Consider the following 65,771-nt stretch of genomic DNA (forward strand, 5'->3'; position numbering starts at 1 on the left):
ATAACTGCCCAGTACAGTCTCTGTGGCATGGACAACTGCTCAGGGGGCTCTGAGACTCCCTAATTGGATTCCTGACGATTTGGGAACTAACGATATGCTCAGCTCCTTTTTAATTGGCCTGATGCTGGAGATGGCGCTGGCGAGAGCCAGGGGGCGAGCTCTGACACAGAGCCGTCAGCAGAGCTCCTCAGGCAGCACTCCGCCATGGCAGCCGCCCCTCCCCTCCTAGAGCCATCGCCCCAGAGACCCTTCTCCACTCCACCTCCCCCCTCCTCTCCCTGCTGCTGTCCCGGGGCTCTGTCTGTCTGTTCCCAGGCCTGTCCCCACATAGATGCATCCCCCTGGTCAAATCCTTGGGGGCTGGGGGGTACCTCGTTATCAGTATCTGCCTCCCTGGCTCAGCCTCAGCCATTCTGGTGTGCGGGCAAGCCCACCAGCGCTTCCGAGCCTGCCTCCGCCCGCCCAAGATGCCCGCTCCCCTGGTCTAAGTTCCTGTCGCCGGGTGCACAACACCTGCCTCTGTTCTGAGCCTCACGTTCCTCATTTCAACATGGGGACAAATCGCTGGCTCAGCCTCACCCTGGACTCGCTGGCAGGCAACATGCCGTGTGTGGCCTGGCCATGGAAAGATGGGTCTGGGCCCTGCCATCCACCTCCTTTGGGGGTGTCCAGGCTGGCCACGCATGCACGGTCACTCTGGGTGACCCACCAGGCAGCCCGAGCCCAGTGGCAGCCCAGCTCAAGGGGCCCACAAGGAAGCCCAGGGCTGTGTCTTTGAGATGCACTGCTCCAGGAAAGGGCTGCAAGGCATGCTGGGAGCACAGGGAAGGCACCCAGCAGACTCCAGCAGGGGTCCCGGGGAGCCTGCCTGGGACCCTGCTCTGAACCCATTGGGCTTGCAGGGCCTAATGTCCATCTCACTCCAGGCCCCTCTTCTCCCAGGAAACCATTATCTCTGCCTCTGCCACCAGCCAGCTCCGCACGTACCAAGCCAGGGCCATGAGTGGACACAGGGTCCCCAACCCAGGCACTGACGCTGGCTGCCCACATTGTCCATCTGCAGACTCTCTTGTCCCTGGCTCCACGACATCGCTGACCCGGCCAGCAGAGGCTACAACCCCTCAGGACCCTCCTCCAGGCCTCTCACATGTCACCCCCCCCCCACAGGGGGCGGCCCTCAACCTCTGCTCTAATCACCTCCCCACAGGCCATGCCCAAGTGGCTCCCTGCCCTTGGCGCCCCCACATCCTGCAGGCGCCTCCAACTCAACAGGCCTGAAAAGGAACTCACCACCTTTCCCTGAAAGCCTTCCTCTCCCTCTGCCTCCCCGCCTCAGTGAATGACACCACCATCCAATCAGCTGATCCAACCAGAACCCTAGAGATCAGTTCTAGATCCCACCCTCTCCCAACACCTGCCAATCCTGCCAATTTGACCTTCTAAATGTGTCTGGGAGCCACTCATTGCCCTCTCTCCCCACCCCCACCCCAGTGGGCTGGGCATCAGTGTGTCTGGGGCTCCACCCGCCCAGCACCGTGTGGTCCAGTTGGGGCTGTCAGGGGTGGTGCCCAGCCCCTCTCCAGCAAGTGACCAAGCTGATCCGCTGCAGAACCGTTCTCCTGGCCATAGTGACTGGTTCAGGATGGCACGTGCCTCCACCTCTCCCAAGGTTTCTCTTCGAGAGATAATGACTGCCCTTGCTTTTCAGGCCAAGACATACTGGGAGAGCATCACGTGAGAAGTCCTGGTGGCCACTGTCCCTAGCTACATGCAGGAAAGGCACTCTTAGGAAGACAGGGACTCGGAGGAGGCAAGAACGACCTTAACTGAGCCGGTGGATCCAGCCGCACCTAAAGCCCTGGGTGTCCCGGGTGGTGGCTGTGGATGGCCATTTCCTTCTGTTGTCACTGTCGTGCTCCCTTCACAAGTCCTAGGGGCCCGACTGCTCTCCTGCCTAAGGAGCGACCCCTAACCCGGTCTCCGAGACCCTTCTAGGCCACAGACCTGGTCCTCTTGCCCTGCCTGTCAACCCCAAGGCCCCACTGTCCACAGACAACCCACTGTCCCCACCTCTCCAGCACATGTGTCCCCCCTGTCCCCTTCATGCCAGAGGCCCAGATGGGAAGGAGTGACTTGCAGTCCACCAAGGACACCTGACCTTTGAACTTGCTGTTTCATCAGCTTAGAACCTTTCTGCCACGTCCCATGCCTGTGGCTTGGCCAACTCCTGGCCGTTCTTCTTGAGGACCCAGGACAGGGCAGGTCACAAGGACCTTGCATGCATCCCTGTAGTCCCTGGCTTTGCCCCCTCAAGGACTCACCACAGGGCAGCGTAACTACCTGTCAGTGTATCTTTCTCTCCCCTTCCGCAGCTCCGCCTGGGGGTGGGGAGGGCTCCCCTTGCCCCTCAGACCTTGTACAGCAGGCGCTCAGTGCAGCTCTTGAACAGTCGAGAAATCCTGCGCTCCAGAACTCAGCAGCTCCGGGTCCCAGCCACTTCCTGGACAGCCCTGTGCCTGGCACATAGTAGGTGCTCAGTAAAGGTGAAGGCACGCTGGGCAGTGCCATCAGCTCCCAAAGGAGGCCAAGCACCCAGCCCTCTTGCCCCGCTGGAGGCAGGGTGACTCAGCCAAGCCGTGAGTACTCAGCTCCGGGCAGACCTGGAGGGCTCGGTGAGGATTAACATTAATATGCAACTTCTGGGACAGACACCTCCTGCTCTCTGTGGTTCCACTTTTCCAAATTCCCTCCTTCCCTAGTTCTGATTTTCTTTTGTTGGATTGCTCTGGCTTTGCCCTTGTGAAATCTCATTTTATTCCTCTAATTTACTCAAAGTTGGATAGTTTTAATCTCATCTAAATTATTAGCTATTCTGTCAGTTTAACAACAGCACCTACAAATGTTTGCCCATGGATTCACCAGCCTGTCTTCCAGGTAAGAAATCTACAGCTTCCTGGAGGCAGCCCCCTGCCAGGGTGCGGCAGAGCCCTCTTTCCTGGGGCAGCAGGTAAGAGACGGGAGGAGAGGGAAGGAGAGAGGGGGAAGGCGGAGAGCCCACTGTGGGGGTGGCGGGTGCCTCAAAGGTGACTACTGAAACCACGAACAGAGGTGTCTGTGTCTGAAACCCAGATATTAAAAGAAACAAAGGGATGAGTGGCTGTGGACGGTGTGATGCAGGGAACTCCCACCAGTGTCCTGGGGCCCCGCCTGTCCTGGCCCAGCAGGCTTCTTGGGGGAGGCAGGGTTTCAAGTGCTTAACAGGAATTTGTTACTTCTTAACAGCTAACATTTATGGAGCATTTCGCATGCGCCGGACACTATTTTAACTATTCTCTAGAAGATAACCAATGTGCCTGACCAGCCTATGAGGTGGGCACTGTTGTTTAGCAGCTTTGTGGAGGTGTAGCTCACACCGCACAATTCACCCTGTAGGAGTCTCCGGTTCCGTGGCGTTAGTAACTCACAGCTGTGCAGCCACCACCTGATGTTAGAACACACTCACACCCCAGGAGAAACCCTGCCCGCCTCAGCCCTCAGCCCCAGCCCTGCTAACCACACACCCACTTCCTGCCTGTGAATTTGCCCCTCATGGGCATTCCACATATGCGGAATCACACACACATGGCCTTTGTGTTTGGCTCTTTCACTGAGAAAAATGTTTTCAGGATTCACTCACATACATATCAAAACCTCACTCCTTTTTTCTGCTGTTGTGAAGGTGGGTGCACAGACTTGTGTGAACATGTGTGTCCACGTCTCGTGGGGAGACACCTGGGGTGGGAACCATCCGAACCGTAAGCTGTTTTAAAATGAGCCTATTTGGAAGATAAGTGAAAGGACACTGAAGAGCGATGCTTTAGGACACAGCCTACATCTGTGGGTCCCAGGATGCTGGGGCTTTTCTCTTTCATTTCTGTATCCTCTAGCACTGAAGGGACCTTCCATGAATGGATGGATGGATGGATGGATGGATGGATGGATGGATGAATCCAAGGGATCTGGGAGAAGAGGAAATAGAAGAGAGAAGCGAGAAGTCTTGTTTTCATGGCTGTGACGTGGAGCTCTGGCTTGGGCTGGGGCACTGAGACCACCTGGCCCAGGTGGGTCCTGGAGGAGACCTGAGGGAGTGACTCTTGGCCCCCACCAGCAGCTCAGCCACATTTCCCCTTGTCCACATCAGGGCGTCTGCTTTGCTCTGGGAATCAGAGCTCAGAGCGACTGCCTTCATCGCTAAGGCACTCTTTCCCAATCTTTCTCTTAACAACATCTCCCAAAAACTGTCATTTTGTTCCACACTGTCCGAGATGGCTGTGACAGCCTGTTAAACCAAGTAATGAGAGGAATAAAACCCACTCAAACGCAAGGCCTCCTGGCCTTCAGCGGCGGCACACAAATCCTGAGGCAGTAATTTAGTGGGAGGGAGCTTGGAAGGGTTTTGTGGGGGGACCACAGCGCCAGGCAGCGGGAGAGGCAGAGCCAGGAGAGCCGGACTACCCGTGGGTCCTGGAATCTGCTGTGGCCTGACCCGCGGGGCCCTGCCATCTCCGAGGCTGAGCGGCTCCCTCCAGCTCCCAGGCTGCACTGTTTGCATTCAGAAGCTCAGGTTTGAGCCTCTGCTCCCAGGTGGTACGTCTACAGCCCAAGGCCCATGGGGCTTGCTAAGTCTGCACGACAGGCCAGCCTGTCACTCGTAGGCCTGGCCCGGCTGGCTCTCCGTGGGTGGCCTTGCTCCTCCTCTTCCCACTGTGACAGGCAGGTTGCTCCTCTCACAGCCCCCCCTCCCGCACTACCTGCCTGAATCCCAGTCTTCCAGAACCTTCCCACCAACAGGTGGGGCTTCTGTGTCCCTCCCTTTAACCTGGACAGGCCTCTGTGATCACCTGGATGAACAGAGCAGGCAAAGGGAGGCTGTGTCAGTCAGCGGGAGCAGCTATGACAAAGTACCACAGGTGGCAGCTTGGACAGCAGACATTTGTTTCTCCCAGTCCTGGAGGCCGGACGTCTGGTGTGGGCAGGGCTGGTCCCTCCAGAGGCCTCTCCTTCTCCCTGTGTCCCCACATGGTCGACCCTCTGTGCGTGTCTGTGTCCCGGTCTCCTCTTCTTACAAGGGCAGCAGTCAGATTGGAGTTGGGCCAACAGCCTCATTCTAGCTTGGTCAACTCTCTAAAGACCATTCTCCAGATACAGTCACATGCTGAGGTCCTAAGGGTTAGGCCTTCAGCATATGCATTGAGAGGACACAGTTCTGCCCCTAACAGGTGCTATTGACTTCTAAAGGCTGGAGTCAAAAAGGTGATACATTTGCCCCTTCAGCCTAGCAGTCAAGCTGTGAGGGAGCCCAGGGTGGGCATGGGGCGGGGCCCCGGGGAAAACAGGACAGCTGGGCCACCATGGGCTGGTGGGTTTGTCCTAAAACCAACAAACCCCATTAGAGTCAATGCCATTGCTCGACTAGACTCACCGTCCTGCAGGCTGCCTCTCCTGCCCTGACCCCCAGCAGTGAGTGGCACAGGACTGGCACATGGGGCTTCTTGGTGGACATGGGGCAGGTGGGCAGGCGTCTCATGGAGCTGTGGTGTCCAGAAGTGGGAGAACGAGGGGAATCTCAGCTGGTTAGTCAGAAAAAGGGATGTTGTGTTTGATCCCAAGGGCCTCACTCAGGGTCACTGGCAGACCACAACGTCCAAGGGACAGGACGGTAGGGCCTGGACATCAGTGGGGGGACATGTGGTTAAGGACTTGGAGGTGGTCAGCAGCAAAGGGAGATGAGGGGCTGGTATGAGGAGGGGCACAGGAACGATTCTGTGTCTCCAGAGGGCCAGACACACAATCAACACTGACAGACTTCTCACAGCCAAACCTGACCACATGCGATCTGGCTGCTCTGATGGGTAGTGAGCTCTCCGTCATTGGTGGTATTCAAATAGAAATAGGGTCAGGGACATCCTACAAGGTGAGCAGTTGGGCCTCGTGCTCCCTTGGGTTCTTCCCTTCTGATTGCTGCTGTCCCAGCGGGCTCTAGGGAGAGAGCGTGCATTTCTTTCGGTCTAAAAATGAATCCTTGCTTCTCATCTTCTCTGTCATGTTGAGTCCTACAGTAACAGCTGTTAAGAAATCACATTTGTACCTTCTCAGGAGCTCTCTTGAACTTGGAGTGCAAATTAACTTCATGTGATCTGAAATATAAAAGGTCGCTTCTCGCACAAGTTAAAGCTGGGCGACGCTTGCCAAGCTCGTGAGCATAGCAGCTTCTGCGGGGAGTCAGTGGGGAGGGCGGGCGTCCTCCAGCTGCCACACTCACAAGGACGTCCTCTCCCAAGGCCACTGGCCCTCAGTCACAGTGTCCTCCCAAACGGTGGCCTCCTCATCCCTGAGAGCCGCATCTGCTGATCAGCCAGCCTCCCGGGGACTCGTGTCCTCTCTGTGGGGCTCAAGGCACTGAGCCCAGGCTGCCCGCCATGTCCCTGGCTGCTTCCCGCAGGCCCTTCACCCAGTCACGCTGGGAGAGGGCAGGGCAGAGGAGCCTTCAGTCTCCATGCTGCCTGGGGACCCAGCCCTACCCTTCCAACATTTGCACATGTCCCCACATGCAGACAGATGCTTCCAGAGCCCCTTGGACCTGACCCCAGCTGTGAAAGGGGCAGGGGCGCTGGCTTCTCCCCTCCTCCACCTGCTGGCCTTTCCCCAGCACCCGGACCAGACTCCCTTTTGCTGTACCACGTCCGGGTTGAGACTCCAGGACATAACTAGCCGGACCCCTGAAGTGTTAAATGGGAGCTAAAGGAATTGAGAAATTCTTTCCTCACAGGCCCTGGTTGTCCCCCGTTTTTCCCTTCCTATGAGCCCCACAGAGCCGGCTCTGCAGCCCCAGGCAGACTACTCACGTGTCTGTTCTGCGTGAGATCCTCCCTCCTTCCCACCCTGGGGTCTCCAGGCTCAGGGCTCAGCCCTGGAGATGAGAGACTTCAAGGCAACATGAGAACGTGATGGTTTTGATACTGTCAGAACGTTGTGTCATCGCATATGAGTGGGGCTGATGGGCGCTCAGTGTGGCTGCAACGCCACAGTGTGGGGTAAAGCATCCAGGCTCAGAGGTCTGCCTCAGCAGGCCTCCGGTTTCTCATCCACAAACAGGGACCAGACGAGCCCACGTCAGAGGCCTTGTAACTGAGACAGTGTGGAGAGTGTAGCTCCACACCTGGTACCCGCTGAGTGACCAATGCAGGATGTGAGGGAGGGGGCCCCAGGGTGGGGCCCAGAAAGCCTTCACAGTGTCCGGAGAGACTAGGGGGTGGGGGGATGACCAGGGCACACCTCTGCAGGGAATCCTGCTCCAGCCACACATCCATCTGGGAAACCCTAGGACCCCGACTGCGGGCAGCCATCCCCTCCTGGGCAGGAGCGCCCAGGTGCTGGGAGAGGGACGGAGGAGGAGGGTCCAGCAGGAGTGGCCGTCACCCTAATGAAGCCATCTCACCGTCATAATGAAGACCTCATGTACCTCCAGTGACACTTAGCAAATCCGGGCACAAATAAATAACCCAAGTCCAATTGAATTAACCTTCAGCTGATCAGCACAGCTAAACAAATTATCCCGCAGCCCAACGAGATTACAAGCCCAGCGCGGATGGGCTCACTGGGCGGGAGGGTTCATTGGGTTTAACGAGTTTACGCAAATGTTCTTTCCCTGGTTTCGGGCCACTTAGCTCCCAGTGCAGTCTTTGGGGCCACGGCCCGGGGGCTGCAGAGGAAACCGAGGCATGGCATGGGCCTGACGGGGGCAGGGAGACACCCTTTCACATGCAGGAGAGAAGATGCAGGTGGCCCTTGCATGCAGTGCCGGTGCCTGTGATGGAGCCAAGCCTGATTGCCAGGGACACAGGCAAGTGTGGGCGGCAGACACCATGCGACCCTCACAGCCACCTGTACTTAGACCCGGCCACCCCCGGAGGGGCCTGCTTTCTAAGGTCCTGTCTGTGCAGGGCCTCATGCAGGGGCTAGTCTCCCCACTCAGTTGGAGGGTGGAGGAGCCCTGAGGGGCCCCACCCTGCAGTGGTGCAGGCTGGGTATTTCCACGCCTCCCCCACCCCACAAGGCCAGTCTCTTCCCAGCTGCCATCACACATCCACCACCACTGCATGTTTCAGAACAAAGGGCACGCAGCTGTCTGCCACCGCAAAGCAGAACGGCTGCTGGCTGCAGGTGTGTTTCTGGCCCTCTGTGCAGAGGCAGGAGCCAGGAGGAAGAGCGGTACAGCAGAGGATGTGCCCATGAGAGCAGCGGCCGCAACGTGGCAGCAGACAGCCAGGTACATTCCAAAAGAACCAGAAGCGGGGTCTCAAAGATACAGGCACCCTACATCCCAGCAGCGCTGTGCACAGGCGCCAGGGGGCGGGAGCAGCCGGCGTTCCCACTGTGGCCTTGACCACATAGTCCAGCTTCTATTTCCTGGCTCTGACTGGCCTGCTCACGCTGGGGTCTGACCTGTAATCCTGCGTGTGGCCTGTGGGTGCCTGGCCGTCTCCCTGGAGGATGCAGCCTGGCTGTGACTCCATGCCACCCCTGCTGTGCCCAGCACAGGGTCTGGCCCTCAGCATGTCTGTGACATAAATCACAGATGTCAACACCTCAGCAGGACAAAGAGCTTTGTCATTAGGTGACTGTTTGGATGGGGGAGGGAGACACCCCGAGGAGAGAGACAGAGAAAAGAGACAGAGCAAGAGAGAATTGGCGGCTGCCCTCCTGGGCAGACCAGCGAGCCAGCCCTAGCCAAGGACCAGGTGGGGAGGCCTGAGGGAAGGGGGAGCCCTGAGGGAAGGGAGAGCCCTCTTCCCCCAAGTAAGGAAGACAGGACACCTGGGTTCCTCCGCCCACACTGGGCCCCCCCCTTCCTCATCCCTGCTGTCACCTGCAGAGAGCGTGTGCCGTGGGCTCTGCTGCCCCCCAGAGGGGCTCGTTAGTAGCACAGGCGCTCCCCGCCCAGCTCTCCCTGGGGGTGGGGGGGCCCCTGCGGCCTTTGGAGCAGCCCCGGTGATTTCCCTGCCAAGACCCAGCTCAGATCCCCACTCAGATCACCCGAGGGCTGTGGGTGCTCCCACACAGTGCAGGACCCCCTGGCTACAAGGTCGCAGGTTTCCTGCTTTCCCCTTTTCTTTCTTTCTGATCATAAAGGTTTCTAGCTATAAAAAATATAAACAGTACATAGATGTGTAAAAATGAAACTGAAAGCCCCACTTAATTCTACAACCCCACCTGCCCAAAACGGCCTCTGGGACACACAGTAATGATTGGCTCTTTCACCAGGCAGTGGGTCTGTGTTTCCAGAACTCTGCTTACAGGTCTGTCTCCTTTTTCACAGCTGTTTTCCTAGAGGAGTTTTTCTCCTTCCTTTCAACCCTCTCTGAAACCCCTGCCTGTTCCATCTGTTGGAGGCGGATTATTCCTGTCCTCACCTGACTCTGCCCTGCCCTGCAGCTACCTGCTCATCATCTCACCTCTGGGGGGAGGCCCAGACCCGCTTTTAGCAGAAAACGTTCACTGAGTGAAAGACCAAGCTAATGTTTCTTTCCTGATGACAGACACCCATGTGAAACCATCCTATGCCCAAAAGGAGAACAGATGGGCTCACACAGCTGAGAGACCAGCGGCTCACACAACTCTCTGTGGATGGTGGATGGGTGGATGGGTGGGTGGGTGGATGGATGGATGGATGGATGGATGGACGGATGAAGGATGGATGGATGGATGGATGGATGGATGGACGGATGAAGGATGGATGGATGGATGGATGGATGGATGGAGGATAGATGGGTGGATGGATGGAGGATAGATGGTGATGGATGGCGGATAGACAGGTAGGTGGATGATGGATGGATGGATAGTGATGGATGAATGGATGGCTGGATAGTAGATGGATGGGTGGTGACTTCAGCACCTTCAGAGAAAGCCCCAGCAATGCGATGAGGCAGTGGAAAGCAGACCTGTGTGCGCTGAGGGGTAGAGGGTGACCGTCTGGGCAGGCCCCTGGCAGCACCTGCTGTGGAAGGAGCTGACTGCACATTTTAAACCCCTTTGTGTTCTGGGGTATTATAGGCATGCACATTGCACCTGTAATGCCTTGTCTGTGTCTGCCTCTCCCTGGGCTGCAGGACCAGGCCCTCGGGACTCCAAGCACACACGTGGAGCCTGGCCCGGGGGAGGTGCCCAACACAGGTGTTCAGCAGTGAGCAAAAGGAGGAGCTTCTTCCTGTAAGCTTTCCAGTGCCACACACAAGTCCCCATCTCTGCCCACCCTTCCCCACACAGGGGAGAGGGGACAGGCATGCTTTTTCTTGGTGGCAGGAAGTAAAAAATGGGTTTGAGGAGCCTGTGTGTGTCCAGGGCTTGTGGGCACAGCAGAACACCGAGAATTCATGGCCTGGCCGTGCACAACGGATGACCATGCTGCTGGGTTTGGGGTGACAGTGGGCCTCGGAAGGCCAGGTTTGTTTCCATCTGTTACTATCATTTATTCTGATGCTCAAATTGTCCTATATTTGGCCACTACGAGCGTCTTCACCGAGCTATTCTGTGGTAAAATACACAGAAAATTTACCATCGTTACCATTTTTAAATGTACAGCTCAGTGGCAGTAAGCACATTCACACTGTAGTGCAGTCGTCACCACCGTTCTCCAGAACTTTCCATCTTCCCCAACTGACACTGTCCCCATGAAACACTCCCTCACCATCCCCTGCCCGCAGCTCCTCACCACGTCCTGCTTCCTGTCTCGGTGAATCTGACTCTCTAGGTCCTGTCCGCGGGATCATGCGGTGTGTGTCCTTCTGTGGATGGCTGATTTCACTCAGCATGACTTTCCTTCCTTTTTAAGTCTGAATATATCGGTACGGGTCCCCGTGTGTCATCCATCCCTCCACTGCTTCCCCGTTGGCTGCTGGGAACAGCACTGCCATGAAGGTGGGTGTGCAAGCACCTCTTCAGGTCCCTGCTTTCATTCCTTTCGGTATAGACCCAGAAGGAACTGCTGGATCATAGCATAATTCTCTGCTGGAGTTTTCTAATTTCATGTAAACTTAAAGCCACCATACTATTTACCACAGCAGACGCACCCTTTTACGTTCCTCCTTGCAGTGCACAAGGTTTCAGTTTCTCCACATCCTCACGTCACTGTTGTTTTCATGCTCACAACACGAGGCTCCCACCCGCTGGGTGCGAAGGGCCTTCATGTAAAGCGAGAGCCTGGGTTGGAGGTGGGTTTTTCCATCAATTACATCTGTTGTTGTTTGTTTGAATTATTCATTCACTGTTTTTTATTTACATACGCCACAGTTCACTCATGACGAACAGTTCTAAGAATGTGGACAAATACGTACATCATGTAACACCACCCCAATCATGATACGGAGGTGCCCTCCCCCAAGAAGTCCCCTCGCCCTGTCTGCAGTCAGGCCTGCCGTCGCCCAGCCACTCACCTGTCCCTACACCATGAAGCAGCTCGTGCAGCAGCAGCCGCTTGCGCCAGCCGCTTGCACCGAGATCCAGGCGTGCGCGTCACCAGTAGCTTAGAGAAGTGCCCCCCCCTGCACAAGGCTGTGAGGGTCGGCGTCCTTTCACCTGTGAAAACATCAGGGTTCTGTCCAGTTTGGGGCCACCACAGAGAAGGCCACTATAAACACTCACGTCCAGGTTCTTATAAAAAGCAAACTTTCATTTCTCCTGGGGCGATACCTAGGAATGGGGTTGCTGGGTGTTTACCTTGGTTAAGAATCGCAGAAGCTGCTTTTCCAAGTGCCTGTGCCACCTGCATTCCCACCAGCCCCACAGGATGCTCCCGCTGCTCCCAGCTCTGGCCAACACTTGGTGTTGCTGGGTCTGTTTTAGTGTTTTTTTGGAACATTCTCATAGGAGTTAATAGTATCTCACTGCGGTTTTCAGCTCAACCATGACGTACAGAACTGTAGATGTTCGGATTTGGGAAAGCCTCCAAAACTCTGAGTCCAGCCCCCAAATGTGACCCCTCTGTCCTGAGTCCTTGCCCCAGATGACCGCCTGGTCGCAATTCCTCCAAAGGAAGGAACCCCTCCACAGCTGCACCCCCTCCCAGTGCAGGAGCTCGGGAGTAGATTGGAGGCACCCACGGGCCATTCGACAAACGACAAACGACCAATGAACGAACGGGAGGCCCAGGCCGCGAGGGGTTGTCCAAGGTCGGCAGCAAGGTGGCATCCGAGCCCAGGAGAGGGCCTGCTTCCTCCCAGCCCATCCTCCCCCCACCCTGAGCCCTTGCTCAGCACAATGCAGCTGAACAGACGTCGGCGTGGCCCCAGGATGTGCAATGCTGCCTCCGTCCTCCCCCTGTCAGAGCAAACAGGGTGAATGAAGCACAGCGGGCCTCCATGTGGACCTGCAGCTTTGCGCCGGCTCCACATAGGGCAACGACAAGATGGCTTCCTCCCTGGGAAATCATTTCTTAAGATACTGAAAGAAAGGCTTTTGGAAATTGTGAATGGGTTAAGGTCTCACTTATTAAAGAACTAACCGAATAGCAGGAGACGTGAGTGTTGGGCAGCGTTCAATGCTTCTGATGAGAGCGGCAAGCCTTGCGCTGGGACGAGAGTGTCACGTTCAGGTTTGACTCAGTTCGGCAGAAAGCAGAGTGACACACCAAAGTGTCAATTCTGGGCCATGATGGCATTGGTTCAAAACGGCATTTTCTTTGTGTTTACTCTGTGATGGTAAGTGAAAATACTCCCATCAACATATACCTCCAACCATCCCCCGGCCACACAGACCTCGCCAGGCCGGGCTGAATCCCCCACAGCCAACAGGGAACACCACCGGCCTCCACAGGAAAAGGCTGTTTTCACTTCTGCCCCTGCACTGCAGGCATCTCAGAAGCAATCTTGAAATGCTCCCGGGGAAGAGGGTTGGTTCCCTTTCTGGATGAACTGCTCCTTACAAACTAGACTCAGCTTTAACGGTATTTGTTAATTTCCCTTGGGAAAAATTTGAATTTCACATAAACTGGAGTTTTGTTTTTGTAATAAAATATATGTGATCTTCAACTGGTTGCCTTTAATTTCTTTTTCTCCAAAAACCTCAGTGGCAAATGTTTTCTTATATCCTACCCCCTCCCTCAACTTAGACATTCCTCATTCGGAAAAAATCATTCGCTATCTTTTCCCAGATAACTGGGTGCTGCTAAGGTCAGCCTGTGTTATGGAGCACCCGATTAAAACTGTTTCTATTTCTGCGCTGCTATTTATTCCAGGGTCTTTGTGACCACTGTGTTGGGGACACTGTGCCATATAAGCAGCTCTGCAGGCAGGCAGCCCTGCCACCAGATTCAGTCACACCCACGGCGGCAAATAAAGGGCAGCGATGAGGCTGCGGTGAACACGGGGGTCCCCAGGGCACAAGGTCTCTGTCCTCAGTGGGAAAGATGTACAGACATAAGGTTGGCCTCGGCCTCCTGCTGCCGTGGCAGCTTTTCGTGCCACTTACAGACTGACGTCCTAATATGGCACGATCGGCTTCTGTATGTCCCAGCCTTTCTCCAGAGACAGGACTGTGGCATTACGACCTCACAGCCTGAATGAGAGTCAGAGGCTGCTGCGATATTTACCAGACCAGCCGAGGGGAACTGGGGGCCATGCAGACTGGCTAACACTGCCACTGCTGGTTCTTCTGCTCCTTGCAGACGCCGGTGTGTGGAGAGCTTGGAGCCACTGATCCCGTGAGGGCCTCTTATGTGGTATCGCCCCTGGATTTCAACGACCCATGGAAAGAGGGAAACTATTAAACACCCTGCATGTGTCAGGCCCTAAATTCAGCCCTTCTGCAAATGAGATGTCATTTAATCCTCCCAATTATTCAACATACAAGAATCGGTTCCTCCAAAAGAAATGACACAGATGAACCTCACGATGCAAAGTGAGAGAAGCCAGACACACAGCCACACCGTGTGCGTCCACTTACAGGAAATGTCCAGAACGGCACGTCCAGAGACAGGAAGTAGATGGGTGGTTTCCAGGGGCTGGAGGGAGGGAAGGGCGGGGACTTCTAAGTACTTTATAACTTCCATTTATGATTTCTTCTTCGACGTACGTTATTTAGAAGTATGCTTTAACTCCCAATGCAGGGGAAGTTGCTTTCACATTAACTTATGTTTTAAATACTCATTATCCAGGGCTGGGCATGTGACCCAGAACTGGCCAACACATGGATCCCATCTCCTGGCCACAGTGACTGATTCAAGGTCAGGCTCATGAACCAGGCTGTTCTCCAGAGACTCAATCCTGGCACTTTTACTGGGAGAACTGGGAGAGAAAAGCTACTGAGGTGTAGAAGCTGGTGATTTTACCACAACACAGGGACAGCTCTGTGAGAAGGGAGCCAACACGACGACTGCAGAGTGAAGAGATGGGGAGAAGCTGTGTGAGTCTCTGGTCTCTTCAGCAGTGAGAGCCCACCTACCACCCTTTCGGGCATGAGATGGTTTCACAGGGTGTCTGCCACCCACACTTGAAAAAACCCTAGTGGTACATCTTCCCTCACTCTGTAACCCAAATATAAGAAAATATCCATATCTAAGGCCCATGTCTCAGGCCTGTACCATAAATGTCACCTCCCACTGTCTGCTACCAGCTCCTCTCAGAGCCCGATAAAGGACGTGAGCATGATAATCACTTATATACGGTTCCACCTCCTACTGCATCTCACAGACACCGGCGAGCGGGTTGTGTCTGCAAGACCGTGACTCAGGCAGGCCCTGCACAGAGCGTCCTGCGAGGCCGGACACCCAGGCCACAGGCCAAGGCAGCGAGCGGCGCCTTGAGTGTGACTCCGTCCTAATCCCGGAGTTTGACATGCGCCCAGCTGTCCCCCGGCTGGCACCCTTACTGAAGGGTGGGAGAACAGCTGGCCAGTAACAAATGTGACAGCTACACTCATAGAAGCCTGGTGACCTGCTGCACGTGGGCACCTCGGCCATCAGGCAGGCGCAATAGTCATCCCCAACAAAGCTGGGAGACCAAGGGTGACTGGGCAAGTTACGCAAAAGTGCAAAGTGACGTCCAAAGAGGTTGATTGTGAAGGTGGAATTCTGACCCATTCCAAGACTGTCACACCCTGTCGGTCCCTACTGCTGAAGTTTCCATTACCTGAGTGCCTGCAGTCATGAGGCTGCACAGGAAAACAGAAATCGTCGCAACGCCGTTGCACTAATGAACTGATTGTTTACACATGGGGCTCTGCTCAAACCTCCATTGGGGGTAGATTCAGAATCTCACACGCGCATACCCAACATTGGAAGGCCTGCAAGTCACACTGTGACGCTGTGGAGTCCAGTGCAAATCAACTGCAAAGTCAAACTGTCAACCTCAAGAAAAACGAAAGATTTAGGCCACTCATAACTGTCTGACTGGGGGATGTTCAGATGGAGCCCAAAGCCATGGCAGCTGTCGGGGGACCTGGAGTGCTGGAAAGGTGTGCAACTGAGAACACGGAAACTGACAAGGCTGCTGACAGGATGGCACTTCAACAAGAAGTGAGCTGAATAGCAAAGGATTAAGGGAGGCTCTTGGGAAGGTTGATGGCATCGTCATACGTTTCAGCAAAATCACTCCTATGTGTGGGGCCAGGGACTCACAGTGACGCAGAATGTGTTGAGCTATCAGTTTGTTGGAAAATTATGACCCTGCCAAATTGACACTTGATTAATTCTTTGTTGGTTCTACAAGTTAGCATATAATTGCATTCATAACCTAAAAGTCCTTGAATATAAGACAAATTCAAGATCTTTTCCCCTTTTTTATTTTTCAAGATGAATTCTCAAATTCTCTTTCCCCACTATTGACACCGTTACAACCTGATTTCCTTTTTAAGTGAATTCACGTAGGGATCTTTCCAGTCCAATGACTACCTTGCGCTGGAGAACAGTCTATAGCAGGCAGTGAGCTGTTCCACAGTTCTGAGTGATGCGTTCTGCCCGCATACCCAGGAGGTCCCCAGGAAGCCAGCCCCTGTACCGCCACCGCCCAGGCCAGGACAGCCTTCCTGCCTCTCGCTTCCTTCCTGCTCAGTCTTTAGCAAAGATCTACACCAAAAAAAGTAAAATGAAAGCACTTACGTATTTGCTTAAGTGTCATCCAAACATCGCCCACTTTGTTCTTCAGTATCTCTTTTATAAAGGTGATAGGTCATTTCAGAGTTGGTATTGGGGGGGCACCAGATTGCTTGTGTCTATTTATCTATAGAAAGAGAACGCACAGTAAGTAAATAAAAATGAATGAACCTTTTGAAGGTTCCACACAGCAAAGCAATACATTGGCAATTTGATTTTTGAATGTGTGGGGGTGGATGTGTTTAAATTTAGAACCAACAAAAACTTGGACTCCCTGAGAAATTATATGCTTTCTTCTTTTTGTGTTATTGGAACCATGAAACTCAGAATCTTTCCCTCTGTGAACTGGCTGCAAAAAAGCTCAAAAACAAGTTACCTCTTGATTTTCGTGTCTGTTTTCACCATGTTTTGTATACATGCCTTTTATTTTAGGCCACCAGAAATCATTTTAGCAGGAGCATGCTTCATTGGATTTGATTGGGTTTTGTAAGGAGTTAAGTTACTAGAAAAAGGAGTAAATGGTGGCCAAGGCTCCCTAAGGGGTATGCGGTGTGGTCAGGCTGGGCTGGGGGGGTGCGCCTTGATGAGGCTGGACAGAAAGTCGTGAGTATGGGGTTTCAAAGGGATGTTAACCCCCGAGGAAGACTCTCAAGGCTCAGATTGCTGTGGTTAGCACAAGACCCCCTCCCAACCCTGCCAATAACACTTCCAGTTTGGAGGAGGATGAGCATTGGTGGGGGATGGAGGTGCTCTCAGGGGTCCTGGGGAGAACCAGAAATCATCCTGCTACAGGGGCAGCACTGTTCTCTCCTCTTCCCCTTTACTTGGGCATATGTGACATGAGACCAGTAATTAGGGTAAAGGTTTGCAGCTCATATCCAGGCCTATCAGCTTTGCAACCTTGGGCAAGTTCTCAGAACCTGAACATCCTGTCTATAAAATGGAACAATAGTGTTCCTACTTAATGGGGTTAAAATTAAATGGGTTACTATATATAAAGCTCTTACAACAACGTCTCGCACATACTAAGTACCAAATAAACGTTAGCTGTTCTTGTTATTGTCTTGGGCACAAAAGGACATCCCAGATGGGCTTGGGGGTGCAGAGTCCCCAGCACCAACTGGGCGGTTAAAGGGCTCTGTGTTACTTCAGGGCAGAGCGCTTTGACAAAAATTCTCTCCTAGACCGGACTCTACTGAGACTCCCCTGACCTCTAGTTCAACTAGGCCTCTACTTTTGGACTCTGTGTTGTCTCTGCATTTTCCAATTTTAGCAAGACTCTCCCTTCCTCCTTATCTGACTAGCCTCCCCCACCTCCCTGGTGGTCTGATCACCTTAGCCTGCCTTCAGCAAGCCCACTGCTAGGCTGGTTCAGCTAGACTCCCCCCACCCCTGCTGTTTTCTCTTAGCAACTTCCAGCCCACTGACCCCTCCCTGCTCCTCAGCTGTGGATTCCCACTGGCCCACGTTGTAGCTGGGATTGAGATCGTTCTATACCGAGGTCTCTCGTGCCCTAGTGCAATAGTCCTTGTGCAGGAAAAAGGGTTCCTAGGGAAAGTAACTTCACAGGGTGATTCTATCATGAATTGCTAACTGAGCCGGTCATGGTGGGCAGTCACGTCCCCCGGGCATCCGACTTTAGTAAAAGGTTTACCTCTGCCTTAAGCAACCCTGCCCACCTTCCTGTGCATCCAGGCTCACACAGCTCCGAGACAAGCGAGCGCGTCATCTAAACGCCCCTCGTCCCGTCCCCACCGGGCTCCCTCCCACCTGCATGTCAGCTTCCTTAGTTCGCGCCTTCATTTCAAATTCATAAAAGAAACTGCAAACTGTCTCTCCGGAGCCTCTGAGACCTTGCTCCCCGGCAGCTGTCATCAGTTTGGCTCAAATGAACGCTTATAGAATTCTCTGCAGGTTTGTGCGTTTTCTTACGTGCACATCCTGAAAACTTTCAGCAGTTAAACTGTCCAGCTCCGGCTTTTCTCTGACAGCGCCCTGTGCTATTTAAGGCTCCCCCAACCACAGAGGTACAGGGTCCCCCTCAGGAGGGCTGGAGGGCCCCCTTCCGCAGAAGCCGAAGTGCCTTCCCTGAGGGCCTGCGGCCGAGGCCATGGGTAGGGGCCGCTGTCCCTTGCCCCAAACACCCGGCGCCGTGTGTAGAGGCGCCCAGCCAGGCCCTCCTACGGAGCACGGAACCCAGCGGCTCAAGGGCCGGGAGGCCGGGCCAGCGGACAGGCCAGGGCACCGGAAGTCCCACAACCTGAACTTCCGGCGGTGGGAGCCGGATGAGTGGGCGGGCCTGGGCTCGGAAGGTGGAGGCGGGGCCTGCGGGGCGGGGCTACGCCGCGCGGGGCTGGCCCCGCAGCGCCCGCGTGCGTCACTTCCGGCCGCGGTGAGCACGGTGAGCGCGGGCGGCGTGGCGGTGGGGGGTGCGTGCGAGCGGGATCCACAGGGGGTGGGTGTCCCCGGCGGCCCCGCCTCGGCCGCCCTCTGCCCCGCGGCCTCCGGGTCTTCGTCCGCCGTGGGGGTGGCGCCGCTTCTGGGGGCCGGCGGTTTCCCGAAATACAGAAAGTGAGACCTCAGGGGGACCCCGAGGGGCGGCGGGCGCGGGCGGCGGTGCCTGCGCCGCCCGGCACCCGCGGAGCTGGCTTCCGCGCGGGTGGCGGCGGCACGACCGCGGGAGGCACAGCGGCGCCCTCAGGCCCGGAGCGGGTCGCGCGGCGGCGCGGGGCGGGCGCGTGGGAAGCGCTGCTCGGGAGGAAGCGAGGGTCCGCGCCGCGCGCCGCGCACAGAAGCGTGTTTGCACGGTCCGCCTTCTTGGCCTGTCGGTCTGTGCGCGTCTAATCAGCGACTCTGGGACGTTCCGGTGAAACCTGCGTTGGGCAAACGTTTGCCTTTAATGGGCCCCCGCGGGTCTCTGGTTTAATGCCAAACGGTGCTGCGTTGTAGTCGCGCGGCCGCCCGGCGCCGACTGACTTGCGCCCTCTCCTCTCCTCCTCGCCCTCCCGTCCTTCCTTCTTACATAAACCGAAGGTGCCGTCGAAGGGACTCGACCATGGAGGGCACGCCGTTGGTGACGTCAAAGCAGAAGACGGAAGTGGTGTGTGGGGTCCCCACTCAGGTGGTCTGCACGGCCTTTAGCAGCCACATCCTGGTGGTGGTGACTCAGGTCGGGAAGATGGGTACCCTGGTCGCCCTGGAACCCACCAGTGTGGCCAGTGACGTCAGCAGGCCTCTGCTCACCACTAAAGTCCTCCTTGGACAGGACGAGGTAAAGGGTTGGGAAGGGAACCCCGTGGGGAGGAAAAACTGCCTCCTGGGCTGTTTTGTGAACACAGACCCGCAGTCTGGCCGCCTCCCCGTGCCATCGGGTGACAGCATTTCCTGGGGCCTTTGTGGGTGTGAGGGCATCCACCTGCCCAGAGTTGACGCTTTTCCCAGCCCATCAGCATTTTACTCAGCAGATAAGTGAAGCTATTGATTTTGTAACATGGGCCTCCCTCCTCAGGTTGACCCTGTCACGATACATTATGCTAATGAGTGGCTGACTTTGCTCCATTGTAGAAAGATCCTCTGTGAGATTTGACAGTTTTCCTCTGTGCGTTTGTCTTTCTTGAGTCCTCCCAGATTAGAGATAGTCGGAAGAGACAGCAATCAGAAAGCACTGAGAAGAGAAATTTAATGATGCCTCCTTAGCAGTGTGTTTATATGACGAGTGCTGAGTCTCGTTAAACTCTGAATCACTGTCGTATCGAACTTCTCAGATGGCGATTTAATGGTGGTGTGGGAAGCCGGTCTGGGTTCCTGGGGGATACTTAATGAAGGCATTAAGGAAAACAGATTTCTTGCAGTTAAAGTGGTTTTCTCCCCTTCCCTTCACCAGCCCCTCATCCACGTCTATGCAAAGAACCTAGTGACATTTGTGTCTCAAGAAGCTGGAAACAGAGCGGTCCTCCTTGCGATGGCTGTGAAGGACAGAAGCATGGAGGGGCTGAAGGCCTTGAAGGAGGTGATACAGACATGCCAGGTGTGGTGACCCTGGAGTTAGCGGCCACACCTGCTGCTCAGCGGGGCCATGTGGAAACTCAGACCCCTCCGGGTGACTTGAAGACCCTGCCTTCGGTCCATCGGGAGGAGGAACTGGAGCCAGAAGAAATTCTCATGTCTCCGGCAGACTTCTCTCTGGCTGCCGATACCATCCATGGATGGCAGGAGGATGTGGGTGTTGGGAGAGTCGTGACTGGTCCTCACCAGGGTCCAAGGAGTTGCACATATTTGATAATTGAAAGATGGTCGTGCCAGTTGATGTGCAGTATCAGTTATTGGAGGAAAATTTTTTTGTACAAATAAGTATATAACCCAGAATACCTCAGCAGCCTTCTTACGGGTGGTGAGAACCTCAGTCACACGGCCGAGTTCAGTTTGGTGTGCCTTAGGTTGGGGGCCAGCCGGGGAAGACCGATGGGGCTGACTGCCCCTCCCCGGGGGCGGGGGGCGCCGTGGAGTGGGAACCCTGCATGTGGGAGAAGGGCGTTTCCCCCAAAGGCCTGGAGGTAGGAGCACGGGGAGGGCAGGCAATACTGCTGTTAGGCTGCAGGGTGTCCAGGCTGCCTGAATGTGACATCCGTGGTGGGACAGGCGGAGGGCTTCTGTGCTGTGCAGAGGCCTCGGCTTGATCCTGAGCTCAGTGAGGAGCTGCTGGAGGGTTGCAAGTCAGGCTGGGTCTGCCATTTGGAAACAATCCCAGGAAATATTCCCAAGGATTGGCAGGAGCTTGGGTGATGCGTTGGCTTCAGATGGCATTTACACCACGGAAGTCAGCTTCTGGCTGCCCAGGCCTCTGACAGTAGCCTGGGACCCACCTGGGCTCCGTCATCCCCCTGGTCACAGTGACGCATGTCGCTGGTCGTACGAGAAACCAGAGGACAAGTCTATACCATTTGACTCTTAGTCTCCCAAGAAAATAGGGGCCACTAGAAAGTTGAGTTAGGAGATGAGGTCTGGAAGCAGGACCGGCTGGGGTCCCCAGAACGGAGCAGCACCGATGACACCCCTCCTGGGAGTTCAGGGTTCACATAAACACCTGAGAAGCGCTCTGTGTGCTCTTGGGATTATTGGTTTCTCTCAGAACCATCAGCCTCTGAAATCTGAGTTTCTTGATTTTAGAAGCCCCTGTCTAGGTCAGGTGACAGACCAGCTGAAACTGCTGGTCCAATTTACAAGGAATGTAGAGCGTGGGTTCCGGTGCTCGGCCTGTGTCCCGTGCAGAGCTGTCGTCCAGGGCACAGACCAGCAGCAGGTTGACACGGCAACCTTAGTGTTAGGCATCTCGCAGGCTTCCCACCAGGGCCTGCGTGCTTTGGGACACCAGGGAAAACAGGCAGGCCCATCCCTGGGAGACGGGACTCAGCTTTAGCTCAAACACTGCAAATACCTTCGTCCCTGCCCAGGCAGCAGGGCTCCCACCTACCTTCTTTCTGCCCCCAGTGACTTGTATGGCAGTCTGAGACCCCCACACCTTTGAGCTCCCTCTACCTGCTTTTACACCAGCATGCCCCCTAATAAGATCCTACACAGTGCACCCCCCTTAGCGTCTGCCTCATGAAGGACCAGGACCGACAAGTCTTACAGGCACAAAGGAGCTGACACGAGAAGGGAAGGGACTATCCACACAAGTGAGGAACCCAAAGATGACTTGTGTGTCATGACGACAGGTGTGGGGGCTCAAGTCGCTGCTGGGATAAAGGAAACGGGTAGGAAATGAGAACGCAGCCTGCCTGGTCTGGGAGCAAGGGCCTGGCATCGTCGGTCACACTTAGAGGGCACACTCAGGTAAATGCCAGTTCACTGGCTTACCATTCACACGTGTCATCTAAAAAACGTGTTTGTCCGTGGAACCCTGGTTTCTCTCAGTTCACAAGTGGGGAACCTGAAGCCTGGGTGGGGTTCCGATCTGAGTCTAAATTCAGATTTGCAGCATTTGGAGCTAAACGCATAACTGAGATCAGCTCACACTGCCTATGCCCTTTTCACCTGGTGACTTGCCTAATTCTCGCAGCAGCTAGGTGAGGTCACTGCTGTCATCTATGCATTACAGATGAGGAAACTGAGGCATGGGGAGCCACATAACGGCCACTGAGGGGCAGAGCTGCGACTGCAGCAAGGACCCTGTCCCGGCCAGAGGCACTGCTGCCTCATGGTTCTGGTCCGCTGAGCAGCGCCTGTGCCATCTGCCTGCCCTTACCAGGCAGGCAGGCTGTGGAGAAAATCGAGGCCCAGGTGAGGCAAGCCTCTCAGACACAGGGTGATGGGCGGTGGCCCCGGGATGTAAACACAGCTGTGCCCATGTCATTTGCACGTCCGCACGGTTGCCACCCAGAAGGTGGTGGTGTAACGAACATAATTGAAACCAGGGTCCCAGACGCCTTCTCAAAGTCCTACTTCAGCTGCCTGGTAGCTCTTAAAAAATACAGACTGAGACTAAATGCTGTCGTCAAGCCAGCGCCTTGCTACTCTGCTCTGTCTTATAAATCAAGACATGTGACTCCTGTGAAAAGGCCCTTGGCCTCTGCTTTCCGCGGTGCTCTGCTCCCAGCTGCTGTCATTCAGGGGGAGAGGTAAAAGCTCCAATAGACAGACCTACAAAGCCAGCAGTTTCCACAGGCAGGGCTGTCTGCTTTGTGGAAATTGTTATTCCTGTAGGTGGAAAGGCTGCATATGGCGCTTGCACGGTGATCAAACTGTAATTACAACTCAGCAATTGATGGCTGACTGTAAATAATGGACACTGGGCTAGTTTGCCAGCCCATCCAGCCGTACATGAGGTTCACTTGTTCCAGGCTGTGCCCTTGGACCAACACAGTGTGTGTAATTCGTCCAACACGGTTTCCTGCTGAGCTGCATGCAAAGGCCCCCAAGCCCCCATCCTCTTCCTCCCTCCCTTTTCCTGAGTGGACGTGGGGATGCTGTTCCAAACTCAGAGCCAAGGACGAACAGGGACCCTTCGATGTAAAGAGAAGGCAGGGAGGACATGTTGGCGAGTGGGAAGCAGGCCCAGGCAGGCCTTTGGGCTTTATGAGAATCACGGCCTGTCCAGGGCTGGGGCTCCCTGGGGGGTCAGTGTGAGCAAAGGAGTTGGGAAGCAGGGTGGCGTGTTCCAGGGGTCGATGGCCTCACCCCGGACCCTCCCGTGCCCCTGGGGGACCCTGGACATGTGGATGAGCCTCTGAGTCCCCCGTTCCCACATGTACAAGGGCCTTGGTAATTCCAGCAATACCTGCGGGGAGGGTTTGGCGGCACAAAGGGCCAGAATGTGCCATCTCAAAACAGCACAGAGCAAACAGCCTTCCGGTGTGCCAAGGCGCGTGGACCCGTTCCTAACCAGAGTGGGGCCAAGACGCAAGTTGAAGCCCCCACCCCGCAGTCGCCTCCAGACCCTGAGTAGACGAGCTTCTCGGCAGGGCTCTCCAGCATGGGGCTGACGCGGGGCAGGTGAGTCAGACCCCCAAGCAGGGCTCAGCAACCCGTCTGTCACTCCCTGTCCCCCCAAAAAACAGATGTTTCCAATGCACCTCTTGGGGACTAGGCTTTTTAAATTGGGGTGAAATTCTCATAACCCATTTTTTAAACCCATTTTTAGGGCATTTAATACATCCTCAATGTGCGACTGCTACCTCATCTCCTTCCAGAACTTTTCATCCCCAAATGGAAACCGTGTCCATCCTGTAGTCACTTCCCATACGCCCACCCCCCAGCTTGGAGCCTGCACTGTGAAAGCTTCCAGCCCAGCTCGGCCCACTTTGACCACCGCAGACCCCTCCCACCTGTCTCAGGCCCAGGCGGCAGCTGCCTGGCAGGCAGGTGAGGGCACCTGGCGGCCAGCGGGTTCCTGCAAGCCAGCTGTCGCTGAGCAAACCAGGGAGGGATAGAGTGTCCACAGCGGGAGGGGACAGCTCTGCTCCGCCCCCTCCTGCTCAACCCCTCCCTGCAGCCAGGAGCTCCGGTGGGCCACCCTCCACAGGCCTGGTACAGCCTCCAGATAGCCGCCGTGTCCCCGCAGTGGGGCCACCAGGGAGGGCCGCAAGCCCACACCTATGACCAGCCAGGCTTCCCTGAAGGCCGGCCTCCCAGGGCTGGGCCGGCAGCTTCCTGCCTGAGAGGTAGGCGCTGGGCCCTGTGCCCAAGGCTAGACGGAACGGGGAGGCCGGGACTGGGCCAGGAACGTGGGAGAAAGCCAGTGCCCAGTGCCCCAGCAGGTTGGCAAATGGCTGAGAACAGGTATGTGGGGCTAGTGGGAGGCAAAGCTGGGCACCCAGTCAGGATGGTCCCAGGGAGCCTGTGGGTGTCAGGCTGCACCCCCTGTCCCCTGCTGCTGCAGGCTGTGCCAGTCCGGCCTGCTCCCCAGGTGCCAGCCCAGGCAGGCCAGGCAATTAGGGCTTCCCCATTTCCCCAGACATCTTTGGTCCCTAAAAAGCGTGCTCGCCATAAGCCCAGAGCACCAGAGGTGAGGACTGCCCAGGTCATAGTTGCCCAGGAGGCTGAGCTCCAGGAAGAAAGCAGCCCCGTCCCAGGCCTTGGAGCCCCGTCCCTATGCACAGAGGGCACCTAGGGTTGCTGGGAGTCAGAGGAAGTGGGCAGAGTGGACTCCTGCAGAAGGGACAGCGACCAATGCCAGGGCAGCCCTGGGCGGCTGCTGGCCAGGAGGAGCCCTCCCTCCACACTCCCCCGCCCTTCCAGGCTCCGGGCTGCTTCCAGCCTCCAGAACACCTTCAGTCTCTCCTCCCTGCCTCTGCAGATGACTAATGCCTCAGGGCTCCTGAGAACAGCCGGTGCCCCCCTGGTGTGGGCAACCTGGCTGCAGCCCAGGCCCCTGCCAGCCATGCCCGCTGTGCCCACCAGGCTGCAGATGGACCGTGTGGGGAACAGCTCCCAGGGCACCTCCCAGCTATTCCTCACTACGGCACTGGCCCGCGGCATCTCAGGCATCTTTGTGTGGACCGCCCTGGTGCTCACCTGCCACCAGGTAAGCCCTCCTATCTGCACCTCCCTCAGGACCTCACTCTCTGGTGGACGTGGCTACAGCTCAGCCTGGCTCTGCTGGGATCGTGGGGCCTAAAGCGATGGCTTTGGTGCTGACATCAGAGGCTAGGCTAGACAGCACAGTGCCCGGGCCTCTCAGAGGGCATGGCAGGATGTGGGGGAGGGGAGGTGCCCTCTCCAGAACGTGGCAGGGGCAGCTGAGCCTGAAGATGGAGGTCTCTTCCAGGCAAAGGGCAGAGGGCGCTTCACCCGGTGGTTTTCATCAGCCCCTGAGCCTGTTCTCTGAGGTCAGCAGTACTGATCCATATCCCAGACGAGAAGACTGAGGCTAATAGAGGTCGGGGGTCTTTCCAAAGGTCCGCTTCTTTCAGAGGCATGGCACCGCGGGAGCCCTGGGAAGGCTGCTAGGACTTGGACTGGGCTCTGTAGGGAGCTGAGAGCGGGAGCAGGGTCTGAGTGTGGCTGGAGGGGCTGCCCCCTCACAGTCCTCCGGAGGGAAATGGGACAGACGCAACATGCTGGCGTGGAGCAGTCACAACTGGGGAGATGGGGCAGCCCCCCAGATGGAGAAGCACCAGGTCCAGCAGCAAGGAAGAGTCAGGGAACGGGCAGCAGGAGTGGGGTGGGCCCCAAGCACAGGGGCCTGGTGTGGGGGTTCCTGAGAGTTCTCAGTATTACAGGAAGGTGCAGAGGGACATGGCTACCCTGGAGAGGCCACCACAGGGGTGGGAGGCAGGAGCTCACGGCAGGCCAGGGAGATGGCCGTCTGGACTAGAGGAGTCAGGACAGACACAGGAGGGGCCTTGAACGTCAGTGTGGGGGTATGGCCTTCAGCCGGAGGTGCTGGGGACCCAGAGAAGGCTGTTGAGGGGAGCCACGAGCAGAGCTGCCCTGGCACTCGCCAAGGGAGTGGACTGGTGGGTGAGCCCAAGGCAGGGGCCAGTCAGGAGCCTGGCAGGCAGGGAAGTGGGTGGCCCTCTCAGTCAGAGTCACCTGCTGTGTGGCCTCAAATAATTAGATATAATGTAGTCACAACAAGTGTGTCAGGGTGGGCCAGGTGAACTACAGTGCAGCTGGGGGGGCCAGCAGGGAGGACTGCCCAGGGGAGGCAGTATTTGCACTGTCTTACCCAGCTGCCCTCGGGCATCTGACTGGTGAACTGGACAGGTGGGTGGCATGTTTGTATTTGCATGGAGCCACGCCTTGCTGCCTGGTGGCAGAATGGTTTTAGGTCGGAGTAGGCTGTGACTTGTAGGACAAGGAGCAGGAAGGGGGACAGGACAGGCACCAAGCATCCTGGGTCGGGCAGTCGCATTCCCAGCCGAGTCCGGGCCTTGGTCTCCCGCTCTGTCTAGCCGGGACCTTCTGTAACTTGGGGACTGGCTGTGTGTGTGTGTGTGTGTGTGTGTGCTTCCTGGGGCCCCATTGCCTAGACGGGCTGACAGAGACACTGGGCTGCAGCTCCCAGGCCCCACCGTCACCCTCCACTCCCACGCACCCCCCACTGCCAGGCCTTCTGCCTATCCAGAGCCCAACAGGACAGAAGGGGACACAACCCCCCACGTTAGGAGAGGACAGTGGCTTGCCAGGGCCACCCAGCCAGGCGTTGCCGCTACCAGGAGCAGAGTTCAGGCCTCCTAGTGGCTGGTCATGCTGTGCACTGCCCACTGAACTAACTGGACAGTGAGCTGCTGATAAGGAGCCTGTTCCTGATGCCAACTCCCCCCATGCTGCACCCAGGAAGCTGGGCACACAGGCCTCTGCACACACCACTCCTGCTCAGCCGCCCTTAGCCCACCTTCTTTCCACCTCTGCTCACAGCGCTCAGGGAAGCCTTCCAGAGGTGCTGTGAGACCACAGCCAGCCACCTAAGCACCCGGCTCCCCAGTGCATTTTCCTCTTAAAGCCCCTGTCACTTTCTTCATGTTCTCGTAGAAAATGTAAAAAATCTAGAAAGGTTTACAGATGAGCTGTCATAACCCGTATTTCCTGTTATCGAGGAATAAAACAGCGCTGTTTTTCCTTTCATTTTGTCTGTGCATTTGCAACATACTTGGGGTCCTACTTGGCTTGTGGTCCTGACATTTTCATGGTGCATTCTGTCTGAGCACATCCCCATTTTCCTGGCTGTGTGACTCCTCTGTGCGTGGCGGCTGTGCCATAGTGTAATCAGACGGCCACCACGCAGTGTAGTGTTCACTGTGTCACCAGGACAAACCCTCGGATACACACCCCTTCTTCATTTGAGTGAATCTCCATTGGGGTCAAAGGGTACCATCCCTTTTCATGTCCCCGTCGAAATGCCAGCCTGCCTTCTGGGATGTGTGTGCCGACAGGGGCCATGAGTGCCCCTTGGGAGAGTCTCCTTGGGTGAATGAATGAGTACATGCACGCGTGAGCCTCCGGTGTGTGAGTGCCCCCCCACCGGCCGGCAGCAGCGCCGGCGGTGGCGGTGGCGGGGGCGGCGGCGGGGGCGGCGGCGGCGGGTGGAGGCCCCGCGCCCAGCCCGCCCTCCCGCATGCGCAGATCTACCTGCACCTGCGCTCCTACACGGTGCCCAGCGAGCAGCGCTACATCATCCGCCTGCTGCTGGTGGTTCCCGTCTACGCCTTCAGCTCCTGGCTCAGCCTCCTGCTCCTGGGGGGCCACCAGCACCACGTGTACCTGGACTCCCTGCGGGACTGCTATGAAGGCGAGTGTGGTGTGCCTGCCTCCACTCAGCCACTGTCAGCGGGGTCGAGGCTGGAGCGGGACCCGGGGAGGGGTGCCCGGGGCAGCCGCCCTCCGGGCCTGAGTCTGGCTTAGCCAGGGCCTGTGGGAGGGGCTGCCCCACAGCCGGAACCAGTGGTGCTGAGGGGGAGCTACTGGACATGGGGTACAGGACTCCCAGGCTCCCCAGTGGGGAGCTAGGGCTGCAGCCGGGCCTACCCAAAGCAGGGAAGGGAAATAGGGCCCTGGACAGGGTGGGCGGGACATCAGAGCCATAGTGACTGCTGTGGGGCACCGGCGGTGCCACGTGGTCCCAGAGCCAGGCTGGGAGCCCCCAAGAGGGCAGAGTCCTGCAGTATCACCTGAGCCTCAGCTTGTCCTCCGTGCAGCCAAGGGATTCTGTGTAGGCCAGACGTCGGGGGCGGGGAGCCTCCATGCGGGCGGGTGCCTGTGTGGATGCCCAGGCTCACTGCCCACCTGCCTGCCCGTGGCTCCACAGCCTTCGTCATTTACAGCTTCCTGAGCCTCTGCTTCCAGTACCTGGGGGGTGAGAGCACCATCATGGCTGAGATCCGAGGAAAGCCCATCCGGTAAGCGCCTCTTCCCAGAGTCCCCGGCCCCTCAGGCCCAGGGCAGCGGGCAGCCTGGGGCCGTGTCCACCGGAAACAACTCAGGAACTTGCACACCCAGGTCCAGCTGCCTCTATGGCACCTGCTGTCTTCGGGGCGTGGCCTACTCCATTGGGTTCCTGCGCTTCTGCAAGCAGGTAGGTGGCGCTTCCAGCCACCCTGACCTCCCTCACTGCGCAGAGTACTGCCCCTCCCGAGCCCTCGCCCCTCACTCCCCTCCCCCACTCCCAGGCCACGCTGCAGTTCTGTGTTGTGAAGCCTGTCATGGCCTTGGTCACCATCATCCTGCAGGCGGTCGGCAAATACCATGATGGGGACTTCAAGTAAGGCTGGCAGGGAGGGGTGGGCCTAGCTGGGAGCACACGAGAGGTTGACAGGCCTCCCCTCCTCTCGGGACACTGCCAGAGTGAGGCCATGCTGGCATGCAGACCCAGAGGACTGGGGCCTTGTCACACGTGCGCCCGAGGACGCCAGGACTGTGTGGCCCGGCAGCCATGGGCTCTCCCCAGCCCCACTCTGCAGTGGGCTGGGTCACTGCTGGCACAGCTGACGAGGTGGGGAGGGCACAGGGGGCGTGTGGCCCACCCTGACCCTAACATCGGCTTGTATCCCAGTATCCACAGTGGCTACCTCTACGTCACCCTCATCTACAACGTCTCTGTCAGCCTGGCTCTCTATGCCCTGTTCCTTTTCTACTTCGCCACCAGGGAGCTCCTGCAGCCCTTTGAGCCCGTCCTCAAGTTTCTCACCATCAAGGCTGTCATCTTCCTCTCTTTCTGGCAGGGTGAGTGGAGCTGCTGAGCCCAGGGAACCTGGTCCCAATTCCACCTCACCCTGAGTGCCCTCAGTTTCCCCAGCCATAGCATAGGTCAGTAACGCAGCCCTCTCCATGGGAAGCTGTACTGCCTGGGCACAGGGCTAGCCCATTGTGGGTGGTGTGACAGGCAAAGTGGCAGAGGAGCCCGTCCCCACACTTGGCAGAGGAGGACAGTGAGGGTTGGGCCCAGGTCTGGAGTTGGGGAGGTCAGGGTGACACATGGGGAGTTCTTGGATATCCGCTGTGCCCAGACCCCAGCTTTGGAAGCCCCTCTGAACCTCGGTCCCTGCTTCGTGGAACGGGACCCCGTGGGCAGGATGTCCCAGGCCAGCCGTGGGAGCCCTGCAGATGCCTGAATCTCAGGTCCCCGCAACCCACGAGGCCGGCATCAGTGGGATTTCTGGCTGGAGTCAGCTCCAGTCCAGACTCTGGTCCAGGGCAGTTGCCTACATGGCCATCACCGCTCCCTAGGAGTGCTGCTGGCCATCCTGGAGAGGTGTGGGGTCATCCCCGAGGTCCAGGTCCTGGATGGGAGCCGGCTGGGGGCCGGCACACTGGCCGCCGGCTACCAGAACTTCACCATCTGCATAGAGATGCTTTTTGCCTCCATCGCCTTGCGCTACGCCTTCACCTGCCAGGTGTACTCAGAGAAGGAGGATAACTCACCAGGTACACAGGCCCTGCCAGCTGGGGGAGGGGCGTGTGCAGCTCCTGCACCAGCACAGCTACAGTAGGGATGGGGAGACGGGGGGGGGGGGCAGACCCAGCCTCCTCTGGCACTCTTGGCATATCTCTCCCCCATACGGGCCCTGGGAATGTCAGCTCGATGAACAGCGAGGACCAAGCCCCGGACAGGTGCCTGGTCTGTACCTGATTCAGGCAGGCTGGCAGCAGAGGCTGGTGGTCTGACCTCTGAGATGGCTGGACCAGATGTTGGGCCCCAGGGCCCCTGCAGTAATGGGGGGGGGTGCCACCAGAGCCTAGGGTTCCCCGCCCACCACACCCAGGTACCTGGACCGGCCTGACAGTCAGGGGGCAAGCGCTGGCAGGTGCTGGCATCCCTAGTGAATGGCCTATTGGGGCAGAGATGGCCTATGGCTGCTCCTGCCAGCCTCGAGAGAAGGTAGGAGCCAGCCAAGGTGTTCTTTCCTGCGGCCCCAGTCGGGGCTGGGACAGCCCCAGGTGGAAGACCTTGGCTGGCATTTGGGGGTTTTGGGAGTCCCCCTGCTGGCCGAGGCCAGGAGCTGGAGATGCAGGAGCCCAGCCCTGGGCAGCCCAAGGCCGGCAGGAGTAGGCCATGTGCCAAGGCTGAGGGTACGAGGTGGAGAGGCCCCACTCACTCACACACGTGCCGCTCACGCACCCGCCCGCCCGCAGCCCCCACGGCACCCATGCAGAGCATCTCCAGCGGCCTGAAGGAGACCATGAGCCCGCAGGACATCGTGCAGGATGCCATCCACAACTTCTCACCTGCCTACCAGCACTACACGCAGCAGGCCACACAAGAGGCCTCGGGGCCTGGCCAGGTCGGGCACCCCTCCCCCATCACCCACCCCAGTGTGGCCGGTGGGTCTGGCGGGGACAGGAAGAGTCACAATATGGAAAAGAGGATGCTGATCCCCTCAGAGGAGCTGTAGCAGGGCCGGGTGGTGCAGGCCTCTGCAAAAAGACAGGGCCCATCGCCCACCAACCCTCTTGCCAAAGGTCAAGCCTCTCCCGGGAGCCCCCCTGCCAGGTGCGTGCAGCCCACTCTCCATCCTGCTTGTGCCAGGTCCGGGAGAGGGCACCTGAGCTTATTAGCTCAGACGGCTCAGAGAGGCAGGAAGCCAGTGTGGCCTCCCTGAACAGACAGATCCCAGGCTGGGCAGCTTCAGGGAAGGACAGCCGGGGAGAGCTGTGCAGCAGGCCCGAGAGCGCTGCAGCTGTATGTATTGCACGCCGGCAAGTCTGCACAGGCTGCAGGGGCCAGGCGACTCCGCTGGGCCTGGCTGTGGCCCTCCTGGGTCCGTGGGAGAGGGCCAGGGCTGCTCCATACACCTTCCAGCCACAGGGAGCCCTGACCAGCCCCCCAGCACAGGAAGGGGGCCTGATGTGGGTTTGGAGGTGTCTGGAGCCACCAGTGGTGCAGGCAGGGCTTCTGGTGACCCCACTTATTTATACATAAACACCTGGTTTTCTAGTGACTCTCATGGCCTGTTTCTGCAGCGTCGGTGCCCTGAAGGATGGACTGTGCTGAGGTGGTCAAAGGAGGCCCACTGAGCTCAGTCTGGGTGTGCGGGCAGGGCCCCCGCTCCAAGCAGGGCAGGGCAAGGAGCTCCCCCTGAGACTGGATGCCCTGCCCTATGCCACGTGTGACACGGGCACACACTTCCCCCTCGGAGCCTGTTTCCTCCATGGGTGGGCCTCAGGCCAGCCCCGCCCTCAGTGATCCTGAGGCCACATATGCAATGCCCAGAGGGCACGGAGGGGCTCGGACCGCCTCTGTCCTCTCCCTCTGAGTGCCAGGCCATGCCTGGAGAGCTGGGACAGCTAAGCCTGGGACACAGGCCCCGCCCTCCAGAAGCAAGATAACATGGGAGGGAACAGAAGCAGCCCAGCTGGGGTGCAGGGGGCCTCCTGGAGCACTTGTGGTCTGGGTGTCTGGGTCACCTCATGGGAGGGGCATTGCAGGAGGGCAGCAGGGGCCAAGTGTAACAGCGACTTGCAAGTCTTGGTCCGTCCTGTGTGTCTGGGCGCTGAGCAGGGTGGGGTGGGAGCTGGGGGAGAGGCACAGGGGAATGGGCAGCCGCCTGGGCAACAGAGCCCGCAGGCACGGAGGCCCAGCAACCACTTCTCCCGCCCTTTGGCCACCTGCTCCCATGTCATCAGGGAAAGGGGGAAACACACCAAGGGCCTCAGACAGAGTCAGCAGAGTGGGACCTGGCCAGCAGTGTCCCCAAGAAGTGGGGTCCCTCCTGCCCCCTTGCTCCCTGGGCCTGGGGACGTGGGACTCAAGGCCAGCAGCCTCTCCCAGAGCCAGCTGGCTGCCTGATAAGATAGGCCGAGCCTCCCCCCAGCGCCTGCTGGAAACTCCCCCTCCTGCCTTATCGTGCCCTCTGCAGCTGGCAGGCCCCCCAGTCGGGCCCCCATGTGGCTCCACGACCCGGCCACCCACAGCTCAGTCAGCAGGTTTGGGAGAAGGCACAGCACTCCCCGAGGACCCCCCGACCAAGGACTTTTCTGGAGGCTGCAGGATAGAGGCAAGATGCCAGTCTCAGCTGTGAGCGAGGGGTGTATTGCTCCCCAGACCCCTGCCCAGGCAGGGACCCCTGAGGGGTCTGAGTTGCCCAAAGCTGTGCACACAGAGGGTAAGAGGGCTCCTGGCTGCAGGGCACCCTCGGGCCAGGCCTGTGCACAGGGACAGACAGCCCTGTTGGGCTTGGTGCTTTGGGAAGCAGAGCAAGTTGGCGTTTTCCAAACAGTGTGCCAAGGACTGGGCCAGGGTCCTCACGCACATGTCACCCTCATGACAGCCCAAGAGGTGGCCAAAGCCCAGGGAGGCTGAGCCACTTGCCCAAGGTCGCAGAGACAGCCAGAGATGGGCCAGCTTCACAAAGTCCAGCTCGCCCCTTCCCGGCCCCCGTGACACCTCTACCTGTGGACAGAACAAAGTACAGCTGTGAGGACAAGCTATGGCGCCCAGCGCTCCTGCCATGTGCAGGGGGAGCAGGGCCACAGGAAGACCCAGGAGGCTCCCTGGGCCTCGCTGGCCTCGCCTTCCTGAGACACCGCATGCGGCCAGGAGTAGCCAGGCAGGCAGGAGTGCCTTGTCCTGGCCTTAGTGTTCTCATCTGTGAAATGGCCCCAGTGATTCACCCCAAGAGCATTCAGGTGGTCCAGGGAGCCCAGCCCGGGGCCAGGATCTGTGCCTCCCTAACTCACCACCAGCTCCAGGCATGGTGCCACTGTGCTAAGAAGTTCATCCCCATACTGGATCGCAAAAGGGAGTTTGGGCTTGTAGAGGGAAGGAACGGACCAGGTCACACAGCTATCAGGCTGGGACGTAAACCTGCGTGGCTGGTACAGCTCAGGCACAGCAGGGCAGGAGGGCTGGCCAGTTTCAGAAACCCTGAGATGCAGGGCTCACTTGCAAGCCGGACCCTCTTTCAGACCCGTCTGGCCCTGGGAGGGGCTGTGGGGGCTGCTCACCCCCCTGGAAGGGCAGACTGGGGTGGGGCCCTTGGTTTTGGCTTTTGGAGGCAGAGTGGCTTGCTTTGTCACCCTGCCGGGCACTCTGCTCTCTGCCCCGCCCCCAAGGCCAACCCCAACCTCCTGCAAGCTCATCTTAGAGACCCAGCAGACAAAACCAGGTGAGAGGGCTGGCCCAGCAACTGGGTGCACCCCGCCCTGGGGCCCAGGGGCGCTGCTAGCTGCAGAGGACAGGCTGTGTCTATGGGCTGGGCATCCTGGTCAGCGCAGAGGGGGTCCTCAGAATCCTGCCCACACCCAGAAAGTGATCCCAGCTGTCCCTTCCCACCCCGGGGCCATCTCCACGCAGCACCTCGCAGCCTGGGAGACCCACTCACAGCCACAGTGACGGAGGGCCAGGCAATGGGGTTGCAGCACTCAGTGGCCCAGAGCACCAACCACAAAGTGAGATGGATCTGAAACCAGAAAACTCTTTATTGCAAAGGTACAAAAGCGTCACAGCAGAGATGTACAGCAATAAATTAGCTGGTGGCCGTGGGGACAGGGCGGGCGCGGGGCATGTGCCCTATAAGCGAGGGCCACCACACAGGGTCTCTTCTCAATAATTTATATCATGATAAAAGCAGCACAAAAATAAATATTGAAATGAAACAGCTGAGTGGCTGGAGGCAAAGGGAGACAGGGAGACGGGTGCTGAGCTCAGATGGAGGCCCTGCCACGGGACAGCCACGGGCCCGCATGCTTGGGGAAGGACTCGCGACCTGAAGCACAGGCGACGAAAACAAACCCACACAACAAAGAGGCCCTTGCCTTTTCTCTTAAATAAAAAACTCCATATATTAAATTGTGACAATGAAATTCCAATGATCTGAAAGGAAAAGAGGAAAAACATGAGGGACTGCGCCTGTCTGTCTTCCTTCCATGGCCCCTGGTCCCCAGAGAGGGGGAGCCCTGGCCCACAGTCCCTGGCGATAGGAACTCGCTCGGTCCGGGGATGAGGGGCCCAAGCCCATGCTCGCCCGCCTGCGTCCCTCGGGACAGGGCACTCTGAGAACCCAGGCAGCCACCAAGCAGGACACCTGGCCAGGCCCCCAGGCCCAGGGGACCCAGTGCTGTCAGCGGGACCCTGTAGGGAAGAGCAGGACGACAACAGGGGAGCAGGGGGGTGCCCAGGGAGCTGCCAGCCGGCTGACATGGGACTGGCTGCTGAAGCCCACTCCCACCCACTCAAACTGTGGCTCTGCTCTAGATTTACAGTATCAAACAGGAAAAAGGTACAAAAACTCTGTACGATAAAATGTGTATATACTTTTATATATATATATATACTTCTCTCTCTTAAATATCTCCCACGGCCCTTACTGATATCCAATGTGGATTACGTACCACGGCTATGGCACCGACAGCTTCCTTTACAAAGCAGGACTTTGCTCTGCAAGGACCAAGCACACCCCAGACCACTGCCTTCCACCAAAGGCCCAGTCACCTTCTGTCCACTGCTAACAGATGCAGAAGCAGGACGGAGGAAGCCCTGGAGACCATCTTCTGCCCCCTCCTTTGCAGCTTGCTGGAGGTCTCACTGGGGGCAGGGAGCTGGAGCCCAGCAGCCTCGGGCCAGTGGTGGGGCTGGGCTTGCAGCTCACCCAGCACCTTCTCAGGATGGCAGAAAGGGCCGGGGCCACACCTGGCCACATGGGAGCCCCTGCAGCAGCTCTCCGGGAAGGAAACCCCAGCAAAGGTCACCAAGGTCATCAGGGGCTCCAAGCGCCCAAAAGGGCAGGTGAAGGACCCAGGCAATGACGAAGCACCAAGGATACAGAGCCCCCGTCCTCTGTGCTGACTGTCCTCTGTGCTGACTGTCCTCTGTGCTGATGGTGTGCCCAGGAGACTGGTCCGCACGCCCTTCTGACCCCGTGCCCCCCTCATCCTCCACCCCCACCTGTCATCCTGCTCTCCTGTCTCCTCAGCAGCAGGAGCCGGATGCCACCCAGCTCCACTGCTGCTCCCGGGACTATGGGCGACCTCACGCCTATTCCACCCAGAACGTGCTCCCCTTCCCCTCCCGGCTCCGTGCGCCAGGCTCCACCTTCCCAGGACTCTGTGGGCTATGGCAGAGCGCTGACTACTGCTCCATGCTGGAGACCTCCCTCCACTCACCCCGACACTCACGGATAATTCGTAACACTTATGCAACTCTCACACGGACCCCACAGGGAAGAAGCTGCTTCTCCAAGGCCCCCAATGCTGCTGGTGCCCTGGTGTGACGGAAGGCATGCCCCATGTGCACGTGCACACAAGCGCCCACTCAAGAGCCTTCCTCCATCGGCTTCCTGGTACGGGCTCTGGCTAACGCTGAAGCAGGGTCAGGATGTGTTCCAACACCAGGAACGTAGGGCTCCTCCTGGGGCACCGGAGCTCAGTCACGGCAACGAGGGGGCTTCTGTGCTGGCTGGTGGGCCACGGCAGGGGACAGAGGTGCTGACACATGATGACAGGCTGCTTACGGGAGTGGAAGACGGAGCCCCTGCCATTGGGCCACAAGGCCAGGAACCTTCTGAGGACCTTCCCTCCGCACATCCCGACTCCCCTGGTGCAAGACACAGGCCTGAAGCAGAGTCTGGAGAGAGCAGGGCCCAGAGGAAGGCCGGTGGCGTGTGGCGTGTGTGTGTGCGTGTGGGAAGGCGTGCGGCACACAGGCTCACAAGACTCAGTTCATCCAGCACCCACAACCGTGGCCCCACCAGGTGCCCCGCCGGGCCGGCGTCTGCACTTCGACTCGGGTGTTAAGGGTCTGTCCTCATGGGACCGTCAAGCACGAGGTCCACCTGGCGTCCTGCCTCCAGCACTAGGAAGCAGCCGAGAAGGGCACGGAGGGGGACTTCACGATGGTGATGACGCTGGTGGTGGCCACCTTGGTGGGCGTGACGGGCCCGCGGGCCACCGTGCGCGCAAAGGTCTGCAGGGCCTCGTACTTGGCGCGCAGCGCGTCCAGCTCCAGCTTCATGCTGGCGTTCTCCGACGCCAGCTTCTCCACCTCCTGCTGCAGCTCCACCCGCTGGCGCTCCAGCTCCTCCTTCTGCGTCACGCGCTTGATGCGGCAGCTGGCGGCGTAGCCGCGGTTCTTGAGCGTGCGCCGGCGCTGCTTCAGGCGCACGACCTCCTCCTTGGTGAGGCCGCGCAGGTGCTGGTTCAGCTCCCGCACCGACATGGACACCAGCTCATCGTCGCTGAGCACCGGGGCGTTCTCACCCGCCTCCTTCTTGACCTGTGGGGCCACGCACGGGGTCAGCGCCGGGCCGCAGGTGCAGAGGCGTGGCGGGAGGCCGCGCCATGTGACCGCAGAGGACGGCTCGGCTGTCCACGCGAGAACAGACACTGCACGGACAAGAGCCTGGCTCCGGGCCGCTGGCCCTCGCTCCTCCACCAAGGAGTGGGGACAGTCACTGTGGGGTCCTTGACATTGTGCACACAGGGCGGGGTCATCAGCTACCCCAGCCGTTAACTGGTCACTGTTGGCCACCCAAACTCAGGGAGGCCGCAGCCCACGTGTGCACAGGCGACCCTCTGTGACTCTCCAGTGCCTGGTACAGGGCTGATACAGGCAGGTGAGTGACAGGAAGGCATGGCAGCCCATCCTGGGCCTGGTGGGACGGGGCTACACTGACCAGGGCTTGGAGAAGCACAGCCCACAAATACACGGAGATCCCCACTCTGCTCCCGAGACCAGAGACAGTGGCCCAAGGGCCACGCCAGCCTCAGAAGCTGAAAGGGCCAGGGAGGCGGCTCACGCAGGGACAGTGAGGACCAGACCCCAGGAGCTGGAGCACCACCGTTCACATGTGCCCTGCCAGCAGTTCTGCAGGACCAGGGCCATACTGACCATTCCTGGGTGCCAGACTGAGGATGCACCTACCCCACCACCCTCCACACAGGAGTCACCCCCTAGACATCAGAGCCAGTGTCTCCCAAGGCCACAAGCCCTGACTGTGTCACCACCTCTCTCAGTGAACCGTCCTCCATCCAACAGTCCCCGACCCTGTTCCAGCTAGCAGGGTTTCCTTCCTGACACTCTGAGGGTGGTCCCGGCAAACGGGCTGCCAGGAAGTGACAGGGCAGAGACAGAGCCTGCCCACTGCACCCCCGCTTACCTTTAATGCCTTGTTCGGTTTGGGATTAGTCGTCATAACCTGGGCACAGTCACCCGGACAGAACTGCTTGGAAACTGTAACTAGAAAACCACAGAACACAGGAATGAGCGTGGTGAGGCCCACCGAGCTGGGGAAAGGGCATGCTGCATCACCAGTGACCCGAAGAAGGTCCCCACTGCAGCGAGGCTGAGGAAGCTCAGCTCCTCCTCCCTGCTGTCCAGTCACGGCGCCCAAAAACCAGGCAGGCCCCCGCCTGTCCTGAGGAGCTCCCCCAAGGTGGGCATCCTAGCCAGGCCTGGGCCTCTGCCAAGGGAACCCAGGTGCATGCCCAGCCGCACCCCCCACTCCAGCATCAGCCCACGGAGTGGCCCGGACCCACCTCATCCAAGTGTCTCCACCCCCCCCAACCCAGCCTGTGCCGGAAAGTGCCAGCACCTTGGGGTGCCGGCGGGCGTGAGCAGCTGTTGCTTCCTGTTCTGACCCTCCGCGGAGTTCACACGTTTGCACCTGTGAAGCACAGGATGCCATGTTGAAGCGCCCAAGTGTGCACAGCAAAGGCCTCCTGAGAACGACTGCACCTGCCACCTGAGGAGCTGCGGGCCCCGGGGCAGCACCTGCCCTGGCAAGAGCCCCTGCTGCCACTGACCTCGCCTGCCTCTCTGACAGAAAGGGCCCCTTCGGGAGACCCTGCCCTTGCCAAGCTCACCCCAATGGGGGGGCCGGTGGAGCCCCGCCACCCGGCCCCACCCTCCCGGCAGGCCTACCTCTGCCAAGGGCACTGCAGCTGTGACATCACCGCCTCCACCTGGGCTGCCCCACAGCCATGACCTGAGGCCCAAAGGGTGGGTGGGGGCTCCCTACAGCAGCCTGGGACCAACCAGGGGGACCGGGACAGGGAGGTGGGGAGTCGCTGCCACGCCAGCTCACCGACTGTCTGGCGGGAGCCGTCCCTTCCGCCCGCCAGCCCCGCCAGCCCCACCGCCCGCCCTTCTCATTTTCGCGTCTGCATTGTGTCACACATTCTAATCATTCATGAAAAAGCCAGCCAAAGCATCCCAAGCATGATTCCCCTCTGATAGTTGCCATGGCGACCTTGGGAAGTAGCCAACCTCTGGTGGTCGTCATGGAAACAGAGAAGCCCACAGCAACAATGGCTTTGGGCCGAGAGTGCAGACATCACAGGTTGTGGGACAGTAAACAAACCCCTCGTGCCCCAGCAGCTGGGGGGCAGGGGGCACAGACATCAGACTCGCGGGTACACCGTGTCATCAGTTTACAGAGTCAGGCTCTGCCTCCGATGTTCCAAATACCAGACAAGGTGAACAAAGCAGAGGGAGCAGAGAAACACACCCAAGGAGGGTCCCTGGGCCCCAGACACAGTGCCGCATCAAAGCCTGCATCTTAGGGAGAACCAGACTCAGGCCAGTGGGTGGTCTGCACGCCGCCCGCCCCCATTCACAGCCCCAGGACGCTCGCTGTAGTACCTCCCAGACCCCCTGCCCACTGGCCCTGCCTCCGATGCCTCTGTGGGCCCGCTGGCCCCTCACCACCAGAGGGTCTCAGCACCCAAGCCCGCAAACCCCTTATCAGTCCTTGTGCCCCGGCCAGTCCTGGACGCTAAGGATGGGCAATGGGGGGCAGGATTGCTGCAGGGCCAGACCGGAGGGCTCCACTGCACCCCTCACATGGTTCCACACGTGTGCCCAAGACGGACAGGCAACAGTTTGGGGCGATGCTAGCAGGGAGGTGAGAGCTGCTTCCCGACAGTGGCTGAACCCCTGTCATCTGGGGGGGCCCAAGTGCCCCACTGCCCGTCCCTCCCTTTAGTGCTGGGGTCCAAGACCCCTGGGGAAGCCAGCAGGGGGCTGGTGGGAGCCATGAGAAACTTTTCCACGTCCAGCAAGGAGGGGTGGTGGGTACCATTCCAACTCACAACCGAGTCGGGAGCACGTCAGCGCACGAGGGCCTGGAGCCGCCAGGCATAGCTGGCCGGTGAGTCACCAGCTGTTTACAGAGCAAGAGCTCACATTCCCACAGACCCGGAGCCCCGCCCACCCGAGGACCCGCTCAGCTCGCCGGCCTGCCCTGCCTGCCGCCCTGCGGTCCTGCTGGAGGGAAAAGGAAGGCCCTAGGGAATGAGGGGCCTCGCATAGAACAGGCTGCTGTGCCTAGAACCAGCTCAGCCGAGACAGGGGGCCTTGGGGCAGAGTTCAGGGCAGGGACACCTCCTCCGGGGACCCACCAGGGTTACCCCATGGCAGGATGCCCAGGTAACCTGGACTTGTGGGCTTGGCCCCCTTTCCTCCGCCACACCCACAAGGTCAAGGCTGAGCCCACCCCACCCACCTCCATAGGCTTCTGGGGGCCCAGGACCCCAGGGGAGGAGCCCAGGCAGAGACTTGAGAGAGGGGCCCAGGGGTTCCCCCCCCCCGGGTCTGAGGGAGGAGCACCCCTCTCTGTACAAAGGACATCATGGTGGGATCTGACCTCAGGACCTGCCTTTAGCCCTCACACGTCAGTTTAAGGACAGGAACTGAGGCCTGAAGGCGACCATGCATAAGCAGGGGTGCTGGTCATCACCATCTCCAGATCACATTGGGGAATAACTAAGTAAACCCTTTCTCTCTGTGAGTCTTAACCTCCTTCTGAAAGACTGAGGGATCAGAAGCAAGGGGCCCCAGGGTCCTGTCCAGCTTCCAAAGGCCTCAGCTGGGCCAAGTGGTGATGCCGGGACAGACCGACTTGGGGCTCTGCTCCCAGCCCCCCAGGGATTCCGGGCCTGCTCCAGGACCCCCCAGAAGAACCAGAGGACAAGGGGAGATGGGGAGCCTGCGGCAGGAGCAGACACTGTCCCCGGCTCTGTGCTGGGACACCCCGCTCTGCTTCAGGCACATCACCCCTTGGCTTCTGCCCACTCTCAGGGACCCACCCCACTGATCTCGACCACCTGCTGGAAGACTCAGCAGTCCCCTGGCCCCCAGCACCCGGAGCTCACCCGGGCCCTGCTTCCTGCCTCTTCCGTGAACTCAGCACGCGGACAAGAAGGGCATCATTACTTCCCTCCACCCAAACTGCGCACAGTACACGTAGTACTGACCTGACGTCACCTCAGACGTTAGAAGAACAGCTTGGGGAAAGGTTCAGAGAAGAGTTCTGTGAGACGGTTTGTAATACCACTGATTGTAATACAACCGTCCTAAACACAATGTGTACACCACTGAACATCGGTGACCTCGGCAGCCCCCAGAGCACACAGGGAGAACCTGGCCGGCATCCAGGTGGGCTTGGAGACAGTGGTCGTGAGGGGCCAGGCCAGGCCGGCGCGCCGGGGCCTGCAAGAACGCGCCGTGAAGTCCATGGCCCCTTCCACTGTGGCCAAACGCCAGCATTACAGCATCAGCAACTGGTCAGCACCAAAAAATGCCCTTCCGGCAGCTTCCCGGGAGGGTGCTCCAGGCACTGTCCCACGTCCCTCGACAAACAAAACTCCAGCCACGCAAGGAGCCCGCATCCCCGTGCCAGGCTGGGAGCCCAGGAAGGCGGGTCTGCACTGCTGCTGTGGACGCGCACCCACCTGAGGGAGGGTAGTCGTGTCACCCCCCACTCCACGCCCTGACGAAGCTGAGCCAGAGTTTGCAGTCAGCACTGACCCCGTGGGACACCTTTTAGGTGATCATCCCTCTAACTGAAGAGCTTGGTTTTCAACCCGAAGCGAGAGACTTCACTCTGATGTACATCTAAGCAAGGTTAACAGGAAAGGCCGTTTCCTCTAAAAGAGAAGGAAACGCACCAGCAGCCCAGAGGGAGTCAACTCCAGTGACTGCAATTTGGAATAAGTTAGGGAGCTGGGCGTCGTTCCCCTCTGGGCCCTGTAGGAACGGGCAGGAGTTCCACCCCAGCGTACCCAGGAGGGGAGGGCAGGGCAGGGAGCCCGGGCTCCACAGTCCAGGACTGCCCTTCCAGGAGGCAGGTGAGCTGGAGGCCAGGGTCTCAGACCCCTTCTGGGTCACTTTTCACTTTAGAACTGCCAGCAAACACCGACTGCTCACCCATTGCTCTGCCTCAGCTCATCTGGGGCAGTGTGCAGCCCTGGCTGTCCCTGGTGTGCCCCAGCCCTTGCTGGGCTGGGCCCAGGTTCAGGACTCCACGGGGACGCTTTCTGCATCAATAAAGCCAGGTGGCTGAGGGAAGCATGACCCCACCCAGACAGCCCTAGGTTTAGAGAATCCAGCAGAAAAGGAGGTTTACGATTTCAAAGGGCTCCAGTTCTTACCGAGACTAAACAAGCAGCCACCCAGCCTAGACCGTGAGCCTCATGCGGGCAGGAAGCAGAACCCGGGATTCAGCATGGGTGGGCTCTCAAAATTATTGTTCCTGTTCAGTGTGAAGGCAAGGCGGCGGCCAGTCCTGGAGCCCGCCCATCACCCCCCCCCCCATTCCGGAGCACCCCATCCATTCTGTTCTCCCGGGTCTCAGAGAACGGCAGGTCCAGGAAGAAGGGGCAGGGGCAGGAGGAAGACCAGGGAGGGAGGGAAGGGGTTCCATCCTAGGGGAGCAAGCCCTGACTCCAGGTCACAGAGACCGGCTGATCACCCTCACCACCATGATGTGGCCACCTCCAGGAGGCGGAGGGGCCATTTTCACAAGTGACCCAAAGCCGAATGCCCCTCCCAGCTGCTGGCCATACACATGGTGGCGCCGACACAGCAGGCACCTGTCAGACAAGCACGTCACCCAACCGCAGACAGCGCGCAGAGCCAGGAGGGCTCCCACCACCCCACCCACTCCAGACTCCATCCCACAGTGCCGCACTGGGCACCCCACCGGCCCAGCCCACACCCAGCTTGCAGGCTGCCCCTGGCTGGCTGCCCTCCAGCAAGATATGACTGTCTGCCGGGCTTGGAGGACATCTGGTCACCTTGCCTTTGCAGTTTGAGGAAGCTGTGTCATCCTGGCTACATCCAGAGGTGACTCAGGCGGCTGCTGGGCTGATGGCAGGCTGAATGCCACACCACCCCGGCCGGCTGTGCCCTGGCCCCTCGCTCCCACCACCCAGCTTCTGGCCACACCTGCTCCCCTCACACCTCTGGTGGTCCTCCCGCCTCGGTTCCCCTACAGAATCCTGTCCATCTCATGCCGCCCAGGGCTTCAGTCAGCCCAACCTCCACGTCCAGACAGGATCGTCCCCTGGAAAACCTGACGCCCTACACCTGCCTCCTGTGCTGTGTCTCCAGCTCACGTAACGCCCTCCATGTTATTCACCCAGAAATCACCCCCACAGCCTCTCCTCTCCTTCCACACTCACTAGCTGACCCAGGCTACCTGGCCTCGGCCCGAGTCTCCCTGCTCCAGCCCTGCAGCACTGCCCCAGCTCAGGTCCCCAGCGTCTCCTATCTGGACTCTGATCTAGGTCCCCCAAGTGCAACTCCCACAGGCAGGAAGAGGGACCCCCTCAGCGTCTCTCTCGAGCACCCCCCCCCCACTCCCCTGGCCACCTGTTGCATTCCAGGCTTCCACCTCTGGCTTCCTAGAGGCCCCCACAATCTGCGCTGGGCTCCCACCCTTCCTCCCCATCGTCCCCTGCCCTCCACACCCCCAACTTTTGCCTCATAAGGAGGCCCCTCCTGCCCTCCGTATGGTAGGGGGTGCCCTCTCCCGAGCACACATCTGGGGCTGCACCAAGACCAGGTCCTGGATGGACAGCAGGGGACACTCAGCCCTACACTGCCGCACCCCCCCCCCCCCACTGCTGGCAGATACAAGGTTTGCTGCATAACAGATGTGTCAGCACTGCACTGAAGGGAGGAAGGGGCCTGGGGGGTAGCTTCCACCCCAACACCTCTCTGCCCCCCACGCCCAGGCACCCAGACATCAGCACAGAAAAGCAAGCAGGGTGCTGCACGAGACCCGGACTCCACTGCCACGGACCAGGCGAGGAAACCCTGGCTCGGTTCCCTCATCTCCAGTGGGGTGTGATTCCAAGGTTAATCCACACCTGCCCGGAAACGCAGCAGCTTTCAGATGATACTTGGGCCACTGCCACCGTGAGGAAGAGGAAGCACGACGACTGTGTGACTTATGAAAAGCAAAAGTAAATTCAGAGCAATGCATCTTCCACTAGCGGAGAGCAGGGCTGAGGTACTGTTTACAGCGCTGAGGGGCACGGATCGTTCCCAGCTGGCCGGGGCTCCAATTCCCGTGTGGACCGGACCGAAATCCAGAAAGTCCACTCCAGAAACCTTTAGACTCAGAAACAGCCAGGCTACAGGCAGGGCTTCTCCCAGGCTGCCCCAGATTGTAAACAAATGCTCCCACACCACACAGTCCCAGAGTGAACGCACACACAGCTGCCAACGACGAACGGCACCGAAAGCCACCACACTGGCTCACGGCAGCCTTGGGGCTGGAACACAGCAAGCCCTCCACTCAGTAGGACCCCAGCTCCCCACTGGCCTCGATTCAACTCCCATTTTAGCAACCACCTTGAAAGTGCATGACGCTGAACTTGGAAGAGGTCCCTTGAAGTCCAGCTGTGTTCAAGCACAGAGGCCGACATGCTCACTTCTGGGAGAAGCCTCGCTTGTGTTTTCAGTCAAGACATGCTTTATTTTGGAATAATGAGAGTCTAGCTTTAGGGTGTAAGGGCAGACCCCCTCTATGGAGCTCCAACTCGAACATTCCCACTGGGTTACCTGGAGAGGGAAGTGACTGTCAAGCACCTCAGCTACCCACAATGCAACAGGTGGCAGGTGTGCCCCACCCACCCACCCGCAAGCCCACCATTCACTTCCCAGACCCCTCCCACTGGCTGAGACTAATACTTCTGTAAAAGCTCCATTCCCCTGAACACGGGTTTGGAGTCAGGGCTCAACGGCCAGCACACACCATGTACAGCTGCACTTTATCAGGATACCTGTGTGGCAATCACAGTAACAGAAAAATCTTACCAATGCCAATAAAGTGATGGGGGGGCAGTTGGGCAGCCAGGCCACCAAACAGAAACCCACTAATTCTATCACCCTGTGTTGGGCATGCACCTGGCCAAAGAAGGTGCTGGCTGTGTGTTGGTCAACTGCTGAATGAACTGTTAGGCGGAAGATCCCATTTCTGCCTCGCTACCAGGACTGTGTGAAAGGTAAACAAGAGTGTAATCATTAACAAGACCAGAGCACGCAACTCCCAGCAACCACCACCGCCAGCTGCCCAGGATGCGGGCAGGTGTCTCGATGAAAAGACTCCACACCTGCGCTGAGTGACAGTCCTACCAGAGACAGGGCCAGGCGTTTGCTGCTCCTAGGAATCAACTACGCGTTTCCCGTCCCCTCCCCTCTGAGGCGCCAGAGAAGGTGTGGAAGCGGACGGTCCTGAACTCAGCAGCATCACATTCAAAGTCAGAAGAAACCCCATTCACAGATGAGAAAAATGAGACGCGCGGGCCACCGGCGTTGGGGGAAGTGACACCAGCGCCCCGTCCCCCTTCCCACCCAAAGCTTCCCGATCAAGGCCTCCCTTGGGGAACCCCTGGCAGGTCAGCTGCTCATAACGTGACCTCGGCCAGTGAGTCCCCCCCACCCCGGATCGGTATGGACCTGCCGCGGGCACAGTGGGAAGGGGCCGCAGGGCCGGCCGGACAGCACAGCGGGAGCGCCCAGGTACCTGAGGCCGAGTGGCCCTGCGCGACCACGCGCACCCTGCACGTGGCCGTTTATTTTCGCCCTAGCCTTCCCGCCTTGGAGTGGGTCTCCGGAGGGTAAAGGCAGACAGGTGGGTGGGGAGAGGGAGCTGGGACACGCGGGCAGCACCCCACCCCACCTTGTCCGGGCTCCAGCAAGGGGCGGGGGGTGCGCTCCCCGGCCGCGAGAAAGGAGGCGACCCCGGCCCGCGCGGCGCGCTCCGGCGGCACACCTGAGCGCAGGTGCGCGGGGCCGGACCGGACCGGGGACTCGGGGTCCCGCCCAACTTTGCCGAGGGTTCCACGCGGCCGTGACTCAGCGGAGCGCGGCCCCCACCGCGCCCCCGGCCCACCCCGCCGAGCCCTGGTGCCGCTCACCTTATGTCGAGCGGGGAGAGCGGGCGCGCGGCTGCTACTCGCGGGCACGCGCTCTCGCGCTCACTCTCGCGCTCCCCCTGGGCCGCCGCCTCCGCCGCGCGCTCCGGCTCCGACTTCGCGAAGAACAACAAGTCCCCACCGCCACCCGCCGCCAGCGCGCCCGCCCGCCCGGCTCCCCAGCATCTGACACCGCTTCCGGGATCGGCGTCGGGCACGTCACGCCGCCCCGCCCACCGCGCGCCGCCGCCCCGCCCACCCCGCCACCGCGCGCCCCATCGCCCCGCCCATCGCGCGACAACACCCCTCCTTCCCGAGGCCCCACCCCCTCGCAGGCCCTGCCCCGCCCCGCCCGCCCTCGGACCCGCGGGGTGACCGCGGAGTTCGCTTCTCTGGATCCCGCGGAGTCGGGACGATGGGAGCTGGTGGGGTGGCCCGAGGCTCCTTCAGAGCTCAGGGAGCCGCACCCGTGCTCACCTGTGCAGGGCCAGCAGAATGCATCTGTGCTGCTGCAGGTGTCTTAGTGCACCCCACGTGCTGGTGGCCCTTGTGCGCAGTGAGCCCCGCACGTGGCACAGGCATCCCGGTTGGTCATACCGAACCGGGATCACCCCCTTTCCCTCCTCGAGCGCGCCCTCCCTGGGCTCGGGGATGAGAGGGTGGGCTCTTCTCTGGACCCCATATGCATATTACCTGGGCGGGCCCCACTGCATCCCTCCAGTCTCATCAGAGCCTCGGGAGACTCTCCCATTCCCAAGGGTGGCCCCAGGACAATACTCAGAACATTACAACCAGGTCACAGGGTCAGGTGGCTTTACCACAAGAAGACATGGACACATACAGGGGCATGCAGAGTTCTCTGCCAGCTGCCAGGCTGCCCTGCTGAGAGGAAAGGGTGCCTAACAGCCCCTCCTGAGGACACCCCCATCTGTCTTTTGAGATCTCATTTTTGACCAACAAATGTGTAAACAGAACAAGTTCTCTTCTGTAGGAACGCCAACAGCATAATGTGACAAATGGCTTTGACACACAGCTTCAGTGTCCAGGGCTCTGAGACACCAGGGCCCCCAGGAACAGTCTCACCTAAAGCACCCCCCTCTCCATGGCGGCCATGGGGAGGCTCTGAGTGGTGCCTGGCCTCACATAAGGGCCCAGTCCTGGAGAGGGGTGCAGCCTCCTCCTGTCACAGATGGAGAACAAAGCTGGTGCAGTGACCAGTCCAAAGTCACAGGGCCTGGCCCACATCAGCAGTTGGATGGGAGGCCGAGCCCCTTGCTGGTGTTTGGACCCCTTCCAGATACAATGAGCTGCCTCCATGAGGCCGCACATCTGAGTTGTGAATAAAGAGGGAGGAAAACCCGCCAAGCCTCTGGGAGTGCCAGCAGACCTCCCATGGGCACAGCTGCCTCTACCTAAGTGTGTCCACGGTCTCAGGCGCCTTCCAGTGGATCTTGGGGAACAGACAGGAGAAAGTGCCAAGAAGTTTGTGGGTCTTCCGTGTGCAGTTAGCCTGGCAGCATGGCTCGGTATTTAGGGAGCAGCCGCGGCTTCTTGCTGCGGAGGACAGGGGCTTCCTTTCGAGAGCGAGCTTCGGGCTCGTTGGGCTCACGCCACTGTGGGCCCACCAGGTGCCCAGGGGTTTGCTGCCGACAAACTGACAAATGAAACAGCAGCAGTAGCTACACCATCCCATCTCCCCGGTAGGTTTTCAGTGTGATCTTCCCCCTGCGACTGGAAGCGTGGTCCCCTTTCTCCTGCCAAACCCTCTGTCATCAGACGCAGAGCTCTCGCTGCCCCCTTTGTGGCCCCTCTCTCAGACTCCGCAGTGGTCTGGTATAATTTAGTTTCTCAATAGTGTCCTCATTTCCCTAACTCGATTGCAGTCTTTTCACACTAACTTTTGGTTAGAGTGCGGTCTAACTATTCTCCTTAACTCCTTGAAAACAGGTCATCGAGAGGTAGGAATTAGGCAGAAGTGGGAGATGCTGGTCACACTTACAGTGACCTAGGGGAGGGGGTCTCTTCCTGTCACCTCTCTGAGTCTTAGTCTCCTCAACTTTAAAATGGGCTTAATAAAATAGAATAAATGTGGAGTCTCATAAAGTATGTTGGGGCAACATGGTAATCATTTAGAAAAAGATGAAGTTGGGCCCACAGTTTATCCACACCATACAGCAGTATTATACATTTCAAGTTAGATCAAAGATTTAACATTCTTAAAAAGAAACCATTAAATGACGAAAACATTCCGCAAAAGGATAGCAGTGAGGGCTGCACAATAACGTAAGTATGCTTACTGTCACTGAACTACACACTTAAAAATGGTTAAAATGGTAAACTTCATGTTATGTATATTTTACCACAAAAATAAATTTTAAAGAAACCATTAAAATAATTGAAGAAAACGTAAGTGACTTCCTTCAAAACTTTGAGAGGGAAAAGATTTTTTCTAATCATAAGTAAAAATCCAGACACCATAAACAAAGAAAAAAAAGAAACTTAAGGCAAAAATCACCATAAGCCAAGTCAGAACACAAAGTATATACTCGGAAAAAATATTTGCAACCCACACCACAGAAGATTACCTCCCTAACACGCAAAGGGCTCCTGGAAATGTAAAAAGGAAAGACAAATAAGAAGAAGCAAAAACTGTGAATAGATGGCTCACAGGAAGAGGAATCTAAATGACAAACATAGGGAAAGATGTTCATAACAAAGAGAAATGCACATTAAAATGCCATTGCAATGCCATTTCTCATCTATGAGAATCCAAGAATCAGACCACATCCTGTGATGGCAAGGCTTGGGGAACAGGCACTCACACACACTGCTGGGCCGGGGGGCGGGCAGAGGGGCATGAGCAGCTTCTTCCATACTTATGTTACTTACCTTACTTGTCCTCAGACCCAGGAATCCCACGGCTGGAAATCGGTGCCACAGACACTCCTGTTCATGTGAGAAAATTGGGGATATACGAGGCTTATCGTCGTGGCATCAGCTGTAATAAAAAGTCAGAAACCACTGAGCTGTCATTGTTAAGGACCAAGCTAAATACAGTGCAGGACAGAAACATTTTAAGAAATCAAAACAACAAAGACCAAAAAAAAGTGAAAAGAAAAATAATAAGTAAACTGGGACACCGTGGGTGTGGTGGAGTACTATGCAGCCGTGAATAAGGAACGCAGCCGATTTTTCCTGTACACAGACAAGGAAGGCTTTGCTGCGCTGTAAATGAAAAGGCAAGGTTGTATAAGGTGCTCCTTTAGTAAGGAAGGGACGGAGATAGAAACGTGTATTTGTGTTTGTCTTGACCTGCAAGAGGAAGGTAAACAAGCTGGGAGGTAAACAAGCTGATAAAAAAGGGTTGCCTTTGGTGGGTGGGGTTGGGAGAGAGATGAGACTTCTCTGTGTAAACCTCTTTATGTTGTTTTGCTTTGACTGCTGGACTGTGTAAGTGTATTACCTGTTCAAAACTATAAAGTTAAGTTAAAAATGAAATAAAATAAAAGGAACCACGCAGGACTGTTGTGAGGATTCAGTTTCAAAACAGCCGTGAAGACCTCCACGCGGTGCCTGGCCGGCCTTGATAAATGGCCCCCTTTATTACAGCTTTATGGCAGCGGCAGCTGTGGTTCTGCCCGATAAGCTCCCCTCTTCACTAGGGAGAGTCCTGTGGCGGGCAGGGCCTGAAACTGGGGTAGACCGGGATCTGCCTGCCCTACCACACAGCTGTGCAGGGCTGCTTCCTGGGGAGGGGCCTGGGGCATGCTGTGAGGGGCAGGGCCCCTCCCTCTCTCCTGAGAGGTGGAGGTGGGCAGTGCCCTGGGTGGACTAAGGTGGCCCTGGCCGAGGTCCAGGGAAAGAGGGGGACGCTGAGGCTCTGAGTTCAATTACAATGCAGGGAAGGAGAGACACAGGGACTAGCTCTAGCCCTGAGGGGGCAGCTGGTCTCCCTGAAGAAGCCCCCGGCAGTCACTACCCAAGGGCCCCCACAAAAACCCCCAGGTTTGGGGGGTTGGAACCTTGGACAGGCCAGACTTGGGGACATCCTGCCACACGCTCCCCCATGGGCAGGCAAGAACAGCTGTCTAGGAGCTGAGGGGGCCAGCCCATGCACCCCACGCCCCGCAAGGGTCAGCCTGCAGACGGATGTTTGCTGACCATAGAACAGATGACTTGTGTTCTGCTCTGCCTGTCCCTTGTCCAGCTCTGCCCATGCCCACCCTTTGAGGATAAGGAACAAGCCTTGGAGGGACAAGCACTTGCCCAGGCGAGTGGCACATGCTGGCTGAGCAGAGGCGGGCCACACCTCCGCCTGGACAGTGCCCTGGAGTGTGGGTGTCCAGCCCGGTACCCTGCAGCCAGGGCCCTGCAGGCTGGGGCCTCTGCCAGGAAGCAGCTGATGGCCACGGTGGGGGTTTTCAGGGGATGGTGGGAGCCCCTGTCTGCTTGCCCCCACCTGGCTTCTGGGGTGAAGGAGATGGTCGACTTGGGGAGCAGCCAGGCATGAAAGCACCGGTCTGGAAATGGTCTTTCTTCCTCCAGCAGAGGGGAAAGGGGCCCCTCCACATGTAAAATCTGGGAAAGGGGCAGGGGCCCCGCAGAGGGAGGAAGCAGAATGGGGCTTCCAAAGCACCCTCTGCCCTTGGCCAGCCTGTGGCCCTGGGTGGGCCAGGGCCCATCTCTGAGCCTGCCTCTGCATCCCTCTGCCGGAAAGAGGGTTGACTGACGATCAGACGGGGAAGCTGCCAAACGAAAAGGCTGTCATTGTCACAGTCATCATTACTGTACTTTTTATTATTAAGACAGTTGATTTCTGTTCACAATTGGAGAGCAATTCGGTCAAGATTCCTGAAGAAAATGCTTCTCCTCACCCCTCCCTTATTCCCAGGATGGCAGCCATGTCCTCTCTGTGAAGCACACCCCCAGGCAAAGTCCCTGCTGCTCCAGTTAATATGTACAGTCCATCAGCTGCCAGCAGGCCTGCTGGAGAGGGCACGTCTGCAGCCGCCACCCCAACCTGGGGCCATAGCCCGCATATTACATGACTGCAACGTGAGAGCTTGGTTCCATTTTCCAGGTGGGCACCTGAGACCCAGGTAATTGCGCAAGGCCACCAGTGTCCCACTCAGACACTCATTGCTTTCTCTAAGTGCCTGTGACCAAACTCCTGTGAATTACAGAGGAGGTGGGTCAGCTGGGGAGCCCAAACCATCCCCCTCCACCTGGACAGCTCACCAGGGGCCTCTGGGGCGGGGTAGACGTGTATTCTGCACATAAACACGCCATTCTTGCCTATGGAGCTTAGAGACGGTCTAGGGCTGTGGTTATCATCCAGGGGTGACTTGTCCCCCAAGGAACATTTGGCAAAGTCTGGAAACATTCTTGATTGTCACAACTTGGGGCAGGGATTGCTCCTGGCATCTAGTGGGTGGAGGCCAGGGATGCTGGTAGACATCCCACAGAGCACAGGACGGCCCATAAAACACAGAGTCACCCAACACAGAATGTGAGTGGTGCTGTGCTTGCGAAACTGCTCTCAGGAAATGCAAGTCACGACGTCACAGCCGCCTTCCCCCCACCCCAAACAGCAACAATGATATTAGTAGCTGTCAATTTTGTGAATTTTGAATTGCTTCTGTGCGCCGGACACTGGGTGAGGTACTTAGCATGCACTCATTACAATCATCTGAAGACGCCAGCAAGACAGCACTGTCACCTCCAAGGTAAGGAGGATGAGAGAACCAGGATGGCCTGGCGATTTGTCTGCAGGTGACATCGGGTTCAAGGGAATGGCTGTGCACAGGTATCTTTTCTGGTCTTAGTTGTAATCTCCCCAAACCGAAACAACCCACATGTCCACCAGCTTGTGGGCGTGGCTTGTTACCGGATATTTGTGGTCTGTTGCAGGCCAATAGCCAAGTCACCATGCTGTTATGACTGTAGTGCGCTGTTTTCCAGAGATGGCTGTCACAGTGTTATCCACCAAGAGGTCGAGTGTGTGTGGCCGTGAACTTGGCCAGATCTTTATGACAGCCTTGGCCAACAGAGGACAGCAGAAGTGCCATCAGGTGCCATCAAGGCTAGGTCATGAAAGGAATGGGTTGGTTTTTCCAAACACCAACTGGGTGTCCTACAATTCAGTCCAATTCTGCCACTAACCCAAGCGTCTGCACAGTCCCCACAGGTCAAGGGCTCAGTCCCCCAAGACAGTTCCCACAACTTCAGGTGCCATCTCAGGTCCTGGAGCCCAGGTTACCAGCACTTCTGCCTGTCTAAGTACAAACTCGAGCGTTTCCGTGATCCCCCATCTCAGGCTCAATAACTCACTAGAACAAATCACAGAACTCAGGGAAGCGTGGACTTAGGGTACAAGTCAACAATCTGCAGGTGGAAGAGATGCTAGAACAAGGCAAAGGTGTAGAGGGACACAGAACTTTATGTCCCCCCACCCCACCCCTGGGGAACCACCCTTCCAGCACCTCCGTGTGTTCACCAACCGGAAGCTCTTTGAAGGTCTTGTTCAAGAGTTTTCATCCCAGTGTTATTACATGGGCATGACTGATTTAAGCCGCTGGCCACTGGTGATGAACTCAATCTCCAGCCACCTCCCCTCCAGGTCTGCACGTGGGACTGAAAGTTCCAACCCTCTAATCATGGTTAGGTCCTCCGGTGACAGGCCCCCAACCTGGAGCTCCCTGGAGGCCCCCTCCCCAGCCACCTTGTCAGCAGAACCTCAGGCATGGGTGGGAGGCACTCAATCTGGAAACGTGCTCCCATCACCCTCATCGCTCAGGAAATGCCCAGGGTTTTAGGAGCTCTGTGCCAGGAACCAGGACAAAGACCAGATACCTCTGTGTTGTTGTGTTGTACTGCACGACAACGCAGATTCTGCCTGGCTCTGTCCCTCAGCCTCCTGCTCTGGGAACCCAGTGCTATGCTGTGAGGAAGTCCAAGTGACACGCTGGTGGCCCTGCTATGGCCCCTGCACGGCTAGCACAGCCTCCAGCCCCAGCCACCACCCATCTGCAACTGTGTGCTAGACCCCACAGGAGTCGCCCAGCTGACCTGTCAACCCTGGGCCATGACAGGTCACAGCACAGGACCTCTGTGAATAATGGAGCTTGTAAACAACTGATATATGTCAAATGACTTGATGTTAGATCTCTGCAAATCGGACACTCCTCTCTCTCCACTGGCCTTTCCTCAGCCTGAGACTCATCTAGACCAATCCCACCTGGGAAAAGTTGCCCCTGACCACAGTTTCTGAGCCAAAAGTCAGGACACTGATGTAGTGTGAGTGGGTGGTGGCAATTCTCAGTGAAAAACACTGACTGGGAACCACGAGTAGGACCTGGGTTGGATTTCTGGGATATTTATTTATTTACTTTTAAGGCAAGTGCATGAGGATATTTTTCTAATTTCAAACATAGTATACGCTCTTTGCAGGAAACCTGAACAAGCTAAAACAAGGAAACAAAATCCTCTGTAGCAGCCCCATCCCTTCCCCACAACAGTGTTGGGGACATTTTGATCGTGTGTAGGGACAGTGAGACAGAAGAGGTAAAATCAGGTCGTCCCAGTGCCCTACCCGAGAGCTGCTTGCCTGAGCCTAACTGAACAGAAAGGGAAACTGAGGCCCAAGGGGTTTGGCCCCACCGTGGGGGCACAGGTGTCAGTGGGAGGGAATGTCTCCCACCCAGTCAGCTTGTGCCCAGCACATCCCAGGCCTGGAAGTCCTGTCTTGGAGGGAGCGAGCCACAGTTTTTCCCACAGCAGCACACCTGGGGGGCAGGTGAGGTGCTGGCGCCCTAATCCTGCTTCCTGAGCTTCACATCTCCAAACATTTGGGGTGCGGGTCGTCGAAAACTGGAGGACTCAGGGCCTCTTGGGGTCAGAGACCTTAGGTCCACCCCCTGCGAAGCAGTCTTCCTGCTCTCGCTTGCTCCCTTCCCGTGATGGGGGACTCATTTCCTCGTGAGCCGGCCTGGTCTATTTTCAGACAATTGTTGGAAAGCACTTCCCCGCCTCCAGCCAGAGGCTGCCTTGCTGGAGCTTCCGTTCAGCCGCCAGGGTCCTGGGCACTGGCCCATGAGAAGTCATTGTCCCCTCCCCCTGCTCTGGCCGGGAGCCTCAGCACAGTGGCATCTCCTGGGCAGATTCCAGTGGTGACACCGCACCTCCCCTCCCCCCCAATGCTCATCAACAGAGGAAATTCTAGAAACTTCCATTTGAATGTAGATGGGTCTCCACGTTCCCGCCCAGGAAGGGGCATCTGAGTCCTGATAACTGCTGACTCACTGCTTTGAAACTGTCACTGAGCTGATGTGGGGCTTCCAGCACGGGTGAAGCAGTTACTAAATTTAGGGGACGAGGTAGTTGGGAGATGACCAGCCGCACAAGGCACCCTGCGGTTGTTCCCCCAGAGTCCCCCACCTTACCCCCACTCCCCCCAGTGCTGGGAAGTGCCAGGCCTGGGCTGGGCAGGGACACCTGACCCGCGCAGGGAGGCCTGGGCCCAGGCCACGCAGGTGGGAGCAGCTGCTTCCTGGCCCAGAAGCCGTTAGACCCAAGCAGCTGCAGACCTGCCACGTCACCCATCTCCCCTTGGGGGCCTGGGGCAAGTCCTTGCTCACTCTGTCCCACCCTGCTGGCTGCTCCAGTCTGCTCTCTACTGCAGGAACTCCCTCCTTCCACCAGCAGTGAGGGGGAGCCCACCACACAGTCAGTAGGCCAAGGTGGGGGGGAAGGTTCTCACTGTGGCTGGGGGGTCACAGCAAAGACGACCAGGGACGGTGGGGGTCCGAGGCCTGATACTCCCCTCCACGCCGGACCGAGGACCTAGTTCCTAACAATTATGGCTCCTGTATGGGACCTTCCGGGCTGAAGGCTTCACACTCATCCTTCCCTCATCCCGCCCACATCTACTGAGTGTGGCAGGGCCTCTGGGCCCAGCAGGCGACGGGCAGACCAGGTACGGCTGGTGGCTCACTGGTGGCTTACGTTGGGCAGGGAGGCAGGCTGTAAAGAAAGAGACAAATAAGGGAGTAACAGGATCCCAGGGGTGGCAGTGTTCTAAAAGAAGGTGTCCAGTGGGGGCTGGGGCCGTGGTTACGGGGACAGGGCAAGAGGAAGGCCAGGCAGGGCGAAGGGGCCATGGGAGTGCCTGAGGGTCCTGACACAGGAACAGCATGAGGACAGGCCCTGAGATGAGCAAAATGCAGGTTCCAGAAACTGCAACAAGACCATGGTGCTGGGACAGGACAGCGAGAGGAAGGGAGGCAGGTCCCAGGCCTAGGGTCCTTGGTGCAGAGCTGCAAGCACCCACACGGACCCTCAGGATGGACCTTATTTGGAAATCGGGTCTTTGTACATCATAAGGATTGAGGTTGTCCTGGATTAGAGTGGGCCTACCTCCAATGACAAGGGTCCTTATGAGAGCCGGAAAAGGAGACACACACACCGAAGGGAGATGGCCCTGTGACAATGATGGAGGCAGGAAAGACAGTTCCCTAGAGCCTCTGCAGGGAGTGCCCTGCAACACCTCGTCTCAAGCTGAATCAGGCCACCTGGCCTGGGGTGCGGTACAGCCACCCCAGGGAGCTCACACAGGAGGCGTCTGGGGGAGCCTTGGTGTCCCCCACGAACTGCAGCTACTGAGGCCCCTCGCTGCCCTTCCTCCTTCCTGGGCTGGCTAGGCTGACCCCTCAGGGGAAGCAGTCCTCCAGAGCTGCTAGCGAAGTGTCCATCTGACCCCACGCCCTCTGACTGCCATACCCAGACCCAAGCATCCAGGCTTCTCTGGGCTTTGCTCTGCCAGCTGGTCCTAGGGAGGCACTGCCCCTGAGCACAGCAAATGTCAATGACAGAGGGGCCAGCAGACAAGAATCCACTGCCTGCTGGGGTGGGGCAGCCTGAGGGCTTCACGGAGGATGGGACGTAGCTGGGAGGCTGGGCTTTGAAGGATGAGGAGGAGATTGTCCAGTGAGAAAGAGCAGAGAAAGCCAGCCAAGGAGGGGCCAGCACAGGCAGAGCACCGGCCGCCGCACTGCCTGACTTGTCCTGGGCAGGGGAGGCTGGGACCTCAGCGGCCGGCCGTGGGAGGGAAGATCCCGTGACAGCCCCACCGGACAAGTGCACTCTTCTTCTTTTCCTAGTGGAAACAATTCACATAATTGCGATACTGAAACAGAGTGAATGGATGGCATGCATGGCCCACCCTCCCCGTCACCTCGGGAACCACTGGGTGTATTTCTTTCCAGAATTTGTTTACTTTTAGATAGAGGCGGTCACTTTCTACACACTAGTCCATAGCGAGCTTTTCTGCTGGCCGTGGACTGTGTTGCTCCATCACGGAAAAGTTGTTTGGTCCTTTTGCAGCAGCTTCTGAGAAGAGCGCTGACGGGATGCCCCGTGGCTACACTGACAGTCCAGGTTGCTGCACACCTGACTTTGGCCATTACCAGCCAGCAGACACAGCTGGTCCAGCGCATGGACAATGAGCACTTTTTGTGAGTTCTCATCTGATCTCCGCCCCGTTCCCTCTGCTCCCTCCAAAGCTCAGCTTCCCCCCACTGCCAGCAGTCACTCAACACGATGTTTCACAGCTTTAACCCATGCCCAGTGCCGTTTACCTATGCCAGCTGCCTTTCTGCAGCGCGTGATCTGTTAGGAATGTGCTATGTCTTTACCTGCATCCGTCTCCTTTCACGCGGGCTTCAGCTGTTAGGGAGCCCTCAGGGCTTCCCCACAAGGAGGTCACCCAGCAAGTGGCCAGGCTGCAGGCAGGGCTGTTGCTCTCAGTTCCTTGTTCCTGGTGGGGAGGTGGACTACAGCCAGAAGCCCCAGGACTGCTGAGAAGCTCTAGGATGGGTGGGACCCTTAGCACAGGAGGGCATGAGCGTCTCCGTGAGCATGGAGCCCCCGGCCTCTGCATCGGGAGCCTTGGTGACTATGACAATGACCCACTGTGCAGGCCAGGACGCCGAGTCTCTGATTAGGGCCTGGCCTCCATGCCCCGAGGACGGGCTGGAGTTGGCAGGCCCCTCCTGCTCTTCTGCACTGTGCCCACTCCTGGTCCCTGGGCTCCCTCCTAGCCTCCCACCTTAGGGACCCCAGAACCTGCCCTTTGACCCATAAATGGGAGAGCAGGACTCTGGAGGACCAGCACGTGTGTATTTGAACCCCGATGCCACCCTTCCTAGCCGTGTTTCCTTGGGCACGTCACTAAATCACGTCATCCTCACCTGCAGAAAGAGGGTGACAGCTGCCTCCTCTCTGGATAGACACAAGCGGCAGCGAGGCCCCGCCGACCTCCCGTCGCCAGAGGGCGCTGCAGGCACCGCGCAGGCGACGTGGCCCATTTCACCGCTCCGCCCGCCCTCCTCTCGCTGCGCTGTTTTGCTTCCGGTTATCCCGGAAGTCGGGTCTCTGAGGTCGGTTTCCGGTTCCGGGGCGGCCGGGGTGGTGGTGGGGCGCTGGGTACCGTGGGCCACTTGTAGGAGATCGGCGGCAGCCGGCGAGATCGGCTCTCCCGGCGGATCCGAGGCGGCGCTCACGCAGCCCGTCCGGACTCGCTCCGTCCGGCGGGGCCCGTTCGCCCCCAGGCCCCGAGCGTCAGAGGAACGAATGAATGAGCGCGCAAGTGGAATGAGCCTCGGCGCTGGTCCTCTCCCGGTGACGCGTCCGCAGCGAGGAGCGGCGAGGGGAAGGGGCCGGAATGAACCGAGCCAAGCCCACCACCGTGCGCAGGCCCAGCGCTGCGGCCAAGCCGTCAGGTGCGCGGCTCCCGCCTGCGGCGGGCGGCGGGGGCGTAGTTGCTCCCCGGCCACCGTTTTTCCGGAATCGGGGTCGCCTGGCCCTCGGTCCGGGGCGGCTCTCTGGGTCCCAGGGAGAGTTGGGGCCGCTGTGGCTGCCTCCAGGACACTGCTGGGCTCGTCCTGCATCCCAGGCAGTAAAGCAGCTGAAGGAGCTCCCGGGCCCGGAGGCGGCGGCCGCACCGGCGCAGTGGTGTCCGGGCAGGCGAGCCCGCCGGCCTCTCGCTAGCTGAGCTCCCTGTGCCTTGTTTTCCTCTGTAAAGGGAGAGGAACGATGCCCCTCTCAGACGTTGAAGATGCAGCAAACACGCGCATCAGACATGGCCTGGCTTGTAGTGAACATGGTGTGCGTGACTGTCAGCATCGCCGTGACTGTCACACTAGTCCCAGCTCTGCTGTGGACGTGCTGGGGGACTTGTTTCTGCTCCTCTGAAACAGCGGGAGGTTGGATTCACCTCAACCGACATGTAAAGGTGCACATTTCTCACCTCCCTCCTCTGCAGGGCACCCTCCACCAGGAGACTTCATAGCTCTGGGCTCAAAGGGTCAGGCCAATGACTCGAAAACGGCGTCGACCCTGCTGAAGCCCGCCCCTTCCGGCCTGCCTTCCGAGCGCAAGCGGGACGCTGCGGCCGCTCTGGCCGGTGCCTCGGCTCTGACTGGCCTCACCAAACGCCCCAAACTCTCCTCTACACCCCCTCTGAGTGCCCTGGGGCGCCTGGCTGAGGCTGCAGTGGCAGAAAAACGCGCTATCTCTCCCTCGATTAAAGAACCATCTGTGGTCCCAATTGAAGGTAAGGTTGGTCCCTGGACTTCCCAGAGAATGTTTCCCACACCTTGTCAGCCCAGCAGGGCTGCAGTGAAGGCCCATTCCAGGCTTCGTGCTGTAAGGCTAGCAGGTTCTTGGAGAATGGAGAACAGGGGTCATCTGCGAGTTCTTCACTGTGCTCCTCGCACAGGGGACTTTACCCCACGTGTGCTTCCAAATTCTGGGACAGGGATGAGGAACGTGACCGGGGCAAGAGCAGAGGGCAGGGACTGGGTCTGGGGCCCAAATGTGCTGCTGCTGCGTGGCAGGAGCAGGCGTGGACGTTGGGCGCGTCACGGCTCCGGCCTCAGTGGCCTTCTCTGGGAGGCTGGCTCCTTAAAGTTGAGCAGACCAAGCACATGGCAGTGCGTCATCACTGGGACGTGTTGTACCATTGGGTTGTCTCCCCTTTGGGGAGGAGCTGCTGTGAGAGTCGATGCAGATGGCCAGCAGCTGTACCCCGGGAATGGGCTGGTTCCTCTGGTTCAGTTGTCCGTCGGACGTGTTTGTTGGCCCCTCCTTTGTGGCAGACTGTTCTGAGCACAGGATACGCGGTGCCGAGGTTGACCGGGTGCTGTTCGCTCGGGCTGTGTGTCCTAGTGAGCTCCTCTCTACCTGGGATGAGGAGGTTTGCTTTCCTTTTTCCTTTCACCCCAGACACAAACAACGAAAAGTTTACCACCCTCGTTTTTTTCCTTTAGCCAAAAAGGTATTAATACAACATTAAAGGAAAATCTGAAACGTACCTTGATCCTGTTGTTTACATGAAGCTTCTGGTTCTGCACACGTCTGAAACTGCCTCTGCTTCTCTGCCTCCTTCACATTGATTATTTCTGGTGACCCCATGATGTCCTATAGATCAGATCTGTTAGGTATGTAGCCGGTCCCAGGTGTTCAGGAATAGGTACTTAGCTGACAGCTTTGGGAGAGAGAAGGCTCATCAGGAAGTTGTAACGTGACATTGGCCTTGAAGGATTGATTAGATTTTCAGAGGCAGTCAGGGATGTTGGAGCAGAAACCACTAAACAGAGGCCTGTGTCCTGGAGGTGGAACTGTGCTCAGGGCACCGGCTCGTGGAGGCAGCACGCAGAGCAGTGGCGACAGCACTGGGAGCCCTGAGGGCGTGCAGAGTCGAGGATACAGCTGGGACTGTGCTTTGGGAATGAGTCCAGCGGCAGCTGCCTCCAACCATGACCTTCGATTCAGGGGCCTTAACCTGTGCGGCCAGTGCTGATGAAGACTGAGCCCTTACGGGGCTGAGGTCCAACTCAGGCCACAGCTCTTTGAGTTACTACCTGTGCTTGTTATTCCTTCCGTAAAAGGTGGTTTTGAAAATTAAATAAAATATGGTTATTAAAAACATTCTGAATGATAACATACTTCACAAACATCTTTAGAAAGCAAAAGGCTGTTTATCATGTTTGGCATTTGGAATGTCTTCAAGGCAGGATCTGCCGTAATTCTAGTCCATCCGTCCGTCTGTCCCGCGCATTTGTCTTTTCTTCCTGGCATCTGGAAAGCATTCAGTGACTGTTTCTGGGTGTCCTTGGTGCAGTGAAGTTAGAAATCAGTAACAATACCTCCCTCCACATGTTTGGATATTGAGAAGCATAGTCTCAAAAAACTCTTGGGTCAGAGGAGATAAAATGAAAATTAGAAAATGTCCAAAACTGAACAGAAATAAGTGCCATGTAAAGGGCATGTGAGACAGAGCCGAGGCACTTCTGAGAGGGCCTTAGAGAAGCATGTGCTGGCTGGTAACTAGGGGAGGCCGATGACCAAGTAGCCAGATGAAGTAAGACAGCAAATGCATGAAACCCAAAGAAAGTGCAAGGAAGGAATATTAGAGGAGAGTAGAGGGTGAGAGCATCCTCTATCTAGAGGGTCAGAGGCCAGGACCAAAGGGGGCCCTTTGCAAGGACTGTTGAAACAGAAGAGCCTCTGGGGCTAGGTCCAGAAAGAGGGAAGGCAGGATAAACGTGTTAGGAAGAGACGACCAAAGAAGCAGTGCAGCTGAAGGGAAAAGTCAGCCATGAACAGCATTGTGCCAATTAATTTGAAAACTTAGGAAAAAATAAATGTGTTGTGGGACCAGGTAACTCTGGGTAGCCGTGCGGGACGCAGCAACGGGGGCCTGGAGGTGGCAGGGCACCCGGGGCCATAGGGCTCTACCTGTGCGTGGCCACCATGGCCTTCATCATTGGTGTGAACTGGGCACACCGGCGGTGGCTGGCACTGCTGTAGCACCGCCGTGGAGGCAGCCAGCTGTGGCACAGCCCTGAGACCCTCACTTGCTGTGCTGGTGGCTGCCCCGTTGTCCTAGGGCTCGGGGGCGGGGTGGGACCCTGATGGGCAGTCTCTGCTTGTGACTGACGGGCCATGTGTACCGGTAGTTCCACCCCCAGTGCTGCTGGACGAGATTGAGGCTGCCGAGTTGGAGGGCAATGATGACAGGATCGAGGGGGTGCTGTGTGGGGCCGTGAAGCAGCTGAAAGTCACCCGGGCCAAGCCAGACAGCACCCTGTACCTGAGCCTCATGTACCTGGCCAAAATCAAGCCCAACATCTTTGCCACGGAAGGTGTCATCGAGGTGAGGGCTGGGCGTCCCCTCCTCTGTCCTGGGAAGGGATGAGCAGAGCCGGATAGTCCTCCGGCCTGTGTCCCTGTCCCTCTCCCTGGCCTCCCCTGCGACATGCGCTGTCCCTTGCAGGCTCTGTGCAGCCTCCTGCGGCGGGACGCCTCCATCAACTTCAAGGCCAAGGGGAACAGCCTGGTGTCCGTGCTGGCCTGTAACCTCCTCATGGCCGCGTACGAGGAGGACGAGAACTGGCCCGAGATCTTCGTCAAGGTGAGTCTGCCTCCCTGGGGGGGGGGCCTGTGGGACCCTGGGAGGGAAAGACGCAAACGGTGCGTTCTCTCGGGGCTGTCTGCCTGGTGGCCCTGCACATCCTGTCGCCTGCACTGGCCGCTGGGGGCTTCCTGGGAGTCCCTCCAGGCAACTGGGAGTGTTCAGGGCTCCTTACCACAGCCCAGCGGGAAGCAGGCCCCAGCCCTCGAGCACCGGGGCAGGCAGAAGCGAGCTGCCTGCAGGGCCTGGAGGTCGGCTTCCTCACGGCAGGTGTACATAGAGGACTCCTTGGGGGAGAGGATCTGGGTGGACAGCCCGCACTGCAAGACGTTCGTGGACAACATCCAGACGGCGTTTCACACCAAAATGCCCCCCAAGAGCGTGCTCCTGCAGGGGGAGGCGGCGCGCAGCGGAGGGGACCTCAGTGCTGGTGAGAGGAGCCAGCCGGGTGGGGCGGGACGGGAGTCTGCAGCAAGACGGGAGGCCTGGGTCACCTCCCGCCACAGAGCCCAAGTGGGGGAGCGGTGCCCACGGGACGGCCGGGTGCATGTGTCCACGAGTCCCCCGCTCTGCAGGGAGCAGCCCTCACCCTTCCCTCACTGAGGAGGACGACAGCCAGACAGAGCTCCTGATTGCTGAGGAGAAGCTGAGCCCCGAGCAGGAGGGCCAGCTCATGCCCAGGTTGGCACCGGCGAGGCTCCCTCCGGCGGGCGTGGCCCGTGGCTGGGAGGCGGGGGTGGGCCCCCGGGGAGGGCCTGCCTTCCTGCTCCGTCCTCCTCCATCCTTCCCTGGCCTAGGTATGAAGACCTCGCAGACAGCGTGGAGGAGTATGTGCTGGACATGCTCCGGGACCAGCTCAACCGGCGCCAGCCCATCGACAACGTGTCGCGGAACCTGCTGCGGCTGCTCACATCCACCTGCGGGTACAAGGAAGTGCGGCTGATGGCTGTGCAGAGGCTGGAGATGTGGCTACAGAACCCCAAGGTGAGGGCGTGGGACACAGGGTGAGGATGCATGGGGCTCCAAGGGGAGGGTGTGTGGAACCCCAAGATGAGGGCGTACAGAACCCCAGGGTGAGGGCGCGTGGAACCCCAAGATGAGGGCGTACAGAACCCCAGGGCGAGGGCGCGTGGAACCCCAAGATGAGGGCGTACAGAACCCCAGGGCGAGGGCGCGTGGAACCCCAAGATGTGGGCGTACAGAACCCCAGGGCCAGGAAGTGTGGAACCCCAAGGTGAGGGCATATGGAACCCCAGCGCGAGGGCGCGTGGAACCCCAAAGTGAGGGCATGTGGAACCCCAGGGCGAGGGCAGGGCATGCCGGGACGAGGGTGCAGGGCCCGCCTGTGGCCCGTCTGAGAGCTGCTCGGTCCCTGCAGCTGACGCGGCCAGCCCAGGACCTGCTCATGTCCGTGTGCATGAACTGCAGCACGCACAGCGCCGAGGACATGGACGTCGTCTCCCACCTGATCAAGATCCGCCTCAAGCCCAAGGTGCTGCTCAACCACTACATGCTGTGTGTCAGGTGCGGTGGGCAGGGTGCAGGGTGGGGGTGGCTGTGGGCGGCCCAGACTGTGCTGGGTCCCATTTGCATGGCTCGTGTGCAGGGAGCTGCTGAATGCCCACAAGGACAACCTGGGCACCACCATCAAGTTCGTCATCTTCAACGAGCTGTCCAACGCCCGGAACCCGAACAACATGCAGGTCCTGTACACCGTCCTGCAGCACAGCTCGGAGCTGGCGCCCAAGGTGGGCTCTGCGGGCAGCGCCGGCGCTGGGCGGGCTCCGGCCTGCAGTGCCCGCCTGCAGTCAGCTTGCAGAGGCACGCGTGACGGTGGCTGCGCTGCCCGCTGTGTGGGGGGAGGCGCTTGGGGGGCTGTGCCAGTGAGCTCCAAGCACCACGCCTGCCGTGCAGTCGGTCCCAGGGCTGTCTGCAGGCTTCTGTGTTGCCCTCCTGGCGCTGCCGCTGCGCCTGGCCATGAGTCCCTTGTCCCCGGCGTCCCTTCTGAAGAGAGCTGAGAACAGCAGCCCGTTGTTACCACAAGCCAGGCTTTGAAATGGCTCGGGTGTGTGAAATGTCGTGTCCACACAGTGCCAGCCCTCGCAGTCAGCCCTGTCGCTTGTAGCACCCGTTAAGGGAAAGTCGTGGTTCAGTCGTCCGGGTGGAGGTTGGGGTGTGGCAGGCCGGGCCAGTGTGTTCGTTCGTCCCTATGGCTTGCGTGCCTGGCAGCCAGTGTCTGTTGACACATATGTCCCCTCGTTTCACAGGCACTAGGTCCCCACAGGCCAGCTGCCAGGAGAGTAGTAAGAGCAATCCTGCTCTCAACAGAGCACGGCCCATGCAGCGGGCAGGCTCGTGCCCATTGTCTGGGGACAGGTCAGCCTGTGAACATGCTGCCTGTGTCAGAAAGGCCGGCACAGGAACCTTTCCAGCAGGGCTCTGGGGAGGCTGCTTGTAGGACCCAGCAGGTCCTGATGGCAGGTGTGGGCCAGGGCAGGGTGGAGGCTGGTGGCGACTGGCACACCCCAGCAGCGCCCAGTTTGGTCTCTGTCTGCCCCAGTTCCTGGCCATGGTGTTCCAGGACCTGCTCACCAGCAAGGACGACTACCTGCGGGCCTCGCGAGCCCTGCTCCGTGAAATCATCAAACAGACGAAGCACGAGATCAACTTCCAGGCCTTCTGCCTCGGCCTCATGCAGGAGCGCAAGGAGCCCCAGTACCTGGACATGGAGTTCAAGGTGCGCGGCTGCCCCTCGTGCCCTGTGCAGTGCGCTGGGCTCTGCGTGGCGCCCCATGTGGGCAGCGGTCAGTCCCAGACGTCAGCGGGGCTCTGTCCTGTGAGAGGCCCAGGGGAGTCAGTAGCCGCCGGGCTGGGCGTGGAGGTGGGGTCAGAGTGGTGTCCGGCAGAGCCAGGGGAGCCAAAAGGACTGAGAGAAAGCCAGGGTGACGCCGACGGTCTGCCCTGGGTAGGTTTTGGAGTGCGGGAGGGGGCGGTAGAATCGGCCCGGTTGTGGGGGCCTCCAACGCCACACAGGTAAGTTGGCAGAGCGCCAGTGGGGGCGTGCTCCTTGGGGTGGTGGCTTTGTCAGCTCTGTTGGCTGAACCTCCTGTGGCCTGTCCTGGTCTTGCTGCCATCAGGCTCTCGGCCTCCTCCTCCTTCCTGGCTCTCCTGGCACGGTGGTCCCCAGACACTCCAGCCCAGCTGCCTGTGTGTGGGGGCGTGGGTGACGCCTCTGGGGCACAAATGCTGCTGAGCCAGGCTGTGCTTGCAGGAGCGGTTCGTGGTCCACATCACTGACGTGCTGGCCGTGTCCATGATGCTGGGCATCACGGCCCAGGTGAAGGAGGCTGGCATCGCCTGGGACAAAGGAGAGAAGAAGAGTAAGGACCCAGGCCCGGTGGCAGTAGGCGCTCCCGGGGCAGCAGGCCGTGCCCAGGGCCCAAGCAGAGGGCAGGAGCAGGGTGGCCCCACAGCACAGCTCCCAGAGACTAAGGGAGCTTCCAGAAGCGGCTCCGTCTCGTGTCTTTTGTCCCCCTCTGTGACCCACAGATGGTTTAGAGATGGGGCTGTGCCCAGTGCCTCGTGGCGCCCAGGCCTCCTTGTGCCCAGCCCTGGACTGGACGCTGAGAGGTTTGTTGCCCCAAGCTGCCTGCAGACACACAGTAATCTTGCTTGAACCTTTCAGACCTTGAGGTGCTGCGGTCCTTCCAGAACCAGATCGCCGCGATCCAGCGGGACGCAGTCTGGTGGCTGCACACGGTCGTGCCCTCCATCAGCAAACTCGCCCCCAAGGACTACGTGCACTGGTACGGGCCCAGCATTGCGTGGCACTCGTGGCCCTAGAGAAAGACCAGCAGCCGCTTCCCTAGGCTGGCTGACAAGTGACAAGGCTCCCCGAGCACAAGCCTGTGACCCCAGAGGTGGCCACTGGCTAACCCCAGCCTCATGGGAGCCACAGCAGGGCCATCCTGTGCTGTGGGAGCCGCAGGCAGGGCTTCCTTGTCCAGTGGAGGTGCGGTCCTGTCTGGCTGAGGCTGGTGCTTAAGAGATGCTGCTGCTCTCACCTCTGCCAGTCCCCTGCCTTGCCAGGGGGAGGGGTGGAGGCTGGAGGCTCCAGAAGGTGCCCTGGGATCGCAGGCCTCAGGGTAGGCAACTCCTGAGCCGGGGACGTGTCTGTCACCTGGGCACCCACACCTGATGCCCTCTCTGCCTCCCTGCAGCCTCCACAAGGTGCTGTTCACAGAGCAGCCGGAGACCTACTACAAGTGGGACAACTGGCCACCTGAAAGTGACCGCAAGTGAGCAGGCCTGCCGCCGTGGCTCCTGTGTGCATGGGTGGGGCCGCTCCAGGAAGGAGCCGCCTGCCCGGTCCTGCCTCGCAGACCCTGGTGTGCGTGGTGTCTGCACAGTGACCTCCACTCCCCCAGGCTCAGCCCGCGCCCTGCAGCGCAAGTGACACCCCAGCGACTCCCCACACCACTCCCTTCCTTGTTTCCAGGCAGCTGCACACACACGTCCTTCCTCCCTTGGCCAGTGTCATGGCTGTGCCTCCCCGAGCCCAGGGCTACCCTGCCCCGCGCGTCCCACCTTTGGATTCTG

At 58.6% G+C, this 65,771-nt stretch overlaps 5 protein-coding genes and 1 long non-coding RNA gene across 21 annotated transcripts in view; 3 read left to right on the forward strand and 3 right to left on the reverse strand.

Moving 5' to 3' along the window:
• Positions 1-9,838: 9,838 nt before the first annotated feature.
• Positions 9,839-18,357, reverse strand: LOC109455735 (uncharacterized). Of its 3 annotated transcripts, XR_012489943.1 has the most exons (5): positions 18,056-18,357; positions 16,130-16,250; positions 13,978-14,035; positions 13,625-13,762; positions 9,839-12,726 (listed from the first exon to the last, which is right to left on the reverse strand). It is a non-coding gene; the product is annotated as an uncharacterized LOC109455735 (long non-coding RNA). The 3 variants fall into 3 exon arrangements; XR_012489941.1 differs by having other exon boundaries at positions 9,839-13,762; XR_012489942.1 differs by lacking the exon at positions 13,978-14,035 and having other exon boundaries at positions 9,839-13,762.
• A 73-nt stretch (positions 18,358-18,430) lies between these two features.
• Positions 18,431-20,429, forward strand: PSMG3 (proteasome assembly chaperone 3). Of its 2 annotated transcripts, none has more exons than XM_019747505.2 (3): positions 18,431-18,524; positions 19,157-19,394; positions 20,007-20,429. In XM_019747505.2, the coding sequence occupies exons 2-3, from the start codon at positions 19,179-19,181 to the stop codon at positions 20,157-20,159; spliced, it is 369 nt and encodes a 122-aa protein (XP_019603064.1). In that variant the 5' UTR covers positions 18,431-18,524; positions 19,157-19,178; the 3' UTR covers positions 20,160-20,429. The 2 variants fall into 2 exon arrangements, with proteins under 2 accessions (XP_019603064.1, XP_019603065.1); XM_019747506.2 differs by lacking the exon at positions 18,431-18,524 and adding an exon at positions 18,528-18,694.
• Positions 20,430-22,573: 2,144 nt separating this feature from the next.
• Positions 22,574-31,501, forward strand: TMEM184A (transmembrane protein 184A). Of its 8 annotated transcripts, XM_074314018.1 has the most exons (11): positions 22,574-23,614; positions 23,812-23,983; positions 24,114-24,282; positions 24,918-25,145; positions 27,689-27,854; positions 28,371-28,461; positions 28,562-28,637; positions 28,732-28,823; positions 29,115-29,284; positions 29,681-29,986; positions 30,695-31,501. In XM_074314018.1, the coding sequence occupies exons 4-11, from the start codon at positions 24,918-24,920 to the stop codon at positions 30,952-30,954; spliced, it is 1,389 nt and encodes a 462-aa protein (XP_074170119.1). In that variant the 5' UTR covers positions 22,574-23,614; positions 23,812-23,983; positions 24,114-24,282; the 3' UTR covers positions 30,955-31,501. The 8 variants fall into 8 exon arrangements, with proteins under 8 accessions (XP_074170119.1, XP_074170118.1, XP_019603055.2 ...); XM_074314017.1 differs by having other exon boundaries at positions 23,812-24,400; XM_019747496.2 differs by having other exon boundaries at positions 23,812-24,400; positions 25,022-25,145.
• A 2,460-nt stretch (positions 31,502-33,961) lies between these two features.
• Positions 33,962-45,905, reverse strand: MAFK (MAF bZIP transcription factor K). 4 transcript variants are annotated; one of them, XM_074314023.1, is made up of 4 exons: positions 45,704-45,905; positions 38,089-38,160; positions 37,654-37,733; positions 33,962-36,770 (listed from the first exon to the last, which is right to left on the reverse strand). In XM_074314023.1, exons 3-4 carry the CDS (start codon positions 37,687-37,689, stop codon positions 36,351-36,353), a joined length of 456 nt encoding a protein of 151 aa, XP_074170124.1. In that variant the 5' UTR covers positions 37,690-37,733; positions 38,089-38,160; positions 45,704-45,905; the 3' UTR covers positions 33,962-36,350. The 4 variants fall into 4 exon arrangements, with proteins under 4 accessions (XP_074170124.1, XP_074170125.1, XP_074170123.1 ...); XM_074314024.1 differs by lacking the exon at positions 45,704-45,905 and adding an exon at positions 38,418-42,440; XM_074314022.1 differs by lacking the exon at positions 38,089-38,160 and having other exon boundaries at positions 45,704-45,903.
• Positions 45,906-54,605: 8,700 nt separating this feature from the next.
• On the reverse strand, positions 54,606-56,767 carry LOC141567329 (uncharacterized). Of its 2 annotated transcripts, XM_074314029.1 has the most exons (3): positions 56,392-56,767; positions 55,115-55,853; positions 54,606-54,721 (listed from the first exon to the last, which is right to left on the reverse strand). In XM_074314029.1, the coding sequence occupies exons 1-2, from the start codon at positions 56,634-56,636 to the stop codon at positions 55,133-55,135; spliced, it is 966 nt and encodes a 321-aa protein (XP_074170130.1). In that variant the 5' UTR covers positions 56,637-56,767; the 3' UTR covers positions 54,606-54,721; positions 55,115-55,132. The 2 variants fall into 2 exon arrangements, with proteins under 2 accessions (XP_074170130.1, XP_074170129.1); XM_074314028.1 differs by lacking the exon at positions 54,606-54,721 and having other exon boundaries at positions 54,987-55,853.
• A 384-nt stretch (positions 56,768-57,151) lies between these two features.
• INTS1 (integrator complex subunit 1) overlaps positions 57,152-65,771 on the forward strand; it is a 29,872-nt gene continuing 21,252 nt past the window's right edge. The window contains exons 1-13 of one of the 2 annotated variants that reach the window (XM_074314027.1): positions 57,152-57,477; positions 58,020-58,310; positions 60,718-60,914; positions 61,035-61,172; positions 61,443-61,602; positions 61,748-61,853; positions 61,970-62,156; positions 62,551-62,696; positions 62,779-62,920; positions 63,733-63,909; positions 64,444-64,552; positions 64,858-64,978; positions 65,393-65,470. In XM_074314027.1, coding sequence (XP_074170128.1) covers positions 57,420-57,477; positions 58,020-58,310; positions 60,718-60,914; positions 61,035-61,172; positions 61,443-61,602; positions 61,748-61,853; positions 61,970-62,156; positions 62,551-62,696; positions 62,779-62,920; positions 63,733-63,909; positions 64,444-64,552; positions 64,858-64,978; positions 65,393-65,470 — 1,910 coding nt within the window. In that variant the 5' untranslated portion in view covers positions 57,152-57,419. The remainder of the gene's footprint in view (positions 57,478-58,019; positions 58,311-60,717; positions 60,915-61,034; positions 61,173-61,442; positions 61,603-61,747; positions 61,854-61,969; positions 62,157-62,550; positions 62,697-62,778; positions 62,921-63,732; positions 63,910-64,443; positions 64,553-64,857; positions 64,979-65,392; positions 65,471-65,771) is intronic. The other variant, XM_074314026.1, reaches the window with a different exon arrangement.

Source organism: Rhinolophus sinicus, linkage group LG10 (genome assembly GCF_036562045.2).
Source record: "Rhinolophus sinicus isolate RSC01 linkage group LG10, ASM3656204v1, whole genome shotgun sequence".
Lineage (NCBI taxonomy): Eukaryota > Metazoa > Chordata > Mammalia > Chiroptera > Rhinolophidae > Rhinolophus > Rhinolophus sinicus.

Bases quoted from the DNA above. Each gene is read 5' to 3' on its own strand.
- PSMG3 (XM_019747505.2), top strand. From the start codon at position 19,179: ATGGAGGGCACGCCGTTGGTGACGTCAAAGCAGAAGACGGAAGTGGTG. The intron at 19,395-20,006 runs GTAAAGGGTTGG...TCCCTTCACCAG, and splicing joins TCCTCCTTGGACAGGACGAG to CCCCTCATCCACGTCTATGC.
- TMEM184A (XM_074314017.1), top strand. From the start codon at position 24,918: ATGACTAATGCCTCAGGGCTCCTGAGAACAGCCGGTGCCCCCCTGGTG. The intron at 25,146-27,688 runs GTAAGCCCTCCT...CCGCATGCGCAG, and splicing joins TGGTGCTCACCTGCCACCAG to ATCTACCTGCACCTGCGCTC. The intron at 28,638-28,731 runs GTAGGTGGCGCT...CCCCACTCCCAG, and splicing joins TCCTGCGCTTCTGCAAGCAG to GCCACGCTGCAGTTCTGTGT.
- MAFK (XM_074314023.1), bottom strand. From the start codon at position 37,689: ATGACGACTAATCCCAAACCGAACAAGGCATTAAAG. The intron at 36,771-37,653 runs GTAAGCGGGGGT...GTGGCCCCACAG, and splicing joins AACCGAACAAGGCATTAAAG to GTCAAGAAGGAGGCGGGTGA.
- LOC141567329 (XM_074314029.1), bottom strand. From the start codon at position 56,636: ATGCAGAGGCCGGGGGCTCCATGCTCACGGAGACGCTCATGCCCTCCT. The intron at 55,854-56,391 runs GTAAAGACATAG...TGTTTCCACTAG, and splicing joins GTGAAAGGAGACGGATGCAG to GAAAAGAAGAAGAGTGCACT.